This window comes from Neopelma chrysocephalum, unplaced genomic scaffold (assembly GCF_003984885.1).
Source record: "Neopelma chrysocephalum unplaced genomic scaffold, ASM398488v2 Primary Assembly neopelma1_65, whole genome shotgun sequence".
NCBI lineage: Eukaryota > Metazoa > Chordata > Aves > Passeriformes > Pipridae > Neopelma > Neopelma chrysocephalum.
The window spans coordinates 3980854-4052168 of NW_020897722.1; the positions used below are offsets into that span (position 1 = coordinate 3980854).

The 71315-nt window shown below is 46.0% G+C and overlaps 2 protein-coding genes across 2 annotated transcripts in view; one reads left to right on the plus strand and one right to left on the minus strand.

The window, feature by feature from the left end:
- The first annotated feature begins 24663 nt into the window (after window positions 1–24663).
- On the plus strand, window positions 24664–36099 carry LOC113967885 (cytochrome P450 3A9-like). Its single transcript, XM_027683907.1, has 13 exons — window positions 24664–24830; window positions 27525–27618; window positions 28157–28209; window positions 29305–29404; window positions 30006–30119; window positions 30391–30479; window positions 31520–31668; window positions 32582–32709; window positions 33378–33462; window positions 33817–33977; window positions 34411–34637; window positions 35463–35625; window positions 35829–36099. The coding sequence occupies exons 1-13, from the start codon at window positions 24760–24762 to the stop codon at window positions 35925–35927; spliced, it is 1533 nt and encodes a 510-aa protein (XP_027539708.1). The 5' UTR covers window positions 24664–24759; the 3' UTR covers window positions 35928–36099.
- A 25192-nt stretch (window positions 36100–61291) lies between these two features.
- Window positions 61292–71315, minus strand: part of LOC113967867 (cytochrome P450 3A29-like) — a 12771-nt gene continuing 2747 nt past the window's right edge. The window contains exons 4-13 of the mRNA XM_027683860.1: window positions 70236–70335; window positions 69700–69813; window positions 69082–69170; window positions 68346–68494; window positions 67825–67952; window positions 67390–67474; window positions 66260–66420; window positions 65821–66047; window positions 64188–64350; window positions 61292–62228 (exon numbers count right to left, since the gene is read on the minus strand). Coding sequence (XP_027539661.1) covers window positions 62133–62228; window positions 64188–64350; window positions 65821–66047; window positions 66260–66420; window positions 67390–67474; window positions 67825–67952; window positions 68346–68494; window positions 69082–69170; window positions 69700–69813; window positions 70236–70335 — 1312 coding nt within the window. The 3' untranslated portion in view covers window positions 61292–62132. The remainder of the gene's footprint in view (window positions 62229–64187; window positions 64351–65820; window positions 66048–66259; window positions 66421–67389; window positions 67475–67824; window positions 67953–68345; window positions 68495–69081; window positions 69171–69699; window positions 69814–70235; window positions 70336–71315) is intronic.

Genomic DNA, 71315 nt, shown 5'->3' on the forward strand with positions numbered 1-71315 from the left:
GTCAAAAGTGCAGAGCAAATTTCAGCAATGAAAACTGTAATTAAACGAGCTGGAATCAGTCCAGGACCACAAGGTTAACATCCGTGTTCCTGGAACATCTTCCCTGAGATGTTTAATGACTGCTGAGCAGTTGGGACTGCATTAGACATTTCACCCGAGACACCGTCTTCAATGCGAGTGCTCTTTGCTTCTGCAGTTCAGAACCAACTGAGAGGAAGAAAGAAAAGCCCTGACTAACAAATCACCAATCTCACTTCCTCCACAGCAGTGTCAGCTCTGCAGTGAGACCCAGCCGAGCCTGGCACAGCAAAAGGTTGCAGGAGAGGGAGGAAAGGGATCCCTGGAGGGGGCATGGGGAGGAGGGAGGTGGTCACAAGAAGTGGCCGTGCTGGAGGCCTGGAATTACATTACAGCTGAAATACTGCTCTAAGTGGTGAGGAGCAATTAAGTGGGGTCCCAGCACGTAGCAGTGGCATAACCTGGGCCCCAGGGGGGACCTGCACTGCCCGCACCTGTCTGCCTGAGCTCCTCTCTGGCCCCAAATTGCTTGGCTAGAAAGCAAAAATGTGGCCATGGGGTCGGTGAGAGCCAGAACCACACACTGCCTGATGGGAGAACTATCTCAAGCCTTTAGACCCTTCACATCAGGATGAGCGTGCTGGTAACTGTGCTTAAAAATGGACCCAAGGTGGTAGGCAGGTGAGTGGGAGCAGGAAAGGTGAGACCTCATATCAGAGCAGCCTTTGACCTGTCGAAAAAATAAAAAAGAGAAAGCAGCACCAGAGAGATTTTAGTTCATGTCTAAAGATTTTCTAAAACCCCAAGTTATGTCATTTGACCAGGAGGGCACTGAAAGGATCAGAAGTAGGGTGAGGCCATTACCAGATGTTGTTAGTAAATGTTTCTATAGCTGCATGGGAAAACATGTTGTGGGCTGGCTGGCTCAGGGCAGGAGCAGGGTGGTGGTTCCAAACTCAGGAGTTACAGGAAGCCCTGTGGACCCACGTGGCTCGTCTGATGTGGGGCCAAGAGATGTGTCACTGCCAGGGCTGGGTCCTGTTACTGCTCCCACACTGGATACAGGCTACAGATTTCTGCAGCTCCAGTCAGGGAATAACCCCAGGGCTGACACGTGAGGCTGGCTGCAAAGATCCTCACCCTGCTTGTGTGCCCGGGGCAGAGCTGGTGCAGCCTTGCTCATCAGGGCTGAGAAGCTGGCAATGTCAATGGGCACATCTACACATGTCGTGGTCACTCTGCAGCCACCGGGACGCTCCTGCAGCACCAGTCGGTGAGATTTTTCTAACAACTCTTTTCCTTTCAACCTGCAAATTTCTTCTGAGTGGAATTTGCTGCTTAAGCCAGCACCGCTGCCGAGATAAATCGCAGCTTCATGCAAAATGTGATCAAGTGGTGTACAGAAACAGGATTCCTCTGAGCTGCCTGATGGGTTGTGCTTAGCATCGTGTCTCACCAGCTCATCTGCCTGTGGCGTCCTTTCCCTAAGCTTCTTGTGCCGTGAGGAACAGAGCGCTGCGCTCGGCAGCCTCCAACACTCGCTCGGCTCTAATCCGCCTGCAACAGCATCAAACCAAGGGCCCTTCAGCCTCGGAAACGCTTTGTGCTCCTCCACTCAGCTAATCCTGCTTAAAGCCAAGCCGACTGCCCCGGTGTAAATGCCTGATGTAAACGCACTCAAAATTGTTTGAATTAAGTTTATCTCATCCCGCATGGCTGGATTGACTTTCTAGTGGTTCCTTTTCCTCAGCAGGGTTTTAGAAGGATGCGTCGGCAGGTGTGGCCAAACTTCCTGACTCTACAAGTTCCCTACTTTTAGTAGGGAGATTTAGTACCCAAATGGCCAGGAGCTGCTAGCCAGGTTTCATGAGCTGCGGGGAGCTGAGCATAATTCTTGTGCCACCCGAGATGTGGATGTGGGAATGGCACCTTGGCCATCCCTGGCCACGCAAACTGGCCAGCTGTGGGCCCACTCCAACCAGAACCATGCTCAGCCACAAGTGTGATGTGAGGCCAACACCCTGTGCAAGCACGACTGCCTGTGCTCATGCAGAAATAATCCCTCCTGGCACTTTGCAGAGACACCTTGAGCCATTTTGAGCTGCTGCCCTGCTCCACTGCTGTGTGCAACAGAGGAAGGAAGAAGAATTAAACATTCAAACAAAGAAGCTGCGAGAGCAGAAAATAGCTGGGATAGAGTCGGCGTTACTCAGAGAGCAGTGAGAAATCCAACTGTCCTTTGTCAAATATTTGTTTGGCTGTGTGTCATTGCTGACTGTCCCAATACAGTGACACACGGCAGGAATCTGTTTTGTGCTATCAGGTGTGGGCAAATGAATGTAATTGGTTGTTATGGTCACCCAGATACCATCAAATTGGGCAAACACAAATCTTGCAAAAACAATGATAAAAGGGTACATTTCTGCATTTATCTGCTGGATGGCGTCTGCTTAAAAACAATGAGTTTCTCTCAGTGAAATGCTGCATTTCTATAGCATTTCATATTGGTGTTGCTCAGTGTTCTGGTGCGTGAGACTGAATACACATTTATCAAGTCCCAGTTCAGCAAAGAATCTGCCCGGCTTCAAAACTGCAGGAAATATGTTCTCCCCCCAGACCGAAGTGTAATTGGAAAGCAGCTTTGAGGGAAAGGAACAATGAGAGCTGCACGCTGGGCGTGAGCCTCCTGATGTACTTACCCAGCAGCTACACAACACACTGATGCTCACGGTGAAAGCCAGCCTAATGTGCACAGCCCTGACCCAGGGAAGAGGAGGAGTGAAGGAAAGCAATTACTCTAAGGAAAACAGACTCTGCTGTCCCCATGCTTGCCCAGTCCAGCATTTCTCCTGAGCACGGTGCCAATCTGATGGGGTTAATGGTAGTAGGGCTTCTACTGATGCAAAGTGTGCATCATTAGCAAGCAAGCAGAGACTTCATGACCTGCATCACACAAACAGTTCAACAAAATACAAAAGAAGAGGGCAGTGTTTCCTCAAATTCCTGCTCAGCTCCCTGCAACCCTTTTTCCTTTCCCTTCCCTCAGCCATTGAGTAGGTTTTTAAACGCTGTTGTGGTTTTTGTCCAAACTGATTTGAAGCAATGTAAGTGATGAGCAATGTGCCCTGTATCTGTGGAGCTACTTTCCCCAGCACACCTGCGCTCTGGAGCAGCCTCACTTCTCTCTCCAGCTGGGTGGGTTTTAATCCTGCTTTGTGTCTCAGGGAAATCACTGTGATGTGACACGGGAGCAAAAAAGGGTTTGCACTTACATGTGTCTGGTAGGATTTTCTTCTTCACCAAGCAGCTGCAAGAAGTTGAATAAAATGCATTGTTTTGAAATATATTCAGGCACGTGATAGTATCTGTCTGACGCACACACACACTTGTGTGGTGTCTAACAGCCGCCCCAGGGATTTCTGCCTGTTTTCTCAATTCTGTTGCAGGATCTGTGCTTTTAACCTCGACCCTTATGTCTCTCAGTGATGACCCCCACGCCTGATCTGGGACAACCCATGTAAATGTGCCTGCCTTCCAACACTGCATCCACGGCGTGGATCTCTGACTGGGGGGACACCTGCAAGGCTTGCGGTGGCATTGAGGATGTGACCTGCCACTGAGGGTTTGGGGAGCGCAGCAGCGCCTTAATCCCATCTGTGACACCCATAAATACCTCTCCTCAGTCAGAACAGTTTTACAAATCTTTCACAGTGACTCTGAGCCAGGTTTTAATCCAGATGGGCTGATAAAAAAGGGTTGGCCTGTGGAGGAGGTGATCCACTGATAGAGAAATCCTTCCTTCTCCCTGCACAGCTTCTAATCAGCAGAAGATTGAAAGAAACAACACCAGTGAGTCAGAAATGTGGTGGGAGCACTCACAGTCCTGAAAGCTCACAAAGGATAAAAACCCACCATTTTTTTCCCAAATGCCAATAGGTTGCTAAGCTGAAGGGAGGAGGATCAGAGACAGAAAAAGGCAGGCAGATGGTGGGACCAAGTGCAAGGGGGCATTGCTCAAACCTTGCTCGGCCAGGGCTGCCTCCTGCAAGGTGCTGTGCTTCATGCTGAGTGCTGAGCAGCAGCCTTGGTGCCTGGTGAGATGGGGCTAAATGAGATGCTGTGTCTGTTAGCTCCCTCCCAAGAGCAGCACAGCCTGGAAAGATTGTGCTTTCTGTAGTAATGATTTTCTTTTTTTTTTTTTTCATTTTTAAATCAGCTGTGATCCTGTTTACTGTAAACTCCAGCATGCTGGAAATGTTTCTATCACAGTTTATTTAGGCTTCACAGGGATTTTTTTCAAATCACACTTATCAAGAATATATTTTCACAGCAAGTTCTCTGAAATACAGTAAGGACCTAGGGACATCTGATGCCCAGATTCTGCCATTTCCTAAGATATTATATGATCTGCTCATTTCCCATGCAGAAATGCTGTCGCCTTTCTAGAATCCAAGCCAGCGCCTGTCTGATGTATGATACCCCATTTTGAAAAGCCTTGAACAAGACCATTTGTTGTCAAGATAATTTTACAAAAGCAATACCATTTCATGGGTTGCAGTTAAAATACTTCATAAAATTTACCCTGGCCTGTGTGCTTTGAGCTTTAAACCCACTTAGCTAGCTTAACTTTCATTTTGGCTTGCAACTTAGACCTCGTTGAAATGCATAATACAAGCCAGATCTGAATTATTTGCTTTAGTTCTTTTTCAATGATCTCATTTTCTCACTTTCCATTGACGCGAACAGAGGAAAAAAACCCACATACTTTTCAACAGCTAAAAACAACTGAACCAATAAGTACAAAATCTGATACCAAACATGAAGCATTTCAGCCCAAAAGGAAAATGGTTTTGGACTTTTATGAGCAACTGCAGCATATAGTGCCTGTCACTGCTGGAAACAAGCTCCATGCATTGTCTGGAGGGTTGGAAGCAGCTGATCTTAAATATCTTGCTTTACAACCTGACTGAGAAGCAAGAGGAGTCAGTAAAGCTGCAGAATTTGCCCTGCATTGTTACAAAACATTTAAACAAAACCCACAAGATCTGTGTGTTTACTGTCCCAAACCTTCTGTCACGATTGACACCTGTGATGGTTTGTCTGTCATGACGTGCAGCCAGTGTAACGTGCTGCCGAAACCACAGCGGTCACGCCTGATCCCAGCTTCCTTCCTGTATTTTCACAGGCACAAACCACACAGGGAAGGTCAGGGCAGTCTGGAATCGGTTCCATAACCAGCATATTATGTGTGTAAATGGGCTGTTTCTATGTCACCTCTGTGTCATGACCCAGCAGCCTGGACTCCACGTTATCCCAGCTGCATGTGCTCCTTCAACAAATTCCCCCTCCGGAAATGAGAAGCCTCCTTTTCTCTTTTAATCAGCTATCACCTATCAACCTGCTGGATACCAAAACCTTCCCTTTTAAATGGGAAAAAACTCCCACTGGGCCAAGCCATGCCAGGAAAATAAGGAAAATGTGGCGAAGGGCACAGTACCCCAACACAGACCCAACCAAAGCGTCCAGGGATCCATGTGGGAGCAGCCCCGGACTTCAGCCGCTGCCTGGTAGAGGAAATTTGAAGTTGCTGTGATCTATTCTTGGCTTTGGTTGCCGACAGATTATCCTTGAAGTAGGGACTAGCAAAGGCACTTGTAAACCGTAATTGCTTTCAGTGGGACCTGAGCATCTTTTGGGATCACTGGAGCCTCTCAGCAGGGAGCAGATGCTGTGGGAGGGACTCTCCTACAAATATCCTGCTGTTCTGCAGACACCTCTAAAGCACTGAGCAGAGCCAGCCTTTGATTATATTCCCAGCATTAATGCTGGTTCCCAGTAAAATCCTGGATTAAGTGTGAAACTCTCTCCTTTTCCCATCCCGTGCTCCCCTTTCTGGTTGATTGTGTTAGCTAGGTATGTTAGGGCAATAAGGACATTTGCTGTAAGTGATGGAAACCCCTGGATTTACAACCATCATGCATCACTTTCAGGGCACACTGTCATCTTTAGAAAAACATCTGCTATAAACAGTTTTACTTACTCACATTACTAATAATACCATACAGTATTAAAAGTGAAAGGATTTTAAAAATCCAATTTACTTGTCCTTCAGCTTGGCCAGTGGAAAAAAAATCAATGAGATGTGTCTCACTTCAGTTTGGAGCAGTTTTCAGTTATAAGTTCCCTCATGCTAATGAATTTGCTTTACAGGCAGGAGAGGACATGTTTACCTACTTAAAAAAAACACCTGTGCACCTTGAAATTGAAAAAAATTAACACCTCCCCCCCAAAAAACAGGGAGAGAGAGAAATAGAAAGGCATGAAAAGATGTCTATTGAGAGGTTTTTTTTCAATACATGTTTTACAGAAATGAAACAGTTGCTGAATTTTACCAAAAGTAATTTTTCATCAACAAAATAATAATCATATGAGAGTTTAATGGTCGAATCGAATTCAGTTTATGTTAGCAAGAGATCACTATGATGGAGCAATCTTTGATGAAACTAAGGGTGTTGTTTTTCTTTTTAAAGGTGGGATTTTAAAACCCCAACCATTAAAAGCCACTTATAGAAAGTTTGGGTTTCAAACAAAGTTTGCATTCACCAAACTAAAAGTTAAAAATAGGAACTCTGTAGCCTTCAGAAACATTGACTCTAACATTGATCCTAACCCCAAGGGCTCTTTATGCCTGGGTTATACATTTGCTTGGGGCTGGAAAGGGAGAAACCAAGGGAATGTGATTTGAAACAGATTTATGTATTTTGGTACCTTTATTTTCCATCTGCTGCTGCAGGACCTGGGCACCCAGAGACCCAAACCCACTGATTTTGGGGAGCTGTGCATATACCAAGGGCCTCACCAGAGTGGAGTTGTGCAACCAGCCCAGGCAGTGAGGGGACAGTGAGTCTTAGCTCCCTCCAGGCTCTCCAAGCCGTCCTGGAGCCCCCGATCTCTCCAGCCCACTGAATTCCCAGCATCACTCACCCTGGGGCACAATCCTGGGTGCTGGAGGCAGGCTTCCTCTGGAGGCACCAATTATTAGGACAGCAACAGCTGGTTGTACCGAATCCTTTCTGTCTCATTCACCCAGAAGTTGTTTTCCCTCATCATTTCTTTCCCTGAGATGTTTGCTCAGAAGCCTCCAGCATGCTGGCCACCAGCATCCACTCCCTTTGGGATGTGCCTGTTTGGAGCCTCAGCAGTCACAGATACACATTTGTGCTACTGCAGCCAGCCCACGGCACAGAGACCACCCCTGGCAGCACTGACTCACAGGCTACAGTGCCAGACCTTACTGCTAAATGCCTGGCATGATAATTTGGTGTTTTGTTTTACCCCCCTGCCCGTATCCTGGCTGTAATAAATTGGAGCGATACTATCTCAGGCTTCCTCCCTGCTTCTCCTGGAGCTTCTATCTAAAATTCAGCATTAGCAAAACGTGCCTCTGGAATAAGGCCTCATAAAATATTGTTAGGATTGCTAGGCAACCCGGAGGCACGTTGGGAGCTGAAAGGAGCCTTAAGTGGGCGTAGCGAGTCTGTGCTGGAGCCTCAGATGAAAAAGAGAGGGTATTCTTTGTGTCTCCATGCTAGCAACACTTTGCCTTTGATTTTCTGTTGGAAAGAGGTTGAGGTACACTGCTTCCACACACATGGAGGTGTGTATATGTGTAATTGTTGGTGTGGCAGCCTCTAACCTCAGATTAATCAGCTGGATGAGAAATGCACCTATCGAGGGCTTTTCAATAGCAATAAAAGTAAAACGAAGTTTTTATGGCCGTGAAAATACCCATATTCCAGCTGCTTGTATCTTCCGAGGGCTCGTTTTGTGAGAAAGAGGGGCCTTTGCTCAATAAGAAGTTGTTTTATGTGGCCACTGAGGCGTTGCCTCAGCCCCTGCCACAGGCTGCAGTGGTGCTTAATGCAAACCCACTCTGGAAGGAAGGGAAACAAATAAGCACACAATTTATTGGCAGGGTCCAGCGTGAGTAATCGGTTATTTGCAGATACACACGCAGGATTAAAAAGGAAATTGAACTGGGCTTGCAAGAGCACGGGGAGGAATTACTGTAGGTGTAAATAGGGGAGGGTTACTGCTAATTTTGTCAGCTAAGAGGCTAAAGTGAGTTTCTGGTTTAGCCCTTCCTGCCTTCAGCTCGAGAGCAGGAGATGCTGCCCCTAGAATCCATATCTCACCTCTCCAGGAACATCTTGGCTTGCCCAAAGCCCTTTAGCCAAGCAGGCTCCAGTCCTTCCCTGGGCAAACCTCCTGCTTTGCTTCCACCCCAAGCCAAGCCTCCAGCAGGCAGCCCCATGCTGTACTTTCCTTAGAGGAAAACCTGGAAAACCACACACACTTTGTCAGCAAACCCAGCACCAGGGTGCTGAGGCTGCCCCCGTGACTCTGGCTTTTGCTCCATCCGTCCAGCACCGCTAAAGGCAGATGCTGGCCGCAGGACCTGCAGGAGTGGATGTGCCTCTGCTGAGGACAGATGTCTGTGCCAGAGGCTGGCCTTCCAGCCATGCTGAGTGTGCAATTTGCTTCTCAGTGCTTGATTTAGCATATAATTTTCTGTTAAAGCAGATAGTGGCCAAGCTGACTAACACATCCATCTGCTCAGAGCCTGTCCAGCTCCTCCGCCAGGAGGGCTGCTCTCACTAAATACTTTCCAGAGGTCACAAACAGCTCCCTCTCAATCTCCACCTCTCTTGGGTGGCTGAAATTCCTTACTCAGACACTCACAAATCCCACCTTGCTTTCCTCCTGTAGCAACCCAGGGCTTTGTTTGCTCTGTGTTCAAACTGGGAGCAATTACTGGTGCAAGACGTTCCATCAGCATGAGTGGGGGTCACTAAGAGTTAGTGTGAGAGCAGGAGATGGTGATTTTGGCACATCCTTTGTCAATGGAAGCGTTTCCCAAGCATCCAACGCCTCTAGATATTCCCATACAACACAGAAAGGGACTGTAATAAGCTAGATGTGTGTTTCCCGAGACCATTAATGAATAATCCCACGAGGCTTTTGTTAGGATCAAGCGCCCTGGACGTATTTAAAAGGTGTGTAGATGTGGGATTTGGGGACATGGTTTAGTGGGGGCTTGGCAGTGCTGGGTTAATGGCTGGACTCAATGATCTTACAGGTCTTTTCCAACCTAAATAATTCTATGATTTTATGATCCTGCACAACCTTTCTGTTGCAAGCCACTCTTGAGCTTTATCTCGGAAAACAGAGAAATGATGGGAACGAACCTCAGGTTTCCACAGTATTACAAGCTAGTTATACATATATGATATAACTCCACCTTTTAGTATATACGATTCTACATATATAATATAACTACATATATGATATAACTACACCTACATATATGATATAATACATGTTCTACATATGTGATATAACTACATCTTTTATTCCTCATGTCCCTTTCTAGCTAGATTTAGGCCAGAAAAGCTGCCTGTGAGGTATCTATTCATTCCTGGCAGTGAACTGGCTGAGCTATTTTTCTGCTCTGTTAACATTGCAGGTCTCATGATACATATTTCAACACCAAATGGCCCAGGCCAAAGCACTTGGCACTGCCATGCTGTTCCTCTGCCCCTCTGGCCAAAGGATGCTGGTGAGTCACGAGGAGCACAGGGGGGTTTCTCCTGATTTAGGGCTCCCCAGCTCCTGCAATCTCCTTCTCCTTCCCCAATTTCACAGGTCAGTTTTGGAGGCACACAAAATTGGGCGAAATCTGGGCTTTTTCTCAATTTTTTCAGCAAAGCTCCCTCTTCACACTGTGCCAGAGATGAGCTGGTCCTCAGTGTTATTTTAGCAGCTATTTAAATAAAAAAGGTGGCAGCTGGAAGTCTAAGAGAGATGGGAGCCAGGCACCTTAAGAAATGATAATTTCAAACTTGGAACACTGCTAAGAGTTAACAGAGAGATGTTTAATCCAATTCTCAGCTTCTATTTTAGGAACCTTTTAACTTTCCAAATCAAAAAAAAAGGAAGAGGGGAGGGGAAGAAAAAAATAATCTCCATCACAGTGCAATTTCTTAAGCTTGTTCACAGCCCAAAGGTGAATTTTATTCATGTGAGGAGTTTGAAGAAAATCCATTCAGCTGTTTCAGAGGTTTCAGAGCATGAAAGCAACATCTGGTTTTAAAATCAAAAATAAAGAGAAATTCCCTTTGCTCATCAGAGTCAAAATGGGTTTTGGTTTCACACCTCTGATTTAGTATATCTTGAGCTGTCCCCTGGAGAAAGGTGGCCATTTCTGTACTGATTTGAAGGGGATGAAATTGTGTTGCAAACCTCTTAAAAATATTAGGGATGCCCAAACAGGAGGGCAGGTGATACTCACACCCCAAGCTCCTCCACTCCTGCCCAGTCCAACATGGGCCACGGTCCCTAAATTGCCAGTTTAATTCACTGCACGAAGGTTTCCCACAGCCTGCTGCCTCCGCTGGGGTATTTTTTTGGTTGTGGTGCGATTTTTGGAGTGCGGTTTGCTGTGCACTGCTCTGTGCTATAGATGGCACTGCAGGATGGAAATTGCAGACCCTTCTCTCTGTAAAATAACAACCCGGGGCTGCGGTGGCTTCTGCAGCTTGTCCTGGCTGAGGAAACCAGCCCCAGATCACTCGTTTCTGCAGATCTGCCTGCAAATCTCACTCAGTTTTTTATCTGGTTATTAGTAACAACACAAACGTCACCTCCAGAACAGACAGAGGGCAAAAGTGATGAGGAAACTCTCTGCAAATTAACTGCTGCTTTCCAAAAACCACACAAATGCTCAAAATCCACTGGCAAATTTAGCCATCATGTTGCAATACAGGAACATTTTGCATTTTAAAGGGAGAAGGCAGTTGATTTCTCTGTACATCACACTTACGATAAGACTGCTCGTGTTGGAGTTCTGCTACTGTAAATGAAACTTCACTCTCTCACTGTCCCACTAAAATCTACCCAAATCTAACTATTTGCAGCAGATTTTGCTGCTCTATTTGTTCGGCTCCCTGGAGTTCTGGGACTAAAAGCAAGAAAAAAAGCAAGATCCAACTCAGGTCTACAATAGGAGATGCAGTGCTGGCAGGAATAGGGATGCTACCAAAGAGATCAGGATGGGAAGTGAATAATATCATAAGCAATTACAGCAAAATGCTTTTGAAAAATTCCTCCAGGTACCCAGCTGCATCTGTCGATGCTTAAACACGATCAGAAATCTGGCCACCAGCCTGCTGCTCAAGATGTTTAAAAAAAACCCCCAACAATCAGGGAAGAGTAAAAGGCGTAAGAAAGACAAATTTCTTTTGCCACTGGCAAGATGAAAGGAAAACCTCAACTGTTTTAATGAGTGGTGTGGAGAAAACTGCAGGCAATGAATGCCAGAAGTTGTCCTTGTCTTCCTCTGGAAAATGAAGCTGGAGCAGGATTAGGTTCCAGCAGACTTTGTTGTTTCTGTTTCGGTGAACTCCCTGAGGAAGAGCTCCCGTCCACCTGTGCCGTTCCCGGGGCCGGATGGATGAACCAGTGTAGCCCTCTCTGACAAGGAGAGGTGCAGCACTTTTCTCCTACAGGATTTTAATGTGGTCCTACACATCAAGAGGATTCTAATGACAAGAATGAACAGCAGCAGCCAACCTCGTGGTTTGATGTTCTGATGAAATGATGCCCTGGCACATCCATCACACTGTTCTGCTGTCAAGAGAACTCCCAACTCCGGAAGATGTGTGTGCTTTTTCTTTTACAGTGCTAGAAAAAAAGCAGGAAATAAAAGAGAAAAGCATCTGTCCTCAAGCCTAACTACTACATAAATGTAACTTTGAGATAAGATACAGCTGAATACATGGGATCTATGGTTCAGCTCCAAACTGTGAGGGCACAAGTGCACCCAGCTCCATCTGAAGGCACGTGTGTAAGGTGAAGCCTGCACTGTGTGCAAGCACAGACCTGGGACTTTGCAGAGCACAGCAGGAGAGACAAGACGAAAGGCTGAAGGAAGATTCATTCCTTGCCAGGCTTTGTGTGCCAATCCCTGTACATTCACCTCGGAGAGGCAGATGCAGACGTGAGTGAGAGGGAGGTGAGTGAGAGGTGTAAGTCTGAGTGTGCACGGAAGGAAGGACCATGGTGAGGATATTTGCTAAGCACGGGGCTGGGGAGATGAGGGGATGCAGATGCTGATGTTGCCCAGGCAACACGCACTTTTGCAAGGCGCCCTTTTGTCTCTCCTGATTTTTAAGTACGGTTCTCACTCTCAAATGCGGATTCTCCAAGCTGTTAATAGGACTTATTATCTCCTAATGCTCTTTCCCTGTTTCTTTTCAGAGGTTGTTAGCAGCAGCACTGCTTGTGACTGGGTAACACAGGAAATTAAAAGCAGCTCCACAACTGTGGCTGCACAGGGTGGGAGAGGAGATCTCCAGAGAGAGGTACAGGTAAGACGTGGTGGTGGGGCAGGGGGTGCAAGACACCCTGAGCTGCATTACCCACCTCACTGAGCAAACTCACCAGCTGTGGAGTCAGTAGGATTTAGAAGAAGGAGAAACCTTTACAAACAGCCTTGAGTTTATCCTTCATAAAGTCCTTTTTCCAACTTCCAGAGCCCCTGATAAAGTTGCTGCTATTGCTCTGTGCTGACTGCAAGGCTTCGTACCCAGAGCACAAGACTTAGTGCTGCATTTGTGTGCAGTGACCAGCGTTTGCTCCCTCCAAATTGCTTTGAAAATTCAGGGGTTAGCATCTCCCAGGAAGCACTGGGGACACTCAGTGTTTTCCCACCATGTCTCGTTTCCCAGGACGTAGCACCGTGGTTTGCACTAATTATGAGATGCTCATCCCATTATTATGGAGCAAAATTACCAAGTGCTGGAAAGAGCACACCAAAAACTGGTGAAGTGGTAAAGTTGAAATGAGGTGGAATTAACATCTGCTCCCTATGGAAGGCCTGGATTTGGTAACTGTACACTGCTCAGGTCAGTAAGGTGGAGTGAGGAAAGGAAGATATCACACGTGGGATGGAATTACCCTTCCTGGTGAAGGGGCAGGCAGGAGATACATGGGATAAATTGTCTCTCTGCCCTTTCCACCCAGAAATCAGGAATCAAACACAGCAAGAGAGGAATCACAGCAAACGAGAAACCTCATCTCCGAGTGTGGAGGTGGCACAGGAAGAAGTGGAGCAGCCAGAGAGATGTATTTGCATTTGGAGTGGGGAAGGAGGAATGCAGAGCAAAGGCATGAGCTTTGTTCCTTTGTGAAAAGCCCCGAAATGTCCTCTTCACTGCAGCCCAGGCAGCTGCCACGACCCCATGAGTCCAACAGCCCCTGCAGGCAACGTGACCTGCCCCGTGCAGGGGGCAGAGTTGGCAGCAACCAACTTGTTTTCGTTGTTACGTAGCGTTTGGTCGCCCTATTTTGCTGCTTTCCCTTTGATGCAATGAGCCTGTGGGGAATAAAGCTCAGTGGGAGATTGCTTACGTGGTTTCTAACCCATTAGTTTCTTTTATTGGCTGTTGCCTCAATATAAAAAAAAAAATAAGGAAAAAAAGAAAAAAGGAGAAGAAAATCAAGAAAAAGTAGTTCAAGGTGTGAAGAATTCACATGGCAGAAAAATATAGAAAAAGTTATTGGCTCTGTCCCCCTTGGCTCCAACCTCAATCTTCTCACCATGCTGTGCATTTATCCTTCTAATATTACACATAATGACAGGGAAATTTTAGCTAGTTCTATGCAAAAAGCCAGCCCACTCCTCTCCCCTCCACAACAAGAAACCATCCTGGCTTGAGCTCTCATCGCTTGGCATCTGATTTCAGCCTAGCAGGGTGTTTCAATACCAATAAACATCTTGTTTTCGTGTGAAGAGCTGTTTCAGCTACATTCTTTCCCATCTTTTGTGAGCATCCAAGGCTCCGTGTAAAACTTTTTATTGATCACATAAATAGCAGCTCTGCTTCCCTACAGGCCCCGACTTCACAAAGTGTTTTGATATCTGGAGAATGAAAGGTTCAATAGAAAACTGATTCCCTCGGCTCCCTGGGACTCTGAACACAGGGCTGCTGGTTTCTGCTCTCCTTGGCAGAGTGAGGTCCAGGGAGGAGAGCAGGGGAGCAGGGAGAGGAATGTTTGGTTTTTTCCGGCTGCGTTTGAGGCGGTTTGTACACAGACACACTCTGTCTGCAACAAAGGCAGAAGCAAAGCCACTAAGCAAAGAGCTGGGAGTGATCATTAAAGATTTAATTGGTCTGAAAGCTTTCTGAATCGCTAAGTAGAGACCTAAACCACACAACTTTGAGCAGGAAGCCTCCAATGGTGGAAAACATGAGTGGTTTTGCTGCTTAGGGACATGGGTACCGGTGTGGTGGGCAATCACTTGCACCACTGTCATGCCAAGGAATTCCCAAGGAATGGGAATCCTGGACCCACCAGTGATAAGCAGCTCCTCCACACCCCTGGAGAAGCTGTCTTGAGCCATCACATCTCTCAAACAGAGACTGAGGCCTCTCCCTGCAGCTTCATTCCTCCAGGGCACTGCTGAGCTACGACAAAGGACTGACGTGAAATCTGTGGCCTGAAACCCTGACGAGATCCTTCCCACCCATGTCCTGGCTGTCAGAGCCATTGCACCGTCACCTTCTGTGCAAATGAAATACAAAACCTCTTCAACTGCAGCCATGCAGAGCTCGCGGGGCAGAAGATTAATGGGAGCTACTGGGGAGCCTCATCAGTCCTTGTTCAGGAATCAGAAATCCCAATCGAAACCTGCCGTGACTCATAACTCTGTGCTGGCACAAATTTGACCTCGTTTGGATAACGAAGGGCAGATCCTGTTCTTATAAAACCTGTGTGACTGTGTGTTTATCACAGCAGGCTAAAAGGGCGCCAGGAACTTTGCGACCTTGCTGCTTGCAGATGGCACTGTGTGACAGCCCTGGGGCCACCCGGGCTGTGGCGGTGGCTTCTGGAAGAGCCATGGTGGCAGAGGCAATGCCTGAAGCCCTCTGGCTGGAGGGACCCAGCCCAGCCCACCAGCCTGGTGCTGAGCCACCAGCAGATGCCCTTCACGGGTCCAAAGGCTCCCTCATCTCAAACACTGCACTCTCCATTAATGAGAGCGACTGGAATAGCAGCAGTTAATTGAGACCCACATGCCTTGGGGGAAAGGGGGATCTGAGGTACCTGTGTTCCTCTCTTGGGGCCAAAGAACGGGCTCATCTTTATCTCTCAAGGTCCTACCAGGTTCTCTGTGGAATCTACTATTAAACTCGCCCATGGAGAAAAAGATACTGAGGAACTTGCTGGCTGGAATTTGGTGGCCAAGCCAAAATCTAACACCTGTTTCACCTCAAGTACCTGATCCTGAGTATTCAGAAAACAGCTTCTTAAAGCCTCACCTACAAGAGGGGACAACGGTGGGTTGTGAGGGTTTTGGTTTGCTTTGCAATTAGAAATTTCTGAGATTTTCAATAGTTTTTCTTGCAAGGAAAATCCTCTTGCAAACATAAAGGTGAAGCCTGTTCCCACACCAATGTTTTTCTTTCTCTGCTTCCTATATAACTTTATTTGTAGGTTGGTGATAATGAGAATTCCACTGCTATTGATTTTTTTAAAAAACATATATAACTTTGAAACCCTGTAGATATTGCATGGACTTTGGAACAAGATAAGAAGAGGTAATCACATTCACAACATCTCTAGCCCTTTAATTAATCTGAACAGCAAACAGTCGCTGTATTCCTAGAGCAGACTGACTACCACTCCTGAATATTCTCATTTACCATGCAAATGCATAGATACTGGAGGTAATTCTGCACCCCACAGGGACCTAACTTCTGACACTGTATTTTTATAATAACAGAAAATTGTCATGACCCTTCTTGTTTGAGACTAGCTGCTGCACAGCTTTGGAATGGGCTGGAAAACAGAAATACTGCCTTAACTTCTGAAATACCAAACAGCCTCCCTTTCTCAGAACAACCTTAAGATGGAGCAAAACAGTCAAGCTGTAAGAATGTACTGCAGAGGGAGAATAAAATCAGAGAATGGGAGAGTTATTGTCCAGCGCTTCCTAGAGACCTGATTCTGGAAGAGCTTGTCCCTACATGTTGGTCCTGAGGTTTGCACAAGACACTGGGGTGGGGCCTCACTTCCCCCTGGTTGTTTCCTGGAAATGGTTCAGAGAGGGTGAGGTGGTCGAGCTCAGAGGGTGCCCTGTACTGTGCTCTGCAGAGCCCGCTGCTGCCTTCCTCCTCAGCCTTCTCTCCGGTGAAATCAATGGATTAAATGAGCACAAATGAGATGGGAGCTGGCTCCTTGGCTGCTGTGGTAAGTCAGCGTGGAAGCTGGCCCCGATACATCTCTCTGAAGCCCTGTATTGAATCTCAGCTGACAGCTCCAATAATGATAATAGATATGGCCAAACCTCTCCGAGTTTGGAGGGGGCCAGGTTCCCCCTCCCTGCTCACACACAGGCTCACCACACTGCCAGCTCTCCTCTCTTGGGCATTCTGAGGGGTCGATGAGCCAACCGTGCTCCTCATGCTGCCAAATCCTATTGGAAGAATGACCTGGCTACCCCACACAGTTAACCCAAGTCCTCACCGGGATTTTTGCAGGAATCCCGCTGGGTTCAGAGTCTCACTAACACCCAGGGGCATCCCAGGCTTCACCTTTAATCTCGTCTGAAACTTCCCTGGCTTGCCCTAACGTAAGGAACTGTACCACTGGGATGCCGTGAATCCATCCCACAAGCCTCCTCTCCAAGCAGAAGCTGCTGCTGCAGATCCAGCCAGCTCAGAGCCCACACAGCCAAGGACAAGTGCCAAGGGCGCAGAGTGGGTCCGAGGACACGGTGTGGGCACGGCTATTTCTGATCATGCAAAGCCAGGCTAAGCTAACCCAAAGCTCAGTAACACAAAGTCAAGCCACATCAACATGAAAGGCCTCAAGAATTAAAAAAAAAAAAAACATGCAGAAAACTTAAAGTATCTGGAATTCATTATGGCATTATCCATGCACACATGCTGAAAATCCCTTTGGACACTTCACCCCTGCAGCCAGCCATGCTGAGTTAGCTGTGCCCAAGCCCTGCAGTGGGGTTTAGCAAGGCTCAGGTTTTATCCCATATCCCAACCCCTGCTGAGCTCAGCTGTGATGGGGTTGTGTCACTAAACAAGCTGGGTCAGGAAGCAGTAGAGTAGCTCAGGGATGTTTATAAAATCAGGGGAGATGAACCCTAAAGGAGAGGGCATGCCATGTGTTTGGGGAGCTAAGTCAGCAGGGAATAAATTGGGCTGCCTGCAGTAGGTGATGCTTCAGGAAGGCATAAAGCAGGGAAGCAGCCGGGACATCAGCCGGGATCTCCAGCACGTTCTGCTTCCCTGTGTTTATTCTGGTGACTGGGAGCTCACCAGAGCATCGTCAGGTTTTATGGTGTGTACACATTATTAGTGCTTCGCAAGTAAATAATGTCATATTTCACTGTTTATTGCTGAAAATGCACAGTAAAAGGCTAAAGCCTGAAAAGCGCAGGAAATAATTTATGTGGGAGGAATGAATTTCCCATCATGTCAAACCTCTGCCAGAATTTATCACGGTGCCCTTCAGTTTGGGTCTCTGTCCAACATTTTAAAGGTCTGCCTTTGTTATACATATAGGCACTGGGAAGCTGAAGGTTATTGGGTAGAGTGGGAATTGCTGCTGTTGTTGGAGCAGGAGAGAGGAAAGTGTATGGTGAGGGCTCCAAAGAATCTTGCTCCAGTTAACAGCACAGTGGCCACCAAGAACCACCTTGGTGAAGGGATGAAACGGCAGGAGGTTCAGCAGAGGCTCTGAGAGCCACTGAACTTCACGTTATTTCTGCAATTCTTCTTGAAATGCATAAATCGGGAGGAAGGTGGATGAGGGCCACCAACCGAACTGTTTGTAGTGATCAATGTCTGTTAATTAGCACCTGATTCTCACTCAGACACTCACCACCTATGGCTCAGATCACACCTGCAGTGATTTCTCAGATTACAGGATGAGGCCGTGAAATTTCAGAAAAAAGGTTCTGAAACAACCCTCCCTACCACTGCTTTTTCCTTGAGAACCTGCCATGCTGCTGGACAGGAGTATCAACCTAAGGGAATAATTGTGTTTTAAAGCTACTATTTCTGTCCCTGCCATTTATATGTGTCTTGTCAGATTTGCACCTGAATCCATCTCTGAGGCGTCAGTACCAACCAGTGTGGAACCGCAGCCGGAGCGCTCTGGTGAGCGCACGCCCAACTATTCTCCAAAATAAACTTCTCTCTAAATCAAAAGAGCAGCAGGCTCAGCCTGCTGTGGAAATAAGCACCCAAAAGACTTGGGGCTTTGGGGGCTGGAGATGCCCTCATCAGCAAAGCCAAGCATTTCTGCCTACAGCCAAGGTTCCTCCTGCCAGATGTGGGGTGCTGGAGCGGGTAAGTCAAAAGCCAGAGGGGCACAAAATGGCATAAAAACACAGAAGTATCAAACAAAAGTCCCCTGCTCCAGAGAAACCACATGCCAAATTTCTTGGGACTGGTGGAAATTTTTCTGGTGAGACTCATCCTTTCCCACACATCTGTTAGGGTTTTGCAGGCTCAGTGGTTCGAATATCATCACACTTTCTAGCAACTGGTTAAATATTCAACAAGGCAAACTGCCTGGGCAAATTGGCCAGAGAGAAATGTTTTTACATGACAACCTGAGATCAGAACTTGTGACGTCCCAAAGGACTTATTCGTGTGAGCTTCTGAGTTCAGATAAGCCAATTCCAGGGACCGTTTGACCCAGGTCCAAGCTTTAAACCCCTTTGACCCCTCAGACTCATTTACAATCTGCAATCGAGATGGCACAACTTTTTTCTTTCTTTTTTTTTTTTTTTGTTGTAACTGTCTTGACACAAATACAAAAAAAAAAAAAAGGGACTTACCACAGTGTGATTCAAACAAGCCTGTATTTTGCTCACATAAGATAATTTTAGAGACTGGTTCTCAAAATAATTCCATTTACTTTTAGCCAAAAAAAAAAAAAAAAGAAGCCTGGCTTTAAGCTGAAACTTTAGGCCCTGAGAAAACTATTTAGAAAACAGAAGAGAAAAATAATGTATCAGGATGCTCTGACACATGATATGAAAACAACCTTGACATAATCCTATTACAGGCTGCTGGGAGCAGATTAGGTAGGTGACCAGAAGTAGTAATTTGGAAACACTCTTATTTAGGTGAAATGCACTAAAACCCAACCATCTCTGTTATGACATACAGCCCTTCCCATGAACCTCCACACATGGCAGCCCTGACATCTTTGACCACTTTGGCACATCTCTGTGGTGAGAGCTGCCACATCTACCCCAGCCCACCAAAGAGCAATGGAGGGAGCAAACACGCCGTGTCATATGACACAGGCAAGTGATCTGTGGTCTAAAAGCACACCGAGAAAGGACTGTGGTTTCACTTATTACGAATACTGGAGTCCCATGATCCTTCCTAACTGTGTAACTACAACCACGGTGGAGCAGAACCTGCTGAGCTCATCCAAGCAGGTCACCCTGTGGGAAGCTGCAGCCGTGGCAGGGACACCGCCTGAAGACATGACGTTATTCCTGCTTTGGGTACAATCTCAGGAAGTGCTTTGCATAACGAAACCCTTTACCCTCCTGATGATTTGTCACCCTTTGAAAGATCCACTGCTCTGAATGAGCCAAGTGCACTGACTTCACCAGGCTGTGACATCCCAGTGCTGAAGTTTGCTCAAGCAATGACGTGCACAGACGCTTCTGGGGATGACTTTGCCAAAATGGTGGCACAACAAAGCACCACTCTCATGTAGTTTCCCCATTAGGGTATCCTCCCTAAAATATCCAGGAAAGAACATGATCTTACACCTTGTGCTGGAAGTACATCTCACCCACATTTGCATTTGTCCAGGATTTTTTCTGCTGTTCCCTTGCAAGACGTAACCTTGTCTTTGGTTGCATTGTAGGGAAGAAGTCATGGGTGGAGCTGGCAGGATACTTTATTACTTCTTAACTCACTTTAAAAGGTTAACCTCAAACAGGCATTTGTATTGGATTGGGCAAAAGAATGCAGTGCTCAGAGTTAATTAGCCATCCAGATTTCATACAGCTTTTGTAGCTGTCATTTCTTAGAATGAAAAGGAATATAATGATATATTGCAAAGATTATGGAGGAAGATTGGGATGTATCAGGGATATTACTTTAACTGAAAAAAAGCATCAGAAAAATGTCCTAGTTTCTGTGTAATTCCAAAGCTCAGTATATGGAACAAAACATCCAGGGGAATTAATTAGTTTTTTGTTGAGGTTTTTTGTGAGCTTTTTAAATCCCAAAGAAATCTATGTGCAGGAGGGTATCAGTCATCTATACACAGAACTACATAAAGTATCATTAGAGACCCCTCCAAATATATTGATTTTTTTTTTTTATCCAGCGGTAGTGTATCAATATTTTCACCACTGCCAGCAAAATGTAGCCTTCATTATGAAGTATTTTCCTGTGGGTAACTAAACCACTGTGTACCAGGGAAAAATAAAGAGTTGCCTCCCCACATCTTCTGTCTGTGCAGAAAGCAAACTCCTCGCACTGCTCTGGCAGAAGAGCTCTGGTAATTTAATGTATTGCTCCCTCCTCCCATCAGCAGCTGCCTTATCTCGCCTCATTTTACATTACCTGACCTTTTTTTTCTTTCTTTTAACCCCATGAAGGGAAGACTCCCGAGCTTCCCAGGTCAGGACTGCGCTCATTTCCAGCCTAGCAGTTATTCGTGGCTGTATTATTCCCATTTGTCTCTGTGCCAACATCATAATTTGATTCAATAGCTCTTCTACCTGGCATTTATCTCGTAGCAACCTCCTTCCAGCCCAGCTATCATGAAACTAGACTAAACAAACAAAGGGTTTTGGGGGCACCTCTCCAAGGGGGTGAGAAGTGCCACCAATATGCTGGACCCCCCCCCAGCTGAAGCCCAGTGAGCCAGTGTGTTCAGGCACAGAAACAAGCTCCCATCCCAGAAGATCTTATGGACAGAACATATAATAATGTACCCTGAACTATAAAATATTTGTGGGTTTGTTTTTTTTTTTCACTTCCTACCTGATTGATTTATTCCGAGCATTCCTTTTAATGCAGCTGCTCAGGCAGTGGCAAGTCTCTTGGCATAAAACTGGCTGATAATATTAGCACTGTTGACTTAAAAAGGAGGTTAGACACAGTCTACAGCGAGGGTCCTGAGATCTTCCACTGGTTTGTTTCATTAATTTGTCCTTTTGAAAAAAGAGCCTGAGGTACAAGCTTGGTTTTGGTTATACTTCCAGTTTTGTTGCACTAAACGAATGTGGTTCATTCAACCCAAGGTAATATTACTCTTAACTGTTCTCCCAGAATATTTGAAATTACCTATCAACTGGGAAGCTAAATCAGTGTCACTTCTTGCCAGTTTGGTGTTTCTCCAGTGCAGAAATCTGCCCTCTCCCATACAGAGATTAGCTGAGCTCTGCACGATTAGCAGCAATTTTTATGATCTGTATCTAGAGAGTTTAAAGTACTCCACAAGGATACAACTCCTCAGCAATATTTATACCCCAAATAGCACTGCAGAGTCTCTACTGCAACGGGCCCAGCCCTGAGAATCTAAAACAAACTCCCCAAAGCATCTTGGGAAAACCTCTTTCATGACCATCCTCAAAAGTGAGTAAGAACTAAAGATTCAGACCTATCCAGCCTGGCTCTCCTTATTCTTATGCAGTCCTTTTTTATCAGGAACACAAAATGTTACCCAATGTGGCTTTTTCTCCCCCCCTCAATGGCTTTTTCTCTTCTGCACTGCTCGTTCCTCTCCACACCTGTGCCCCAGTCATAATTGCTATTCCATAGTGTTTTTCTTACCCTTCATCATTTTGTTTCACAGCTTGTGAAACACGTGTTCTTCCATTTTACTGCCCAGACCCCAGGTATTATTACACAGAAATCCTTCCTGCTCATCACACCTTGTTCACAACCTGGATTAGCAGCACTCCCTTCATTACTCTGCAAATAACAACATGTTGTTATTTTGATTTCCTGAAAGCCATTAATCCATTAATCTGAGCTTCTTAGGGGCATTAGAAATGGAAAAGCAGCTCAGTGTTCTTCTGAATTTTGCTGCAAACTTTGGCTTTTCAAACTTCTCACCCTCAGCCTGTGACTGTCCTAGAAACAGAGTGGCAACAGCCCAAGTGAGGAGGGTCGGTGCTGTGTGTCCACCATGTACTACATGTTGTGTGTGACATTGTCACATGGTTGAGACTAGTTGTGCCACCAGCAAGGTGTTACCACAGCTATAATTGCAGCTCTATCTGGGCTTGGACCTTCTCACACCCTTGAGCACTGTGCCTCTGCTCCAAAAAAGCTGTGAGCCAGTGGGCTCACCTAAACTTCAAAATGTCCTGGAGAAGCAGAGGATGGGCCTAAAAGCTCGTGGTGGTAAAGAATAAGATGCATCTAAAAGACTTCCATAGGGTGAAGGGATAATCATGCCAGCTCAATGCAACAGCATCCAGGTGGGCAGAGGCTTTGGCTGGGAAGGGAGAGGTTAGACTGGGTCTTGGTTGTGAGCATCTCCTCCTTCCCACCATTCCTGTGAGAGGGGGTTCAGCCTTGCCTGAAGATGATGCAAACAGCTGATGTTTCTCCTCTCTCCCACAGATGGAGGGCAGGAGGAGAATCCTTCCCTGGCTCCCCTCTGAAGGTGTCCAGGCCACCTCTCAAACAGGATCTCCCGACTGGCTTGTTGCACCCCCGAGCAGTTTAGGGGGCACCACAGTTGGAGGTTTACAGTTTTAATATAGGGCACATTTAGGCACAAACTAGCCCTGAGCTGGACTTTTATGTGAAAATCAGTCATTTGTTCCTGGGTCATTGACTTTCCTCCAGGATGGATGAATCACATGAGGGTTTTTTTTGTTTATCTATCGGCTTTCTCAAGGGGAAATTGTTTGTTTGTTTGAAGTCAATAGGCACAGTTCATTTGAGAGATCATCAGGTTACAGTGCAAGACCACAGCAAGACTTTGCACCTATCTGTTTTTTATACAAGTTATTCCAGTGACTATAATCACCCTTAAAAAAGACCCAAAGAGGACAAGGATTGAGGCTTATTTTGACTGAGGATGGAGAGCCCTAGAGCAATCCTATTTCCTAAATGAACTGTATTAACCTATTTCCCAACGCAGTGAGCTGGGAACATTTGGCGTCCAATAAATTCAAATTTCAAGGCTATGTGAAAATGTGCAAAGAGGAACCCTGGAGAAACAATCACTGCTGTGACCAGTTCCTGAATGGGAAAGCACCTATTTAACCACATGCTCTTGCAACATCTCTGAATCAAAAGAGGTAGAACCCAACACAGGCTTGGAAAGCCGTGTCATGAACTTGTCTGTTCATGTCAAACCAAAGCCGACTGTGTTTATTACAGAATAACCTGCAACTGAGCTGTCTCTCAAGGTCAGAGCAAAGGCCAGGCAAAGGTGAAATGAGATACAAGTGCTGCTGAGGTAAGGCAAGATGACAACTCTCGAAATGTCTGGTATCACCACGTGGACAGAGATCCACTGATCAGTCACCTCAGCATCAATCACAGCAACATCCTCAGAGACACAAGGCTTTTGACAGGCCACGTAGTGTTATAACACCCAGTTATTTGCACCCAGTGCAGACAGTAAACTCCCTTCTGAAGGCAGCAGCTCTGCCTGTCCAGAGGGAATCACTCGTTTTTGAGTTCTGAATGAATCTAAATGAGGACCTAAAAATGCTGTAGTGCACATCTGTGCAAACCATGGAGCTTCCTGCTCTGACACGATCCCCCCACTAACAAACACCACCCAAATAGCCCAGTATTCTTCACCATCATAATCTCTTAGCACATCCATACCTCTAGGACACTCTTACTTTCCACAGCAGGAAAGCCTTTACAAAATCCGTGTTTTCGCTCTACTTGTGCCTTTTTTCCCAGCTGCTGCAGAAGGCTGGGTGCTGGTTTCAATCCATGAGCTGGTGTTTTGGAGAGGGTGGTACTTTAACTGCTGACAGTTGTGGAATGACAGTATTTCTCTTACAAAACCCCTGGCCACGTGCCAACAAAGAAGGTGCACTTCTACAGCCTTTACGGGGGCAAATTCCTGCCTTAGTTAGAAGCTGCTTCTGATCAATGCAGCCAGAAGCAGGCAGTGCTTGCTCCTCACAACAGAAAGAGATATTTTAAACAAAAATCTTAAATTCTGTCAAAGTTAATTCATCTGCCAGAAGAGATCTTGTCATACAGTGTGTGAATAACCTTTTCACTTCTCTTTCCCTTTTGTAAACCAGCTCTGACACCTGCTTTGGGATTTACCTTTTCACTGTAACTTGGTTTTATTTAGTTTGGTGGAGGAGCCCAGGAGCATTAGTCAATAGGAAGTCAGTTATTACTTACAAAAGAGAAACCAGCTGAAACGCTTGGCAACATATGCATTAAATAATTTGAACCTTAGTTCAGCCAGGCACTTGTCCCTCACATGAATCATGTTTTTCAGATTAGCATACTTTGCTACCTTTGCCTTCCACTCCACCTCCTTCGTGACAGAAGGAGGGCCCCTAAATCATATGATTGGATAAAAAAGATCGCACACTGCCAAACAGTGTGCAATATCCCACAGACGTGGGACAAACACATCAAGGCAGAACTCAAAGCCAGTCAGAGAAGAACTGAAATGAACCTACTTCCTGCCTTCTCTACGGAGACATGGGCCCTTTTGCTTCTTTTCGTAGCCCTCCTGGTAGCGTGAGTAAAATATTCTTTATTGATTCTTTGCTCCTGCCTTTTTCCTCTTCTTGCCGTTGTTCACTTCCATGCAGCTAATCTGCTGAAGAGCAAACAGTAGGTGTGATTTCCAGTTTTCCAGCATCTAACCAGGCTCTGGGAAGTAGCAGGAAGAGTCTAAAGACTGTACAGATGTGTGATCTTGCTCCAAGGTTTGGAGTATTCTCGAGTAGCTATGATTTTGCTGCTAAACATCAAAGGAATAATTGAATAATGATGGTGCCAGGTATTGGTTACCAGCAGGGTGCTGGCTTCAGTCAGGATTATGATCCCTTAGGTTATTTTCCAAAGACATACAGCTGTGCCTCCCTGGCTGAGGCTGCTAGGGAGGAGAGTCAGCAGAAGAGGACCCTGCTGCAAAGGTGGAGAACAGCAGAAAGACACCAGAAAAAGAATATTCACAGAGTCAGTTCTTACTCCTCCTGACTCCTACAGTGCCCAGGTAGGATGCTCCACTCACGAGCATCTGGATCTGGAGGGAACCTTTCCAGGAATTTGATTTGCCACACTCCTGCAGGGACAGCATCCCATGTCCATCCTCACAGCCCACCCTTGCTGGGGGAAGAAGTGAAGCCCAGAGCAAGGTCAGACACCTTCTCCTGCCTTTTGAGACAAACTCCCACAGGCAGAAATGTACCCAAGGGGAGCTGCACTGTTGAAAAAATTCTTTCCCTGGCTTTGCTGATGCCATTCAGCACTGCTGGCTGAACCCCCTGTGCTGGGACACAGCATCCCTGCTGGCAGCCCCTGCCAACAAGGCTGAGCTGACAAACTGGGTAGTATTGACAAGCCCTGAGGCAGAGACAGCGTGTTGCTAACCATAAACCTTAACGATTAATGCGGTGCACACGAGCACAGCCCATTTGTCTGCCCTGGCAATGCTTCAGCCACAGCAGCTCTGTAAGTTTTAGCCATATTTTTCAATCTATTTCCTGAGATTTGGATCACTCAAAAGCCTGTTTGGGGCAGACTCTTAAAAAAAAACAACAGACCCAATACCAAACCAACCAAGCCAAAAAAACCATCCTCATTATTGACCCAAACCTCCCTATTTCAGTAAATTTTTGGTCATCTAAGACTGCTGGTTACCAGACTTTCACCTCCAGCAGACCCTTGTAATTCTGCTGTGGCAAAAGGGACTAAACCCAGATCTTTATGCTCTGATATCTGACCTAAATTGGAAATTTCACTGCCTTGGCACAGGGAGGTTGTTTAGATGCTTCTTATCCATCTGAGGCAACACTGTTCCAGTTCACACATGAGGGAATCTCAGGCATTTCTAGTTCACATACATGGTAGGAAGAAGTAATGATTATTCCCTGGCTTCATATTGAATGGTCCTTCTCAGCCTGCAGAAAACCCTGACACATTTTAGTTGTAAGAGTGTTAGACTTTTTTTCCTATATTTTAGACTATATTTTCCTGGCTGTGTTTCAAGTGGATTAAGCCTAGCTTATGCTCCTATAGTATTTCTGGGTTTTGTAACCAGCCCAGCCTGACATTTCCTGGTCCTCCCACAGCCCTGGCTAGCTATAAACATTAAAGACAAGAATTCACAAACATTTGATACCTACTACTGAATTAACCTTTGACAGAAAAGATTAAACATTGACAAACTGAGCTCTGTGAAATCTTTCTGCACCTGAAAACACCCAGTTCCCTGTTTTTCACCTGCCCTGTTTGGGCCATAAGATGGGATCTGCTTTTGTGCTCTGGCAGAACCTGTGCTGGGTCTGGGATCTCATTTGGGGTCCCCCAAATTTAGAAAAGTATTACTTATTGCAAGGAGAAACCCTTCACTTAATTTCAGCCTGGACTCCAGTTTTCCAGATAAGCATCCCCAAGATCCTGGCTGAGCATCTGCTGCCTTGTGGCCCAAAGAGGATCTCTGAGAACATCCCCTGCCAAACCTTTGCTGTTTTACATCCCTTCTGCCATGACCTGCTCACTTGGGAAGCTGCAGCTACTAACTAAACCCAAATATTTGAGGTGCCCTTTTAACACAACCAAACACGAACTTCAAAGGGCTGCAGCCCAGGCCCTTGTTGAGAAACAGAAAGCCCTGAGGTAGAAGTAATAACTTTAGAGCTGCCAAAAAGGGTGCTTCAGAGGAAAAAAATCCGCAAAGCTGTCAATAAAATCTAAAGAGAAAACCATCAAGACAAGACTTCCACTGAGCTACAGCCGGACTAAGGGAGGGAGAACAATAAATAAAATTAAAGTACAGTTTGACAAAAGCCCTGTTTGGGACATCACTTCTGGCAGTGCTTTGATTTCACTTCAGTAAAAACTGAACACCTGGTTGGTGTTCCTTCTCCTGGCTCCCTTTTCTGCCTCTCCTTTGGTTGGCAATGAGCTCTTCTTTGGGCTTTTGCTAAAGGCTTCAAGGTACCATTTCCTCTGGAGCACCTATGGAGACAGCTGCTTTTACATCAAAGGGACCCTCTGAAGCTCTGTGTGGCAGCAGTGAGCCTTACCATGTTTATTAAGTAGTTTTTACAGGGCAATTTTCATTTGGGCCAATTTTTTTCCGACTCCTGCATCAACCTCCTCTACTTCCTCTCCAAAGGGGTGTTGCTGCAGTGTCCAGGTTTAGGAGAGCTCACAGCCCCAATTCCACGGTGATGTAACACTCTTGTCTTTTCTGTCCCACAGATATGGGACCTGGCCATTTGGTTTGTTCAAGAAGTTGGGTATTCCCGGGCCACGACCTCTGCCTTTCTTTGGGACCTGCCTGGAATATCGCAAAGTGAGTGACCAAAGCCTTCCTGGCTCCAGAAATATCTGCCTTTGCTCTGTACAGCTGTAGCTGAACAGATACACGGGGATGATAAGTTATCTCCAAATGCCAAGCTCCACTGCAGCACGTGGGTTGTGCACAGGCCAATGTGGGATAAGGCTCAGCAGCACAGACCATGGGGCAGCCCTAGAGGAGCCCTCCAGGGTGGCTGATTTACAGCTGCACCTTGCCAGTGCCCTGGCAAACTTCTCATTCACAAGCATGGGGCACATTTATACTGTCCATGATGTTTTTGGGAGGAGAACTCAGAAGGTACCTCTGAACACCAGTTTACACAGCTATTCCTCCCAACCCACCATCTCCAATATCATCCTCTCCACTGCATCTGCTCTGAGATAATTCAGCACCAACTCAGCCAGAGTTCAAATGTTTGGACAATTCTCTCAGGCACATGGTGGGATTTTTGAGGCTTTGATGATTCTTGTGGGTCCCTTCCAACTCAGGATATTCTACGATTCTATGATAATTCTTAAATTGCTTTCCACAGGGCTTCTTGGAGTTCGACAGTGACTGTTTCAAGAAATACGGGAAAGTCTGGGGGTGAGTATGAACCACTGATCTCTACTTAAAGTATGAAGGGGAGAACAAATTCATTAGAAGAGCTCTCTTTTCTCTACCTGCAGCCCTGACAGTCCCAGCAGGGTGAGCACAGCAATGACAGGTGCTGGTGGTGGCTGTCATTGAAGGCTGACAATGTAGGGCTGTGTCACTGTCACACCACACAGAAACTGCTTTGACCGATACCATGAATTTTAGTTTTAAGTCTGGTAACAAAAGGCCCTTCCCTGTTCCTAACAAAATCAGCAGCAGAACTATTTACTTAAGCAGGAATCTGGAACTGGGAGGTTGGGTTCCTCTGGTTTACCAACAGCAGAGGAATGTGAGTAACTCCCAAGACTGAGTGAAGAAGCTGATCCAAAGACTTCCTTGTGCTGCTGATCCTCACCTGCTGCAGCAGAACCTACTGCAGTTATGGTTGTTCTGCTCTAGACATCTCTAACAGCTTTTATCACTGCTGTTATAACTTGGGCTACAAACTTGTATATCCTCTATGATGCATCCATTTGTCCCTAAAGCAGCTTTAAAAAATGGAGTTTGGAAAATATATCTTTACGTAAGTGGGGAAAGCGCATAAATCTGCTTAATCTACATCTGTTCCAGGAAAGCATTCTGAACTGGCAGCTTAAAAGACAAAAACAAGGATTGAGTTTCCTCTCCAAGGATGTTTCAGTGCTGTCAGCCCAAGTCTCCAGACACCCAACTCAAGAGCCTGAAAGGGGTCGAACAAGTTTCCTTCTAATACTGTAATGTGTTTAAGTGCCTGGAAAAACACAGAGAGTCAGGGGAGAAAGTGAAGACACTTGCTTCATTTAGTATCTGGTCCTTTGAGCTACTGAGCCCTGCTCATTTCCCAGTGAATTTGGAAGGTGTTTAGCCCCCTTTATCATTTACAAAACCAGATGGGAGAAGGTCTGGGAGTTCTTTTCCACCTCTGCTTTCTACATTTATGTACTTAAACAGCAAAGCTGATGATGGAGGAGCATTTGTTTAACATGTTGTTTTACGGGCATCAGCCAAACCTTGCACTTCAACTATCTGAGGTTATTTATCTGCCTCCTTTTCTCCCCCCACCAGGATTTACGATGGCAGGCAACCTGTGCTGGCTGTCACAGACCCCCAGATCATTAAATCTGTGCTGGTGAAAGACTGTTACTCCACCTTTACCAACCGGAGGGTAAGAGCAGAGCGTGGTGAGGTCCCACAGAGTCCAGAAAACAACGTGCAGGAGGGGGCAGGATGCCAAGAAGCATCCTTTTGGGATGAGAGGCTGCACTATAGGGATTGCTGTACGTGGCCACTGTATGTCACTGTTCCCCTGCCTTGCAGCCTGGGACTGCACACCCGGGCTGGCAGACGAAGCTGAGAATCAGACAAATTCTGTTCTCACACACATACACATATATACATATATATATGGATGAACTGAGTCTATGTGAGCATGCAGGAATCTGTAAGGCCCAGCTAGCACACATGCCACCAGCTAGGAAGCAATGGGATGCAGGGTTATGACACAGCTGTGGGTACAGACAGACGTGCAGGTGTTGAGCTTGTGGGGTTACTTGTTCTTGGGCTGGAAATGGCATCTCACAGCTGGTTTACTGGAGGAAAGAGGATTATTTGAGTATGTATGCCCTTAGAGAGGCTGTTTGTCAGGCCATAGCCTGCTGCCAGCAGTATGAAATAGCCTGGGCAGGGACTTACATGCCACATTCCCATCCTTGCAAGGAAGCTGCTCTCTTTTCTGAGATTAACGCCTTGTCTTTTTCCCTGCCTAGCATGTGGATCTAGCAGGGGTGCTGACCAATGCTATCTCATTAGCTGAAGATGAACAGTGGAAGAGGCTTCGTACTGTGCTCTCTCCAACCTTCACCAGCGGGAAACTAAAGGAGGTAAAACACAGAGGAGCAGGTACAGTCTAAATCAGAAAGTCAGTAGGCAGCGTTTGCAGGCTGAGATTGTCACAGGGGTCTGATTTCTTTAGTCAGAGCCTGGCAACTGTTTAATTTATGCCTAATTTAAAACAGAAAAGTCTTAAAATAAAACCTCAGCAGAGAGATCTTATTTGTAAATATTCATGAAACTCCCTGTAGTCTTCATGAGCCCGCCTAAAAGGAGTAAAATGTACTGTACTGAAGTGACCAAAGCTGGTTTTTGTTACAGATGTTCCCTATAATAAAGCACTATGGGGAAGTTTTGGTGAAAAACATTGAGAAGCAATTGGAAAAGGACAACTCACTGTCTGTGAAGGAGTAAGTAGCTGCCAGGAGCAGCAGGCAGAGCAAACCTTGTTAGCAAGTGCTGTGTTTCATTCATTACCAGCAACGTAGATCCCTCCCTGGGTCAGCCACAGCTCTGAAATGAGGGATAGGGCCTGCTGGAAGCCTGGCTGGAAATTTGAAATGCAAAATTTAAGCTGGGATCTTAACAAAACTTCTAAGAAGTGGAGGTCCTGAGAGAATTTTTCCAAAGGGAATTGGATGGGGAGAAAAATGCTCCAGCACAGCTTTGTGAATCCACAGATCCAAAACGCTCCAAACCTGCCAGGAAAACCCATTTTTCCCTGCATATACTCAGGATATCTGTGCACCACCTTCTTATAGCACAGGATACTGTGGTTGCTGACCCCTCTGCCCAACACACAGCACTGTCCATCATGTGCCCCACTGCTGGGTGGAGTGAGGCCACAGAGTGGCCCCAAGTCTGTTATCCTCATGTGCACCCTCCATATGGGCTCTGGAACAAAACCTCTGTATTTCATCCCCAATTTCGAAGGACAAATGCAGAAGGGGCAGCTGCACACCAGTAGCCACACACCAGCAAAGCTCTCCTCTAAAAAAAAAAAAACATGAAAGAGAGGGGTTGGACAGTTTGTAACATTATGGGGCTGTGCTGGGTTGAACAAGACCATTTTCAAGGCGTATTTGAAGCAAGGCGTGTTGCCACCCCTCCCCAAGGAGCCAACATGCTCGAGAGCCACATGCTGTCCTTCCACTAACCTATCCCCACAGCTCCATGCTGTTTTAAAATCCTTGGAAAAGCTGCCTGACTTCAAAACCTGTGCAGGCTTGAAACCAAAGCTCTCTCAAAATCTATCCCTTTCACTGTGTTTTTCAGTTACCACTGAATTTTCTTTTCAATTTTTCTTTTCTTACCATCCAATTTTCTTTTCAAAACCAGGGCAGGAGGTCTTATGAGAATTTATGTTTGAATGTCACATAGGCATTAGGAAAAACTACATTCACTTAGTCCAAATATTTAACCACAGTCCATCTTTTCCACCTTTCCTCAGCATCTTTGGAAGCTACAGCATGGATGTCGTCACCAGCACTTCCTTTGGTGTGAACATTGACTCCATGAACAACCCCAAAGACCCCTTTGTTGGAGCGATGAAGAAATTGGTCAAGTTTGACTTTTTTGACCCAGTCTTCATCTTGTCATGTAAGTGACTCCAAATTATGCTTGGATAACTTCCCTTGCTAGGATGCAAACCCACCTTGCCCTTGTCCCATCATTTCCTCATCATTAGCTTCATGCTAAAACTCTGAGAAGGAGATGGGGTGAAAGCTTCCTCCACCTTTGGCATCCACAGTGCAAGAAACATAGGAACATCCCAGCAATATCCAAATAAGTGTTGGGAAATAAGTGTTGAAAAGCAAGTGAGGCTTGAGGAGAGTGGTGCTGTCTGAAATGCACTTTCTGAAAGAGAGTGCTGAGTGGAGACTGTAATTAGATGCAATTTCCTTCAGTGCAATAGATTAGCAGCAATGGACCTTAAAATCAAGGTTAGATATCTTGCCAAAACCCAGGGAAAGTTGTGATCTGTGCACAGAGGAGACTCTGGTGCTGTAGATTTTAGGAATATGCACAAAAGCTCAAGATTGAGACTCCGTGATGAAGGAAATGCTCTGAGGGGAACTTGAAAATGTTTGTGTGAGCACAGCAGGGCAGTGAACAGCTCAGCCTGAAAAAGGAATTCAGAATTTTCAATATTTCTCTTCTGAGCCACATTCCTGCTGTAATGCTGTACAATGTACAGAAATAACCTGTCCTTAGAAAACAGTGCCTTAGAAATAGGAGGTGGAATATGTCTTGGTCATCTCTTAAAGGAATGATTATACCCAGCTTGGTTGTGCCCATTTGACAAGTCCAGGAGAGGGTTGCATCTAAAACTATCCCCAGGGAATGAGAAAGAGGAATAAAAGGCACAGTCCAGGCTTTTCTCAGGTAAAGAAATTAAAAAAGGAAAGAATTTCTCAGAAGCATCATTACTTCCTCAGTGACATCCACAGCTATCTGATGTGAGGTGGAGTTTGTTCACAGTGTGCAATTGAATTCTTAATTTGTTTTTCAGTTGTATTCCCATTTGTTGTTCCTCTCTTGGCCAAGATGAATGTAAGCTTCTTCCCTGCTGATAGTGTAGATTTTTTCATGAGATCCATTGACAAAATTAAGAAGGAACGTGAAAAGGAGGCTCACAAGGTAAGGGAGTGTGAATTTGATAGCAATTGTGACAAAGTACACTGGAGTGAAATATAATTACAGTGATGATATCAAAGGTGAAGCCAAAGTACAATGACTTAACAAAACCCTGAATCTACTCAAGTGTAAACACTTGATTTTAATACTGTCAGAAAAGCCCCACCTGACCAGTCCTGGCAGAGAGTCAGGTGGACTTTGTACATCTGTGACCTGAAGCTAAATCCAGATAAAGGCTCAGCAGAACTGGACTAAGCTTTGGTCTGCAGAACTTGTAATGAATCAGAGTAAGAGACTCCCTGAAGAAGATTAGGCAGAGGATGAGGGAGCACAGAAGAATCAGCACATAAGCAGCAAAACCACCTTTATGGTTGCAACTTCTCCTCCAGCTTTTAAAAAACTGCAGCTGCTTCCTGGGAAAATTCTCCATTTTAGAGTTTGGGTCCCTTTCCCAAAATTCATTCAAGACACTGCTCTCCCAGCCAATGAGTTAACAAAAAGGACAGACAGGTGTCCAAACTAAAAAACAAGTGTTATGTTTTTCAATAAGGAAGTCATATGTATTTGGAGAACACTTGCAGCTCAAAAATTGTGCTCAGGCTATGAAATTTGCTTATCTGAACCTTCCAAAGAACCTGTCACCAAAAAAACTCTCCTGCTTTCCCTCTCAGGGCAGGGTAGATTTTCTGCAGCTGATGATTGAATCCCAGAACTCAGGCAACCATGAGAACAAGGAAACAAATCACTCATATAAAGGTAACAACACCCAAATACTCATCACTGGAACAGGGGCTCTGGGAGTGAGGAGAATATGGGGAGCTGTTTGGGTCACCACCATCTCCACTGACCAGCAAGGGACAGAAGTCTCTGTCTCTGTCCCTTACTGCCAGCACCAGGGCTAAGATCCTTCAGCATCAATCATTGATACTCAGGAAATCATCTGGTGCCTTTATCAACTGACTTTTTCCAGTCAGACAGAGTACTACAAATGCATTATCAGAAAACAACTGCAACAAACCTGCCTCAACCCCACCTGTTGCTCCCTGGTCTTTGCTGAGACCATCACCCAACGCCAGTTTTGCTCATGTCCTGTGTCCTCTCTCCCCACAGCCCTGACTGACACAGAGGTCCTGTCACAGGCATTCATCTTCATATTTGCTGGGTACGAGCCCACCAGCAACACCCTTTGTTACCTGGCCTATGAACTGGCCATGCACCCCGACGTGCAGCAAAAGGTGCTGGAGGAGATCGACAAAGTTTTGCCCAACAAGGTAAGGGGATGCTGAGTGATGGTGAGCACCCTCTGCCCCTGCTGCCTTCCTGGTTCAGTCAGGACAATGAGAGATCTTTCTCTCTTAAACACCCTCCCCGTGGCTTTCCCAAGAGCTCCAAGAGACATACACTGAGACAACTCAGCCCTGCAGTAATTTCTTTTGGCAGCTGAAACCTTCCAGCCACCCCACTGCACAAACCCATTTGCCATCTCCCACACCCATGAACAAATGGATGTGGATTTCCAGACATTTCCATAACTCAGGGAGGCAAAAAATTAAATCAATTACTCAACTTCCATCTTGCCTTTTTTTCTTCTATCTTGTTTTATCAACAGTTGGGGCAGTGGGGGTTGGGGACACTCTGGTCTCCACGGTCATTTTAGGACAATCCAATTCTCATGCCAACATACCTGGTCCTGTCATCCTACAGGCTCCTCTCACATATGATGCAATAATGAAGCTGGAATATCTTGACATGACAGTGAGTGAAACCCTTCGGCTGTATCCCCTTGGAGGACGTCTTGAGAGAACCTGCAAGAGAGACGTAGAAATAAATGGAGTGACCATTCCCAAAGGAACTGTTGTGACCATCCCACCCTACGTCCTGCACCGCAACCCCGAGTACTGGCCAAACCCAGAAGAGTTCAGACCAGAAAGGTACAAAAAGCATAATAACAGGGAAGAAATATCATGCTGTTTTTTCCTCACTTAGTAATTAAGTATTAATCTCTGATTAGCTTCCTAATGGTGTTCTTCCTATCTTTTTACAAACAATATGGGTGAGAAATTGCAGGCTCATGGGAATGTCATTTTAAGAAGAAAATGAGCTTTGCACTTGAAGCAGGGTTTCAAATAACAATCTTATTGGGAGAATAACATTGATCACAGGATCTTGTACCCAGTTTTTAGGCTTTCTCAGAGGGGGTAGATGGTAAGTTTTTTTAACTGCTGGCCATCCTCTGTATAATCCTCATTGCTGAACCTGTTCCCTTCGCACAGGCTTCAACTAAATTTGCCAGAGTTGATCTTTCCAGAATTGCCTTCCCTCCTTGTTTTCAAGGAAGTGATAACCTTTCCTAGCTGGTCATTTTTGTAGATGGCATCTACCTCCCATTCCCAGCAATACTGAAGCCACAGGCTGCTCCTAAACAAAACAACTTGTGGATTCTCTCACTAAATGTGACAGATAGGAAATATCAGTCACTTCGGAACAGCATGTTACCTAGATTTTCACCTTGCTTCCAAATTCTACCAATCTAGATGGACAGAATTAAAATCAAACCCTCAAGTGGGATCCCACCCTGCCCTGGACGAGGGCTCTGACACAGCATTCGATTGCTGGGGTACCCTGAGACACTTTAAGGAAAAAACCCCAAACAAATCCCTGTAAGGCACCAGCAAGAGTTCTCTGGATAAATAACATATGTAGGTTTTGTTTTTTTGCTGCCTTCATTTCTTTTCCCCAACCATGTAATTGTCCAGGTTCAGTAAGGAAAACAAGGAGTCCATAGACCCCTACACGTACCTGCCCTTCGGGGCTGGTCCCAGGAACTGCATTGGGATGCGGTTTGCTCTCCTGACTCTCAAAGTTGCCATCGCCTCCCTGTTGCAACATTTCACCTTCCAAACCTGCAAAGAAACTCAGGTGAGGAGCCCATCATGGTTTGATGCTCTCATGTGAAGAGGTGGGTGCCGAGTTTCTCACCACGGGTGCCAAAACCAGACGCTTTGCACTTCTGGGCACTACGGACCCAGTTTGTGCCTAAACCGTGGCCAAGTTTCTTTCCTTTAATCTCTGCTTATTTAACTTGTCTATCTCCAAGTGTGTTTTTCCTCTTATTGTTGCAGATCCCAATGAAGCTGAGTTCAAAGGGGCTCTTAATACCAGAGAAGCCGATTATTCTGAAGTTGGTTCCCCGGACCAACACTGTGCCTGCAGGGAAGTAAAACCCAGCTGTGCCTGCCACAGGCCCCCAGCATCCAGTGAGTGCTGTGCTAACAGAGGGATCACACATCACAGGAAACGTCTCTACACGTTCAGACACAGAAGAGCAGCTCTAGTTAATTCTGGAAGCAATTACTACATATTTACTAATAAACATAGCTGTCAGAAACGTAACGTGGATCACTGGGCAGTGACAATACACAAACCCCTTAATTTTGATTGCAGAAAACAAGAAATAAATCCAAATGAGGAGCTGATCATCCACTTCTAAGGGGACTTCTCCATCTGGAGAGAAGGAATTACTGTCGCATTCCAAGAAAAACAAGGTGTGATGGAAATTCAAGCCGCCAGACCCTGCCGGGCAGGGACAGGCGCCGTCCTTCTGGGTGTATCGATGCTTGAAATTTCATGTGTTATAATTGAGACGACTGGTGTGAGACTACATCCTAGTTACCAAACCCCTCTTGTGCCATGTGTTAATTAAACTAAAGTGTGTACAAATACTGTCATTAAAAATGTTTGAGAGCTGCTCTGTGTTGTGTATAGCGGCTGATCACTTCCTATTTAAAAACCGCATTCAGCCTCAACCCTTGAAATTATCCATGTACATTGCTTTCCACTTAATTTAATGAATCAGATCCTTCATTTAACGCGATCAAACCCTCCCATTTGTATGGTATTTTGCAAACACTTTAACTCCCACCTCTTAGTTTGATTAAGAGGTTGCCTTCAGTTCAGCATTGGCCAACCCTTTTCCATGCTGGAGTGACAGAGGATGGATTACAGAGAGCAGCAGCTCACAGGAGGTGGGGACAGCACTGCAGGAGGACCACTGCTCCTGGAGAAACAGTCTGGACACAGCCTGTAGGTGAGCCTTTCCTCTCAGAGCCATGGATGATTTTAGTGGGGTTTTAGGCTGCTGTCAGCTGCCCCACCCTTGAACTGTTTCAGAGCAGTCTATGGCTTGGGCCCTATGGGCTGGTCCTGCTGTCAGCAGGATGCTCTCACCAAAAGGTTTATGCCATCCCTGACCATATAAACAGGGAGTATCAAAAAGCAACTGGGAGTTTCTCCCAGATTTGAATTTCACACACCAGTTCACCCCAGTGTATTGTGCTAGTCCTGACGCCTACAAACTAAGACAGATTTCAGTAAAACAGGAAAGGCTTTCACAAGAGCTGCAAACCAAATGAAGTCATCCCTTAACTTTCTCCTGGCATCCTTCAGTCCAAGGTATTATTTGCTGCATCATGCTCTATAATTTTCTCCTGTGGCCACATGCTTTTCTCTTTAGTCTGTCAGACAAAACTGCAACATGACTCGAATGCTACAATGCCATACAGTACAAATTTATTCAGGAATTCAGGTCCATTCTTTGACAATGGCAATTAAGGGGTTTGGGAGCAGATAGACAACAGGGCAGCGGATTCCTGATCACTAGAAATCCCCAAATCAAAGCTGTCCACTTTTCTGGAAGATACAGCAACATTCACCAGGCTCTAATTCAAGAGTAAGCAGCTTGTGCTGTCCCAAAAGGCAGATAAAGCAATTATAGTGCTCCCTTCTGATTCATCATCTGTGATAGACTGTTTGGGTTGTGCTGTGTACACAGCAAGGCAGTTGGGAGTGCTGCCAATGAGGCCCTTCCTCACTTTAATCTGTTGCCCATCTCTTACCAGGGGTTAAAACCATCAGTGGAAGAGCTGGGCTTGCCTGACTGCTGTGATGCTGCAGTGGCTTTGATGAGGAGGGTGCAATGCCCCTGCACAGACAAATTAGTTGGAAAAAAAAAAAAAAAAAAGGTATTTTCCCAGTAGAAAAATAGTGCTATGCAAAACTAACTCAGATTTGAGGAAAGGGAAGGAAAGATGAGGCCATCACAAAAGCAGCAAGGCACTTACATGCCAAAGAGCTGCTCTCAAGTCAAGTCATTTTGGTGTCTCATGAGCAAAACCAGGTGCCTTTGCAGGGTGCTCAGAGCCAGGAAGGGTTAATCCAGCCACACCCCAAGACAGGCAGTCCCTGCCCAGCGTGTGGCATCTCCGGGAATGAAGTCATTAGTGTAACTGTACAGATCATTCTTCCAAATGTGAAAAATGTGACTAATTTTCCGGCTTCAGCCAATTATGACCTGCCAGGACTATCATAACAGCCCATAAATAATGTGTAACAAAATCATGGTAATGAGTCTTCTAGAAGAAAATTAGATCCTCTGTGTCTTAACTTCATAAAATTGCTTTGCTTATAAGGGCTGCCTCCATCATTCCCAGCACTTTCCATTGCTTTGCCGGCCACCCCTCAGAAATGACTTGGCCAAGAGTCTGCTGGTCCTGGGAGCTGGGCATTTATCAGATTTGGTTTTGCTGGTTTGGCTGTTTCCTCTTTAAATGAGACCTAGCACTGCTTAACACAACTTTTTTGAGTGTTTTTTTGCTGATAAAACAAATTTACTGTATGCAGATTCCTGTAAAGATTCATAGAATCTTTACAGTTAGAAAGGGCCTCCAAGATCAAATCCAACCATTAATCCAGCACCACCATGTTCACCACGAAACCATGTAAACCACGGCCACAAGTGCCACATGTAACACATCTTTTTGAACCACCACTGCCCTGGGCAGCCTGTTCCAGTGCTTGACCACTGTTTCAACACATCCTTGGCAGGCCCAGGACACTCTATTGTCCAAAATAGCTGGGTCTCATCAGAGGAAAGAAAACAGAGTATAAGGTAGAAGTTAATTGTGGAGACATTTCTATTTTACCTCCTCACCTGAATCCTCCCAAGCCCCACATAAGAAGGAAAAAAGAATGAAGAAAATGGATGTTTCACCAGCATTTTAAAGCACATGGTTTTCTCTAAGACTTTACAACCATCTCTCACCAGAGAAGTTATTTTCACATCATAGTGCAGCGTAACAAACTCACACCTGGTGAAACACCAGGATCACTCAGGAGCTTCTGTGAGTATGCAGAAATATATTCCCCTTAACACTGAAAGGCTTGCTGGGAACTTTCCAAAGGAGATCTATATCCCATGGGATGAGAACTGTTATTGCATCAGTCCTGATGAAAGACAAAAGCTGGTTTTAAGTGGGGAAATTTGTTTTCTGTTTCCCAGTTAACTACAGCAGAGTCACCATCACCACTACAGTAACTTGCCTAAATGATGTAATACTTCCAGTTGATTGCAATGATCAAATGGATTTTATGAAAAACAGGCTTCCTGCCTACAGTGGGGGAATATTTCTTGTGCTTCACCAAGTCAGTTATGAGGTGTTTCAACACCAGGCTGAGCCCTGACAGAGAGAAGAATGGTCTGACTATTACCAAACTAAGTGTCCCTAAAGCATTGAAATCTTTTGCAATTCTGCCGTGCCTTTAAAGTGAAAAATGAAACATTTTCAGGCATATTTCACCTGAAAAGAAGAATAGGCAGCATTGCTCCTTTTACCTCTACTGAGGCACAGTTTCTCTGTCACTACTCCGGCATCAGGAGCCTGCAAGTCAAGTGGCAAAGCCAGCACATAGAACTGGGATTGATCTCAGGCCCTCCTTCCTCTCTTCATCTCCCTATTAGAAATAACAAGCCAGCGTGGGGAATTACCAGATAGCTTGGAAACATGGAAAACCTGCAGCTGAATTTATGCACCCACATCACTTTTATCTGCTGTAATGGAGAGAATTAGGCAGATTGAATCGCTCATCACACAGATATGGAATTTTGAAAACCCTTACTACCGCACAAACGTTGACAGGATATTTTATTTACTGCATCATTAAAGGTTAAAGAGACTCATCCTCCAGAGGATTCATTTTTTTCAACTCCTAATATCAATTAAAGCTAATTTCAGCTCTAACCTAATGATTAACATAAAATACGGAAAAATCTCTAACTGAGCATTTCTGTTCATTACTTCAATTTTCTTGTATTGCTGGGGCACTTTATAGGTACTGATGCAGCTTTATATCACCCCTGACACAGTTAATTTTCCCCTCAGAGGTTCTTTTTTTTGTGTTCCTGAACACTTGGAGATGTTGCAAAGATGCTCAAAATACCTTTGATGATTGGGAACAAAGTTTTTAATTAACCATTTCATACCTGATGATCAGTGATGTTCTCTGTGGGCTGGATACAAATCTACCTTGTTCCACAACCTACAGCTTCCATATCATTTATATATATAATATATAAGCCCACTCTGATGTATTTGTGCAGCCAGAAGTTTGCAAATGAAGTGGGGAGGACAATATAACTGTTCAAGGGAAAATGAAAAACCTTGCCTGCCACTTATGAACTGAAGCCAGTCCAGTACAGCTGGATGCATTTACCCATCTTCACTTGGCAAAATACTAATTCCATCCACACAGGAGTGCCCAGGAAAATAAGTTACAGTCCATCCCCTGGCTGTGTGCAGCTCAGCTGAGGAGGCACAGGTGCCACACCACAGTACCCCCATCCTGGGGCTGTCCAGCTGGTTTTGTTCTGGAATTGTAGGTAATAAGAATGGAAAATACTTCTGGAAAATAGACCACACAGACCAACCATCAGCATGGTGAACAGTCTTGCACTAACTTGCCCTGAGCTTGTCTAACCTTTTCAGGACTTGTCTACTTGTATCCTAATTTTAGGGTATTTATTGTTAACAAGCACTAATCTGGGATCAATCTGTATCCAAAGGTCACAGCAAAAGCCAGAGGGAAGGCGAGGAGCAATACAGATGCTCCTAAGAAGGTCAGCTGCTGCCACTCAGGCTGCTCTCCAGTGGTAACCACACATCAATCAGCCCACCAGTAGCCTCAGTGACATCCATGGAAGCAGCAGATGTCTGATGCTCCCAGTAATTATAACAGACTCCAGTAGAAACCTGCAGGATGTAGAAGTGGGGGAAATGCATTTGCAGGCTCCCCTTGCCAAGAAAGGAAGTGTTTGCCGCGCTGGCTGTTGTACCCATGAGCTGTGACTACAGCTCCCACGGAGCTCTGGCCCAGGGCTCTGTACTGAGCTACGTGTGCCTCAGACAGGCCACTGAACCCACTATTCTTATTTTTGCTCATCTTTTCAAGACTGCAAGTGGCTTTCTCCTTCCCCCTCTGCATTTTCATGCTTAGCTTTCAATGACTGGAATTCATTTGGCTGGGAGTAAGTGAAGCCGCTCTCTTAAGTGGAAGAGCTGCCTAATAAAGTTTTAATGGAAGATATAATTTCTAATCTTTACATTACATTAAAAGCCAGTCGGGAAATGAAAGCTCAGGAGGGTTAGGCATGTTGGAAATATTCAGCAAGTCGGTCTTGTCTTCAGGGAGTTCACAGACTAAATGTTGCCCTGAGAAACAGAATGCACAGCAAACAGACAGCTTTGGCTGTTACAAACTTAGCAGTCGTGTGTACATATATATTTATATTTGTGTGCATATATACACACTCAAAGAACAGAAAGGGTATCTTTGCCTTTGGATAGACTCTCCAAAGCCAGGTCTGATATCCAGTTGGGAGTGTCTGAGATGATAATTTAGGGCTAGACCATGGTATTGAGCATTTATTTCCCTGCTCTGCACCTCCAAGGTACACATCATTTACCACAAGGTAAATGATGTTTACTAGCATCATCTAAATACCAAAACTACTGCCATCTTCAGGGTTTTTTTGTGTGACTTACTTTGAATTCTTCACTAATGCACAACCTGAATTTAAGAAACCTTCTCACCCCCAGTTCCTCGCTGTGCTAAACTTCCATACAACAACAACACAAGCAGTTACAGAAATCTGTTTTCAGCAGCAATGGCAGAACTGAGCAGTTCTCAGGCTCCCCATGGAGGGCCAGGGACATTTGAGCACATATCAGGAAAGACAATTAAAATGGGTCAAAAGAGTGCTATGCATTCTTGAAAAACTGGCCTTTGACTTTAAAAAAGTTGACCTTTCAAGTTTTGGTTGGCTGAGAAGGACCACATTTGGTCATTGATGTTCCTGCTCCCAGGTAACAAATGACAGGTTAAGAGAAAGAAGCCTTAAGTTGCACCAGGGGAGGTTTAATTGAATATTAAGGAACATATCTTCATGGAAAGGGTTGTCAAGCATCAGAACAGGCTGCTCAGGGCAGTGGTGGAGTTACCATCCCTGAAAGTGTTCAAAAAATGTGTAGAAGTGGCACCTGGGGATGTGGCTCAGTGGTGGGCTTGGCAGTGTTGGGTTAGTGGTTGGATTCGATCTGACTCGATCTTAGAGATCTTTTCCAGCCTAATCCATTTATGATGTTGTAACCACCACCAAGAGTCAAACATCCTCAAAAGCCGTTTTTAAGTAGCAAAAGGCAAATTTCAAAAAGAACCCCAAAAAGCCAGAACATAAATCTTCCCAGGGACCTGGCAGGCCCCAAGGTGGCAGCAATGAAGTTTCTGCAACAAGAACGGAGAACTTCAAAAGGCAGAGATCTGCCACGGTGTCCAAGAAGCAGCTGCCCCAGGGAAGTGGCCAGACCCACTGCTGGGCTGACCCGGCTCTAAGGACAGCGAGAACAATAAGAAATTAAATTGCACAGTCACAAAACCCAGAACACAACAACGTCTGGCACTGGTCTGATTCGTGTATTAAAAAACACGTTGGCTTCATGTTGGGCTTTCTGCCTTCTCTCTGCTTGCTGGCAGCAGCTCTAGAGAAGATCTTTGGAATTTTGCTAAAAGTTTCAGATATTGGTTTCCTTTGCAGCACCTGCTCCATTGTAAGAAGATAGAAGCTCCCTCCAGGCTCCCTCCCTAAATATATGCCACAGCTGCACAGCTTATTATTTGCCACATTTATTACATAATCACCAAAATGTTTGAGGTTCAAACCTTGTTGTCCCTGCCCATCTCTGCAGCAGGTCCCAGGTGGAGTTTGAGAGCCAGAGCCAGCCCTGCTGGGATGTTCAGCCCCAGGGGAAGGTTCCTGTTCTCCAATTCATCCCTGAAGCCACAAGGAAGGAAAATAAACCCATTGATCAGCCTCTCCTTTCCTCACTGCTCATATTCACAGCTCAAAGAGCAATGCAGGGAAGAACACCAGGTTCTTGGCTGAACATGTGTCCAAGTGTGACCCCCAAGTGCGACCCCCAAGTGCTTCCATGCCAGGGCAGCCTGATTCCCAAAGCCTTGAGATTTTCCTGACAGATACCTGCTGAAATTGTCCATCTGAGTATTCATCTTTCATTTGTAATTTCATTTTAAATCCATTTTTTTAGAGTTTGCTGGACTCAACCAAAACTGCTTTCAGAAATATGGGAAACCTGAGGGGGATTGCTTTCCCCAGGAAATCTCACCTCACTTGAGCCTCTGAAGAACAGCTGCCACCTGAGTTAGAGGTGCGATCCCTGGGAATCTTAATCTTAAATGCACACATTTTGTACCTGTTTAACCTGGCCTGCCAGGTGAGAGCCCCAAGCAGTTCATGTTTGATGGCTTCCACTGAAACTCAGTAAATAAAAAAAAAATAAAAATCTGGCTTTGGGATAAGTGTGATCCGAGATTTTTTTTATAACTCGGGTAGTTTCTCGATTGAAGTTTCATGGAAGAGGTTGGGCACAACCAATGCTGAGATGCTGGGAAGAGGGACAGCAAGGCAGGGAGCAGCAGCTGAGCCGGCAGAAAGGATCTGAAGCTTCAAACACACCACAAGCAGTGGGTGGGCTTTTTGAATAAGGAGAAAATTCATTAACTCAGTGTCAAGAATCACACAGAATTTAACGAAAACCTTAAGTAAGAGATGCTAAGCATTTCTGAGGCCTCCTGGATCTTTCCTTGAAGATCTGCAAAGAAATGTGAAGGAAATGCTCCACTTTTAGCACCATACTGCAAGATTAGATGCTATCCTGCTATACATTCTTTTTTATAGCCCACTTTCTATTTTTATTCCTGTTCTACTGTGGAAGTGTTTGCTAATAATATATGATAGGATGCTTTGTCATGAAAAAAACCTTGTATCATTTATCTGTTTCTGAAAAGAAATTCTCAGTACAAATCTAATAAGGGAAAAAATCCTATTCTAGCTCCTGTTGGAGGAAAGGGATTGATTTATGGAGAGAGATGAAAAGCACTAAGTACGTATTGCTTGGCAAAATGAGGAATTGTAGAGAACTGTCTTTATGCATTTGAAGGGTGTAAACATCAAAGAGGCAAAAGAGCTATTTAGAGCATTAGGAGGAGGCACATCTAGGAGACAAGAGCTGAAATTAAATGAACACCCTTAAGTTAAAAATCATACTTCTGCCTGCAAATCTATTTCCTGGTGTTATTACTTGTAGCACTCTAATGAGTATAAATGGAGCTTACAGAAAAAAATATCCAATCTATTTTTCATATCCGATCAGCAACTCTTCTTGTAAAGTTTATAAAGCCCAAATCACAAAATTTTGGGAGAAGAGCATCCTTTAAACCTCCTCCTCCACCTTCTTGTTGCCAACAAGTGTTGATCAGTAGGATGGGTCACTTCCCCACCTCTGTATTCTCCGACTGCAGCCTGCATTGGCTGTCTGGGATCTGACTCATGGAAGCTGTGTGGGTGTAACAGCTTTTACTGCAGCCGATGGATAATCCCAGTCATTAATAACCCTTCGGAGAAACAAGAGGATCCTGGCTCATGCCCTGCAGCAAACCCATCACTGATCCTGCAGGATACCCAAACCTGCCTGCCTGGGATTCAGTTAATTGCCCATGGACCTGAGCTGAAGCATCGAGGGAGGAAAAGCTCTGTAGGAAACAAGTGCCTCTGCTCTCATCCAGGCTTTGCACCACACTCCAAAACGCTGCTGAGTGTCCCGGCAGCGTATGGAGATCTCAAGGACAAAGTTTGGCTCTCCTTTCCATCAGGCTTTGCGAGCTGCCCGTGCCCATCTGTGGGGTGGGGGTGGCAGCAGAGCCAGGCGGGCTCTGTCTCAGCAGAGCCCGTCAGCGTGGCGGGGTCTGCACATCCATATGTATGTGCTTGGATAATTGGAAATGTCATGCAGCTGGAGGCTCACAGCTGAAAAATATCATTTGGTACACACCTCCCTCCTGATTCCTACCAGACAGCCTGGGATAACAAGAACTGTTCCTCTCTGTGCCTTCCCTCAGAAGCATTTCACAGCTGACCGACGCTGGCGGTGGCAGCGGAGGACTCCCCGCTCTCAGTCTCCCCAGAGAAATCCTCAAGTCTTTCCAGAACTACAGACATCTTTTATATTATTTTTTTATTCCCTGTATTTTCAGTCTAAGGGCAATACTGGACTCACCCCCTGGGCGAAATGCAGTCTTGTATTAGCCAATAAAGAGAAATAGAGAAGATGTTTCTGTGCTCCCTCACTACCTTCACCAGCAGGAAAAGAGGTAAAACCCAGGGGAACAGAGGCAACAAAATTGCTAAGTCAAAGCACAGAGGCCATGGAGCCTGTGACTTCCCAAACATCCTGATCCCTTCAGTCAGAAACCACTTCATCATCAAACACAGCATTTCATGTGCATAAATATAAGGGAAGGGAAAAGCTCTCAATAAGCTTCAGGTAACAGCCAAGATTCACAACTGAATTTGTGATATTTTAACAGAAAGCATATATTAATGTAAAATAAACGTGATGCCCGTGAATGACAAGCTCTGATTTATATTCCTGATGTTTCCAGCCCTAAAGCATCATAAGAACATGTCAATGAAAAACATTCAGAAGTAAATAGGAAAGGATGAATCTCTATGAGCAAGAAGGGAAAAGTGCTGCTTCCCGTGCCCCTGCCTGGGGGCGACAGGGTCCCACGCTTGTTCACATCCAAAAGCATCTGTTCCTGAAGGAATGGAGTTTTTGATGTAGTCACAGTTCTGTGCACAGCCTGTGCAGCTGAGAAAAGCTTATCCCAACCACAGGGTAGGTGCTCAGACATGGGTTGTGGCTGAGCAGGGGACATAGATGGCAGGGGCAGGGCTGTCCCCATCCCTCCCAGGACACTCAGCCCCTCTGCAGCCCTTGCAACAAGCTCACACTTAGCACGAGTCACAAACCCACCAGGTTAATCCTTCAGCAAAGCAAAGCCTTACCAGGCCACATTTCTGAGGTGGATGATGAGGGTCCACGGTCAGGCATGGCTGCACTGCTACTGGAGACTTGCACATCTCCAGCTGAGCTCAGGAGAGGACTGGGGAACCAGGATGAGCTTAAATGGGCTCTAGGCCCATGGGTGGGGTGTAGAGCCCAGGTGAGGCTGGTCAATCTGTCCCCACCCAGCCATGCTGGTGATGCAGGAGAACCTCTTCCATCCTCAGCAGGAGGAAATTACTGCCTGATAGTTTACGGCCTGCCTAGTTCAGGTTTGAGTGTCTCGAAGTTTGGTGCCTGGGTAGGAAGCAGAAGATTCTAAAAGCCCATTTCAGGCCTTATACACAAAAGTTTTGTTATCTTTCCTACCCTTTTTCCCACGGCATGTTTGGGTCTGACAGCCTGGATGTGAGACTAGCACTTCAGAATGGGCCCTGGGAAAGTGAGCAACCCCAGCCACCCCTCTGTCAGGGCAAGGAGGAAGTAACAACTTAATTTTAATGTTTTATTTTTGCCTCTGAGCAGCAAGAGGAACCATTGACCATCCCTGAGCAAGTGACTGGTGACTCCCAGCCAACTCCCCCAGTTTATACACTGAGCATGATGCCCTGTGGTAGGAATATCCCTTTGGCCAGTTTGGGTCAGCTCTCCTGGCCATTCTCCCTCCCACTTTTTGTGCACCTCGTCACTGGCAGAGCATGAAGCAGTGAAAAGCCCTTGACTTTGGGCAAGCTCTGCTCAGCCACAACCAAGCTATCAGTGTGTCATCAACGTTACCCTCATGCTGAACTCCAAGCACAGCACTGTACCAGCTACTAAGAAAGAAAACTAACTCTATCCCAGCTAAACCAGGACAGCTTCCCATGTCCTTTCCCCTCTCCTTAACACGAGCACCACATTGTCACTGCAGGCTCTCACAAACTGAGGCAGTAACTGGAGCAGAAAGGCAGTAACCCCGCACGGGGCCGGCGCGTGGCCGCAGTGCCCGCAGGAGAGCTGCCGGAGGAACCAGCCTGCTGTGTGGTTCCTGATGCCTCAGGCTACTGCAGGAGATGCACCATGCCAGGGCGTGTGGCTTTGTAAGGGAGAGATGAGTCCATTTATTTCAGGAGTGAATTTGGCCTGGGGCTGGAGCTATTTAGAATAAAGTTGGACTCAGTGACCTGTGGAAAGCACTTGTTCAGCACCTGGTTCAGTTAAGAGCCCAATTTGCAAACAGTAAAATCTGGATGTTCTGCGAACCAGAACACGTCCAAACGCTGTCAGAATTTGCTGGTGAGGTTGGAATTTTCCTGTCTCTTAATGGAGTTTCATTCTCAGGGCATTGTATCCATTTCACAACACATTTCACTGTCTTCTGCATGAACGTCCTTTCCTTAGTCCTTTCCTTAAAATGGTGAATGTGAACATCCTCTCCAAAACCTCTAAAGCTCTTCTGGTGGTCCATTATTAAATCAAAGGCACTAGGAAGATGCTCAGAGGTGAGGAGATCACAGCAGAGCAAGGAAAGTCTGGGTGTGGAAGCACAAAGCAAAGGAGAAAAGCTGCAAGAAGAAGGTATGAAAGACTGTCTTGTGCTACTGTTCCTTGTGCTGGCAGGTCATGGAGATCAGTGCACCACACCACTCAGACCAAAAAACCCACAGTACACACTGAAACACAGCCAAAAGAAAGGGCAGACTGATGAATGAAGCCATTACAGGTGACAGGGGACAGAGACACAAAGCAGAGGAGTTGAAGTGTTGCTTAATGACTCGTGTGGAGGTGTAGGAGAAGGTGGAGAGACAAAACATCCCTATCACTGTCAGCTTCTAATGGGTACAAAACGCTCATTGAAAACCCCGCAGAAGGTCGCTGGCCCATGGGGAGTGCAAGGAGGAGGCAGCAGCCAGCACCCCTTGTCCTCTGTGTCACCACAAATAACCCTGAACCACCTACAGACACATCCTGGTGCTTGAGAACACGTGAGGCTGTCAGTGAGTGAGATCGGGTTTGTTTTACAAGTTCACCTTCCTCCGCTGCACTGTCCCGAGCTGGGAGTTGCCTCATTAATTGGTCCGTGTCGTAGCATTAATTGCTACCCAGGAAATGTGGGATGGTGATTTTGGAAGCTCACTCACCTCTGTTTATCTCCCCATCTGATTTGACTGGGAAATTGTGGGATGGGGAAGTGTGGCAGGACTGCCTGGGACGGCTTTGCTCTCCAACAGCTCCACTCAGGAATCCTGGCAGGAATCTGTGGCACTGCTGGGGGTGGCTGCTGCCTTTCTCTGCCCAGGGGTAAGTTTCTTGTACTTGACGATAAACTCTGTGGGCATAAAGATGAGTCAGGAAAGCAAGAAGCAAGGTTCTCATCTACAAGCAGCATAACAAAAGGCTTCCCCATCCCCAGGATCCTGGAAGGAGGGCAGTGGGTCTGAAGTTATTCACCCAGTTCAAGTGCAGAGAGGCTGTTCCTGTGCAATGTGTGTGTACTTTTGCACATGAAATTCTTAAAAGAGGAGTAATTATAGAAGAACTTGTCTCCAAACTAAAAGAAAAAGGAGAAAAGAATAAGCAGGTATGACACCACCTGGGGTACATCAATCAGAGCAGAACAGTGGAAGACAAGCAAGCTGGATAAACTCTTCATAGGAGCTGCCAGCTATTTGCCTAAATTGCATTTCTCAGCACTGTTGAGAAACACTCCCCCTTTTTCCAAAGAACTGATGAATGCAGGGCTCCTGTGATGTTTCTTTCCTTCATCCCTTCTCACACGTCCCCACCCATCTGGGAACTGCTCCCTGCTTTGGGGTCTGCCTGCCCACCAGCCCACCTAACACAGTCAAGGCTCTTCCCTTGGGACCAAATTTACCGGTTTAGTATCATTCTGACCTCTGCTTTGGCAACAATGGGGTAATTTGAGATCCAAACACAAGCATTTGCCTTTTTAACTCTATTCCTGTCTTGCACTGGATTTGTACTGTTTTGGGGGCAGGAGGATATGGGGAATACCTTTCATCAGGCAGCAGAGCTGTGCTGTATTTATCCATCCCTAGGCCGAGAATGTTTCACCAACTGATTTAATTAGACGAAGCTAATGCTGGAGTTATAGAAGGATTATCTGGGTTTTATCATGGTTATTATAGAAAATGATTATATTGTTACTATTACAGAGTTACAAAAAGTAAAGAGGAATCACAGGAAACTTGGCAAGGGCTCATTAGCAGTGTGGTAGTGTCTGCAGAAGCTAATTAAAAATGTCTATACCTCATAATAACCATTTATCTCATCACAGCCTCCATTCCCTACATCTCTTTCTCTGGATAGAGTGAGGGGGGATGATCTCTCCTCACTGATGAATGCATACATAGCAATACAACTGAGTACAGCACAATATAAATAGGTTTGTTCCAGGATGTGAAGCCACTAGCTCTGTTCCTGCCTGCCTGAGCTGGGGGCTGACTGTCCTTGCCTTGCACACAAAGCCACAGAGATGCTCAGGGACCTCCTGGAGTCACTTCAAGAAATATCTCAGCCAACCTTGCCATGCTGAAAGCGAGAAGATGGAGACAGTAAGCCCAGGGGAGATGCTGGTGGGGAGACACGAAAACAGCATTAAACCAGCATAATAACACAAGTGTTTTTACATTTGCTGTGCTCAAAGTCTTACAGGAGTCACTGGTACCTCAGGTGTCTCAGCAGCACACTGGGCTGAATCAGTGACTAGGTGGGCAGGATTTCCTCAGCCAAACATCTGTATATCCTCTGTCAGAACACTCCTTCTGCAGGCTTTCAAAGCAAACAAAAAAAATGACACAGCTCCCAGTTAATCTGTGTTATCTGGAAGAAGAAATCAAGGTGAAATTCAGTTTGTCAACAGGGGTGTGAGTGTTGACAGGAGATGGATCAGAACAGGCAAACGCCAGCTGTAGTTTTGCCCGACGAGTCATTTCTCACACTCACACTGCCGGGATGCAGATGGATATCCTGAAGATGACACCTGATGAACTTGATTTGGATTGGAGTTTGAATTGAAGGTGTCTGTAGGGAAAGCAGAGGAATAAATCCCAAAAGCCATGACGGTTGTGATACCATTTTCTGTTCTGCTCCTCGGTACTGGCCAGCACGGAGGAGGAGACAGCCTGCCTCAGTCTCCAGGGAAAGGAAGGTACTTATGCTTCCTAATCCATCCAAAATATCAGTCTCTTGGAAACTAATTCCTTGTCATGTTTAATCTTTGCGCACTTTTTCAGTAAAGCAGATGAAGTGGGTGCTTAGTGAGGAAATCCCTGAGCCTGCCCTAGCTGAAGTCAGATGTAAAATACCCTCAGCAGCACTGAGATGATGCTTCTCATGACAGCAAGGACCAAGTGTGAAGTCCTTTTGCCTCCCACACAACCTGGGTGGATTTCAGTTCTCTGAGATGCTGCTCCTCTGTGCAAGAGTTTACAACCTCTGGGGCAACTAAAGGCTTTCCCCCTTCCCAGTCTCCTCCTTGACACCAGTTGACCATGGTTTTACTGTGTTTCTTTGACCAGGTGGAGCTCTTGTCCATAACCTCAGGCAGAAGTCAGAACTATTTTGTCCCAAACCACTTTTTTTTTTTTTATTGTTCCATCCTAAGGAGAACTGCTGTTAGCTCTCCTATTATTATTCTTATTGCATGTGAACACAGATGATGAGCAGTGCCTGCTGTTATCCAGCACATCCAGCCTGACCTCTTTGGCAACTGGGAACACTTTTTCTCAAAACCAGTCAATTAAACCTCACCACTGTGCCCATTGGGCAGCCCTGTCTAACACTCAGAAAAGAAAACCAGGTACTGAAAATCCTGGCACTCTCCCCAGAAATATCACCCTCCTTTTGAAAACAACATGATAAAAATCAGTTCCTGCAATCTCTGCACACTTTCTCCTTTTCAGCTTTCCCTGCCAAACTCCATCCTCTGCTGAATTCCTGCCTGGGACTGTGTTGTATCAGCCTGTCTCCCAGACATCCTCTGCTTTCACAGGCAGTTCTACCCACACACAGCAGCCCAGCTGCTGCCCCAGATGGGGAAATCTCTGTTTGCAACAGCAGCAGTCACTAACGGTCTTGGTGGATGAAGCAACCCATGACTCACTTCCATGGCTTTTCCAGGAGATGCTGGAGACAGAGGCAGGACATGTTTAACTGGGATTTCCCAACACAGAAAAGAGTCAAAGAGCTGTTGTAATGTTTGTGTGGACAAACATGAGTCATTTCTAAGCCTAAAGCATGCTTTTCTCCCCTGAAATCACATTATCTACTAAGACAAACTCATAATTCCTGATGAAATCAATCTGGGTCACCTTTCCTGAAATGGAGACAATTATAAGGAGCATGAACTTACCTTCTCTTTGAGTTTATGGGACTTCCCTTGAACCTGAGACCAGACTGAGAAACAAGGTAGGAGACAGCAGACACCCCATCAGATCCTGTTATCTGAGACCAGCCCTGGGAACCAAACAGGGATGCAATGCTGCAAAATCTCGCCTGAAACAAAAACAACCCCAAAAGCCTGATGAAAAATCTAGGTTTTCTTCCGGTAAATTACTTAAATAGTAATTAAATTAATTACTTAGGTTGTTTTAGAATTAGCAGAGATAAGCACAGTGATATAAACTGTAATACAGGCCAGGAAAGGCAGGATTTTACATGAATTCTGTGCATGGAGCATGAGGTGCCTTGACAAACACACACAGTAGAAATCAGCTGAAAGGAAGAAAGAGCTCAGAGTGGCGAAAAATTAGGAGACAGAAAAGAGGGAGGGGGATTAATCAGCATTAGTGCTGCTTTCAGTCACTGGGTTCCCCAGAAATGAAATTGCTTGACTTGTACCAAGTTACACATTATCAACACCTGCCATTGCTTTCACCCCTCACTTTCCTGGGCAGACGGCAGAGATGTCCTTGTGCTGCAGCCTTGGCTCCAGCACAGAGGGGTTAATTTCCTCTCACTCCCCATCTCTTTAAAGATAAGTCATAAACTTGATTGTTTGCTTGTTTTTATTACAAGGGCTGTAGCTCTTCTGGAGAAAATACACCTTGCACATACCCTGCAGTTTTCCAAAGGGAAGTTTAAGTCTCCTTCAGCAAATGCAATGGTCACAGGTTTTAAATCTTACGATGTGGGCAATAAGCTGTTATTGTCCACAGCCAAAATAATAGCCAAAAAGCTATTATTGCCACAGCATAAAAGCAAAATACAAGGCCTGAAAAAAACCCCAGAGCCTGCAGCTCCAAGCTATAGATGTAACATAACTAATCTATATAGATGTAACATAACTACTCTACATAGATGTTAATTCTTTGCATAGCTGTCATATATACATTACACACACATAGCACTTGCATTGTGTGGTGGTGGGCTGCTTACCCCAGGACACGTTGTTATATAAATATATATATATACTTATAGTTGAAGTGGCCACAAATGATATTGGAGAAAAACAAGTCTCTTGTTTTTTATTGCCACCTGTAATTCCACCTGGGCCCATTACTTCTTTCACTGAAGCAATGAATAAAGTAATAATTCTCCCTAAAAGCTGTGCTGCCACCAGCCTGACACATCAAAGGAGCACTGGGAATGGGCATTAGGAGTGGTCAGGTCCAGGTATAAGAGCTGAATTTCACTCTCTACCTGAAATTCAGAAGAAACCCAGCAGTTTTAGGAGAATTACATGTATTTTCATCGTGTAAGCCAGGCAAAACTGGGATGAGGCTGCAGGCATCTGGAGGTGCTCATGAATCCAACACTCAGCATGAGTTGGAAACTTGGCTTTGTGTCCCTGAATAAGCCAAAAATATTTTGTCCATAGGGACTAACTGACCTCCGTGCTCCCTTCCTAACTCTGCGTATTTTATCTGATGGACTTCAAGGGATTTCCTCCGATTATTACAAATTCCTCTGGAGGCACATTCAAAAGGATCCTGAATGCCTGTAAAACCTCTCCCTGTGAAGTCAGCCTGCGGAGAAACCTCATGGAGGAGATGTAAATCTTGGGAGGGTTTATAGCAGCTCCTCCAACATCTGTAATTCCTGTATCAGCAAACACTTTACACGTCGCTCTGGGAGTGGGATGTAGGGAAGGGAGAGTTATTTCAGAAAGCAACCACTTAACATCTACAGCTCTACATGACAGCCAAAAACATGTAATCCCAAATAGCTTTCTTAATTTGGGCTGTACTAAAATGCATATATATATGAACTAACAACATTTCACTCACATGGTCATTTTTCACTGGCTGGTTATGGACAAACTCTCAATCCCATCCAGGCCCTGCAGTGCCACCACAAATGCTGGAATAGTTGAATATTCGTGCTGACTCACTTCTAGTGGTTTTCCTTCCTAAAAAGAGGAAAATGATTACCCTGTTCTGATTAAAGGAGGGGTGTGGGTTAAGAGTAGAGCTGCAGAAGGAGTTTTGTTGGATGGTAACAGAAGCAGCAGAACAGGCATAAAAAATGAGGAAGCCGAAAGAGGGTTTTGGTGCGTGTTGGTATTTCAACAGCATCCCTAATTTTGGCCAGACTAAAACCTCAGCCTGCTTTGGTCACAGTGAGGTGATGAGTTTGTAGCCTATTTTACAAAACCCAAATGTATTTTGATAAAATGTGCCATAGCAGTGAAAGGAATCGATACAGTGGTGCCTCTGTGTGTGTGTGTTTTATATTAAGACTTAGTTGATGACTTCTCATCATTTGAAAGAAATGTTCAGCCTCGGTGCTTGAAATTATCCAGCTGCAGCATTTTCTACTCAATCCAATCTCCAGTTAATTTGATCCTTCATTTATCTTGAACAAAGGCTCCTAATAAAAACATTTGTATTACAAATGATACACTTGATCAATGGGATTGCTTTAGGCAAGTATTTGATAATTTGAACACCAGCTATAAAAAGTTCTCATTTAATCTATGTGGCTGGCCAAAATTTGGAGCGAAAGCCCCAAACCTGTACATCACTGAACAGCCAGACTATAATTACAGATTAGGTTATTTAGATGTTCTTACCAACATTATTGTTAGAACTGGGTTGTGTGATCTGTGTGATATTAGCCCTAATTATTTTTGGTAACACAATTAATTATTTAGTTCACTCAAAGTGACAAGAATGGAATGAATCAAAACAAGAAGCTGGCTGGGCAGGGAACTATTAATTTTCTTTCAATCCCATAATTCCTTTGATCAAATCGATGAGATAAATAGGCAGATGGAAAAAGCCAATGGACATTTCCATTGAACATGAAGAGTATCCAGGTGCCATGCAGGTCAGGAGCTGGGAAGCTGCCCTTGAGACCATTCAGGTTTGAGATGGTTTTTCAAAAATAAGAAATCTTCAAGGTCACAGGCTGCTCTGCTAAGGGTGGTGTACTCCCCCCACAGGCTTGTGTCCAAAGCAGGAAACATTATCCCTTGGCAGTCAAAGTGGATTTCTGCTTTATTGCATCTGTTGCTATCCTTGGATGCTTTGAGAAGCAATCACGGTGCTTGGAATTTTAGCCTGTGTTTATTTTCATTAACAGTGGTATTAATCAGCATTTTCCTCTGTTCTCCACAGGCTGCTCAGGGATGCCTTTGGAAAGCAAAGACAAATTCCAGGTCAAGTTTCCTGTTGTTTGATATTATTACATGTGAAAAGTGAAATGATTCTTCCCTTTGCTCAGATCTGTTCACGAACACTAAAAAACTTTCAGTAGCTCCAGCATTTATTGGTTGAGGAGCTTTATTTTGACACAGCCACCAGCAGATATATAACGAAGAAAGTTCAGAAGGCCTAAAAAACCTCCACAGTGCACATCAGACTGTTTTATTTTGTTTCTTCAACCCTTTTAAATCAGCATTTTCAGGACTTCATTTAAAGCAGAAGACAGGAAGCAGCGCGGTGAGGACTCTCCTGTCACATTGTGCACAGAGTTGTATGACACAACCGCCTCGAATCTCTTTCAATCCATCACTTATTTCCCTCTAGAAACTTTTTTTTTCTCCCTGTATTGTCTTTGACTGTTATTTATTTATTTTGTTAGTTGACTTCAAGGGACATTTCTCCTGGCTGGATGAAGGCATTTTACAAACAAATGCACGGGAACATTTTTGATAACGCTGCAGAAGCAGCAGCAGGGTCCCCGTGGGCAGGTAAAGCTTTGTGTCATTCAGCAGCCACAGCTCTGCTCCATTAGGGAACAGCTTTTTTCACAGCCGGCGCGGCTGCTGCAACAACAGGCCCCAAGCAGCGGCCAGGACCAAAGTGTGAGGAATTAAAAGGGCTGCTCGAGGTTCCATGGGGCTCTAAGGACTCCCCTGGGGAGGATAAAAAAGAATTAGAAAGGGTTTTATTGACAAGGGTATGTTGCCTGTGCTTTGATACACACACAAAGGAGAGCAATTGTCAGTATGGGGAGGAGGGTTCTCCGTAGCTGAAACTATCATTTATACCCTGTGGAGAGTTAAAAAGTCCCTCAGCTAAGAACTTGGGTAGACACTACAGCCAAGGGCCCAAACAAGGGGTACTAAATAGGCAGAAAGGATTTATAAAGCAGCAATAGATAACACTGCTCCATTTCAAAGAGCTCCACGTCTCCTGCAGCACCCCGAGACACCGAGGGGGAAAGATGTGCATCACCATCAGCAAAACATGTTCTTGAAAGAAAAAAAAAGCACCTTTGGGCGAGTCTGCAGCTGCCAAAGGAGAGGCAAACACGGCAAGGCACCCGTTCAGCATCTGGAGGGGAGAGCATCTGCTGTGAGACACCTCAGCGTTTACTTTGAGTGAGAAATCATCGCTCTGGCTGTAATCCTTCATGAGAGAAACATATCAAGTGAATGGAATCCACACAAATGAGGTCGTTAGCATAACCGAATACGCTCTTCATTCCTTCAAGAATGAAAAATATGAGTAATTCCCTGGCAAGGCCCAATTACAGCCTGCCAGCACTAGCACATGGGTTATATCTATTATGAAATAATAAGATAACATTAATAAGATTCCCAGAAAGGACATTAGACAGCTAATCTCATGACTGTGTACAACCAGTCTAACTATTCAGGCTGTCTCCCGCCTGCCTACCTAAACACTTTCCAGGTCTTTCTTGTCATCTTTAGTGGGAAAAGTTCAGGTTCACCAGCTTTTAACCAGGAGGCCCTGAGTGGGGAATGGGGTGAGAGCTCTGGGAGTGCTGAGAAACACGTGGATAGCTGCTCTCTTTAAAGGAGTTTCAGTATCAGCCATAAATGTGAGAGCTACCACAAACAATCACACCTCGTGAAATGTTCCTGTAGGTACAGAGCGGTGCTGGCAGCTGTATTTTGGGTCGTTAACCTGAGTGCACAGGCACGGCTCAGACAAATGCTGGCAGTGCTTCCAGTCTCTTGCTCCAAGAGCACCTGAATAATCCTTTTTTTCCACCCATTTCCTTGCGTCCTGAGGCTGATGATCCCACATGCACACACAGACCTGTTTCATGGGTGTGTGAGCACAGGCAAGGAAGAGGGCTCATGGTCTTTTAGATGAACATCATCCCACTTTCCTGAGATACCTACGGAGGTAAGCTAAAAGAGAAAAAGTGGACAAAAAGACATATATACAGCTGAGCATAACATCTCATGCTGCTCAGAAACCTGGTAGGACAGGAGGAAGCTGAGATCTCCCTCACTGTAATTTAGCAAGATGCATCTCAGGCGCTGGCAAGGAGCATCCAGCTCCCCAGGACCAAGGGCACGTCGATAGCAGCAGTCAGACACTGCAGGTTTGGCAGGTGGCTAAATTGGCTTCACAGCCTCGCTGGCCCTCGTCGGGGAAGGGAAGGTGCCGAGTCTCAGCACAGAGGGCTGTAATGAGGATTAATAAGGCGTGTGAAGACGCTCTGTAATTGTCGGGCTGGCTGTTTCCTTTGCACCTTATGCTATCATTTATGTCTGTGCAAAGTGGCTGTAAAACGCTCCAGGTCTGATTCAATAGAACTCTGCAGACTCCTCGTACAGGTGTAAATTGCTCTGTGACGTTCAGGGCAATGTCTAAGTGCAAACTAATCTGATCATCTCTGTTGCCTTTTTTTTTTTTAATTCTGTAAACTCCTCTGCAGCCAATTGAACATTTTAGCGCCTAATAAACTACAAAATGTCAGGTATTTCATGCATGAACTTACGTCCCAGGAACAGAATTTGGAGTGTTGGCCTCAAGGAGAGCTGGAGCTGCATCAAGATGCCACAGCTGGGCCACCAGTGCCACAGTCCTGTGTGCTGGTCGCTGTCCACAGCCGTAAGATCAAGCAGAGGAACACTCACATCATAAACCTCAGGGGCTGGTGCACAGTGACAGCGAGCCTGAACCCAGGAGAAGCCATGAAAAATGGGCTAACAACATAATTTTGGAGGGAACGGGCAAAAACAATGCCTGACCTTGTTCAGACACAGGGAAAAACAACTGCAGACCTACTGGAGCTGTAAAAGGAGCCTGAGCCAAAATGTATGGGCGGTATTAGAGGGAATAACCCTTACGAGGTGCAAGGCTTTGATAGACGCACTCCTACAGGTAGCTTCAATCCCTGGCAGCTGCAAGGCTTCGGTAATGAATGTCAGGCTGCTGGCCAGCTGAGAGGGGAATAAACAGCTATTTGCCTTCAGTGGAAGTAGCATCAGTTTGACATATGACATTCAAATGATAGGAGCTTTAAAAGTGTGGTTAAATGACTGCTGTTTGACTCCAAACCTCGAGTCCGCTGAAGCAGCATCGCAGCCGTTTACCTTTGCTCTGTGGGGGATTGAATCACTGAGCTTAAAAATGGAAGATCAAAGTGCTTCTGCAAATTCAGTCCACAGTGTGTCGTGTGTCCAGCTGCTCCTGTATGTGTGCTGGAGGGATGAGAGGGGTAAAGACGAGTCCCCCCCGCTGCTGTGTCCTTTGGTTCTGCTGATGGCCGCTGCTGGCACACGTGGAACTCAGGAGACACTGAAGTGCCTCTCTGAGACAGATGGGGAGAGGCTGGGGGGGATGAAATTTGGGGCTGTGGGATGGAATAGGGTGAGAAAAGGGGGTTATCCCCACCTGGTCCTGTCCCGTGGTCTGGCACCTCATTCTCCTGACATCCTCCTCCTCCTCCTCCACACTGGTTGGCTCCTTTTCAAGGCTCTCCTGCATTTTGCCTTGCAGGATGCCAGCTGACCCTGCACCATGTCCATCACCTGCTTGTTTTAACAAAAAAGCACTGCAAAGAACTTAGCTCTCTATTTTAGGGGACCTTGTTATGCATTTGTTACATTAGCCTGTCAGCTAAATACCAGCAGTCACAACCCTTTGATAACCTACCTGCTGAAGTGCTTTGGCTTGCAATCTTCACGCTAAAACAAGAGCTCAGGACCAAAGTTGCTGCAGGAAAAAATCACTGCTCCCTGACCTTTGGGCAGACTCCGTGGGCTGATTATTCCATCGATTTTAACCGAATCGAGCACTCAATACGGGCGTCTGGGGGCCTGTGCCTCTTCAGCAGCGGGTCCAGTACAGCACCGGCAGCAATTATACAGACAACCTCTATGCAAGCCTGGGTCAGGGTCAGGAAAGCTCCAAGTGTCTTGCAAATTGGGACAGGCGCAAATGCTCTACCTGGGACTGGCCCCGGGACCTCCCGCTCACGGCGGGGGAGGACGGAGTGTGAGCGAAGCACTCGAGCACATGTAGAGCCCGGCAGCAACAGCACTTCAGTGAGGGAGCACTGTGTTAAGTGCAAATGGGTGCTCTTGCTTGAAAGAAGCCTAAATAATTGAAACACGAGATAGTGAGGCCAGATTTGAGTGATGCCACTTGAGGGTGGACTGGCCTTCCAGAAGGAGCTGGTGCTGAGCTGAAGCATGTTTGCACTAGGCAGCGGCGCTGTGCTATAGGAGGGGGATACACAGCAAAGGAGTTGATGCACGAGGCCCTATAGTAATCCTGTATGATTTTTAGGGGGAGTAGAGGACTTCCTTCCAGCTGTCAGCAGCTGGACCATGTTAGATGAGCTCCTGAAGCACTTCTGCTTTAGGGTGCTCCAAAAGGAAACGTATTTGCTCACTCTGTGACCTTGCTGGGATCTGAATCAAAGCATGGCATAAGGTGGACACACATTGAAGTTCACTATTGCCTAACTGTAAATAATTTTTAAAAAATTACAAGTGCAGGTAACCTGAGGCCCAGAAGAGCACAGCTTTATTTCCCCTGGGTACAGGTGAATGGTGCAGGCTTGTTACCTCTGGAAATGGGACCAGAAAATGTTGACACAGAACATCTCCCAGACAGCTGCTCAGCCTGGGATAAACCCAAAAAACAGAGTCCTAGGTACTGTGCCTGCTGGAAAACCCACAGCATTAGAGCAATTCCCCCCTGCAAGGTCCCACCCAACCACCCCACAAAGCCAAAATCTGTTGGCAACCCCCCCCTCTGGAACAACTGGGAACCAATGAAGGTGTGTGCTTTCTGCTCTTAAGCACAACTGAATTCAGCAAAACAAAGGTGGGATTTGGCACAGCTCAGCACTGCTTTGTTTCTTGCCAGACTCCCGTGCAGGTGCCTGGAGATGAGGCAGAACTGTCCCTCTGCAGGCACAGCGGCACTGCCCGGCACAGCAGCCTGTTTGCCCACTTCACTGGCACGGGGTGGAGCAGATGAAGATGCCTTTGAACAGACATGAGAGAGGCTGATATCCTTTGACACCTGCAAGTGAACTGTGTATTTCCAAAATGTTAAGCAGCTTTGTGAGAGAGATTATCCTGAAGGATGTTTTCCTTAGTGTTGACATTTGTGAGTGATTAATTCCAACACAGGCATGGGGCGAGGAGGCAAAACTCTTCCCTCACTGCCACCGGGCAGGGTACGGCCTTCGCCCCAGCAAGGTTATTAATTCATCCCTGACCTGTGACACTGTGTGTGACTTTGTCACCCTCATCTCCTCAGTCCCCCCTCCAGGCAGAGACCTGAGGATTTTCCATTCCCCTTTTCATGAACCGCTGTGACGGCGCAGGCACTTTTCAGCTGTTTGTTCTCCAGGGGTCCCGCTGCCTCTGCACTTTGTCGTTCTCCCCTGAGATGTGCCGTCACAAACACTCTGCCACAGCTTTACAAAAAGGGGAAAGCAACAGCTCAAAACAAAGATGAATTGTCACTTTTGTACGTTGGTGGCAGAAGGGAGCTGCACTGCTGCAGGTTATGAAGGCAAAAGGGGAAGCCACGGCTGCCTGAGCTGCTGGGAATTTTCTAACCCTCTCACCCAGCTCACTGGTGACTCTCTGGAGAACCAGCTTCACTCCTCCCTTACACTTCCAGTCAAAGGTGTCTTCCACTGGAGAATTTAATTTGCTGCAGAAAGGTTATTATATCTTTTCTGAGATTTTCTACTCAATTCCTAAAAAATATAGAAAGTATAAAAAGAATATATAATATGTATAATCTATTTCTACATAAGAGAACATAAAATATAAAAACTGATATGTAGTGAATAAAGTTCCTAAACCAAATTTTACAATAGGAATCGCTTCACACCATCAATGACTCTGCTCAGCTGTTCATTTTGGGAATGTTGTACCTTAAACTCTGCATCTCCAAAAGCAGCTCTTAGTACTGATGTTACACATAGGGATTCACTCAGGATATAACGAGTTTTCATCTCCCAGGAATCCAAGCAGCATTATCTATGGTACTGAGCGGGCTGGATGTATATGCACATGCAAGTACTTCACCCAGTGCTGAAATCTGACAGCTTGGAAGCAGAAGACATCCTCCTGTGGAAGGTACAGGCAGAGCAGGTGCATGAGGTGTTTAGGATAGAGTAGAGAGCTCTTTGAACACTGTATGAAGTCACATGCTCTGCAGCACGGAGCAGATGCTGGAATCAAATCCCCCCATTCTCACAGAGAGACAAATGCCTGGCTGAGACTAGCAAGGTCACGTCCTCACTGATTTGTGGTGCCAAAAGGTGACAGGAGAAGAATGAAACGCAAAAGAGAACTTCTATCTCCACTCTGTAGCACGGATTTTGGAGGATCCCACCCAAGAAGTGAGGAATCCAGCTGGGAGAGGTGATGGGACATTGTCACCTGGCCAAAGACTTATGAGATCTTCAGATGGGGTCACTTGTGTATGGAGAAAGCACAGAAGCAGAGATTGGTATCAACTGGTTATAGAAGAGGTAAGTGAGCTTTTTATTGCAGTTAGCACTCCAGTTTCTGGAGGAATATCACCAAATGTCAGCATACAGGTCTTTTAGAAGCTATAAAAAGTGACAAAGTCTGGCAAGACTTTGAAGCTCTCAATAGCCAAAGGCATCTTTTTTCCAGACTAGGGTTGTCCAGGACATCTGAAGACTCTCGGTGCTTCACCCTGCATCATTATTAATTCAGTTAATGGTCTGATATAAACCAGACTAAAGGTGTCATGATAACAGCATGGACAGTGACTCTGTTGACAATCCTTTCCATGGGTGATGGCTGCATGCCCAGGGTACAATAAGCAAACAATCAGGAAACACATGTGGGACACTCCTCTCCCACTCTGCCAATCTCTAGACATCAGGGGTAACTGCTTCTCTCTGGGCTCCTCCAGTTAACTCATCTGCACTTGGAATCACGCAAAAGCCATCTAAAATCATACAAAAATCTAAATAAATCAGCATCAGAAATTTTGCTGCAGGCATTCAGTTCTGCAAGGATGTGACCATTTTAACACTTGTCAGGGTCATAGCACAGAGCTGAGGAAATAGCCCTGGACAATTCTGCATTCCCAGGAGAATAAAACCAGAAGACACACAGAGTTACCCAGCAGGCAGTGGGAACAGGAGCAATGGCAGCATTACTTAACTATGTGCAATTTGCTCTCCCTATCTTGATTTAAATTACACTGCCAGAAGAGACTGACAGTGTCTGGAATCAAATTGCTTAGGAAAGTGCCTCTTCAGAGAGAGAGAAAAAAATGCCCAAATAACTCAAGTGCAAAGGGTCTTGCAAAATGCGTATTGTGATTGGGGGCAGCGGGGCCTGGGGCTCATGTTCATTAGGATAATGCTCATGTAATTATGCTGCGCCAAACCCCTGTGAAATGGGGGATAGCACCTCTGACATTCCTGCAGAGCACACATCAGCCTGGTCTCTTCTCAAGAGTTAGAGGAGACACCATCAAGTAAGTGCTTCTTGCTCTTTTCCTGCTTCTTTCACTTCTTCAGGTCAGCCTGGGCTCTGGGGACCATCTTCAGGACGATGGGCTTCTTTGGTTGCATGAAACCTTTCGAATCCAAAACCAGCGGGATCTTGAGGAGGAGGAAAAAACCAAAACAGCCACGTAAGCTGGGAAAAAGGACAAACAAGACAACAACAGGAGCCCAACAGTCCACATACATCCCAGCTACCACTTGTTTTCAATGCACTTCCTAACTTACAGGTGTACTTACAGCAGGACTATCACTACTGCTCATGCAAAACAGCTACCAGCTGGTGTTTAATAGCCCTCAGCTCTTGAATAAACTGGTTACTGAATTCTGGCTTTCACATGTTGTGGTACAAAGAGCTTGGTGCACTGATCAACAGGCTGCACATGGAGGGAGAGGCAGCCAAAACCCATGCAGGGAGGTGCAGCCAAGGAGGGGCACACGGTGCCATTTTGTTTAATGCCAAAGTGTGTCAGCACTGAGGGGAACTGCATCATACTGGGAGCTGGAAGAGCAATGAGCTCTCCAGGAAAAACAAAACTAAGATTGCTGCTCAGACCAAGTACCAAAGAAAAAGCATCCTCACATGAAAAGGTTTTCAAGGGGTAGGCTGGAAATCTCATTAACAACATCTAAAGTGGATGTTGGAGGGAGTCACTTTGCAGGGGAAAGGAGAGTGTTTTAAATCTCCCCCTCTAATGGATGCTGCTCATATCCGAGCTCTCCCACACCCCATCAGGACAAGGGTGATACACTCAGCCTGACAAGCTACATTCAAATCCCCACATCCCAGTAAGCTTTGTTTCAGGAAATTTCAGCAACGTGGCTTGGAGCCCAATGTGCCATCAGTGGAGAAGTGAGAGGAGGCTGCAGCTTCCATGTACATATTCCAAAGGGATGTTCCAGCGTGAATTTTTTCCTCCCACTCTGATCTGATGTACATGACATCTTCTGCAGAAAAAAGGGCTGAAAGAGCCCCATAAACCTATGGGCACCAATAATACAATACATATTTAACTTGTCTCCTTTTAATTAAAGGCAGTTATAAAAAGAATCAATTTTATGGATTGCAGAGGACTAGAAAAATGTCATTAGACTTGGGGGAGGGTGGATAGGTCACTGCATTGTTAATGGACTATTACAGTCTTTCACCTCCAGGTTACTAGTTGAGCTGCAATCTGAATCTGCAGAGATTCCAGCTGAGCACCCGTGCCAAGTAATAATTTAATAAGGATTTCTCTGTTTCTTACAACAAATGTCCTTTGAATGCACTTGCTGGCCCCTCTGCTCTGATTTCCCAAGCTCACCTCACCAACAAAATGCATTAATGGCACAGCCTTTTGCAGCAGCCAGTGCAGAGAGCTGGGCTGGGCTGGAAACCAACACCATCGTGCTACCTGCCTCTGAGGGAGCTGCCGTGCTCTCAGGAGGGCTGGCTTGGCACATCATTTCCAACAGCTACTGCACTTATGTCAAACAGCCCCAGCTTGCAAGGTCTGTCCCATCAGTACTGCATGCAGCATTCACTGGGATCCCAGGCAAACCCAAAATCCCGTGGGATCCTGCATTGCCTCAAAGAGGGAGAGGGTCATCAATTCAAACTGAGCTCAGATTGTGCTTGCTTGAAATTTGTTATCCTTTAGGGATGCCTGGTGGCCCAGAAGAGACAAATTTTGATGTCTTGGGATGCCTCACCATGCCATGTTTGTGTTGCAAAGCACAGCTGTGGTGTGGGCTGGGGGGACAGTCCCTTCCTGCTCTCTGAAGCAGGGTCTCCCTAAGCTGGGTCGAGGCAGACGTGCAGTGCACCGTGGAGGAGCGAGCACCCCACAGCTTAGGTGCACCCAAAGAGAGGCAGAGGACTTCAAGGATTTCAATCTAAAATATCCCACCAACATTAAATATGTTTCTGTAGAGGCTTAAAAAAAAAAGGATCAGTAACTTGTTGTGAACCACTTAAAATTAACTGAGAAGATTTCAATAGTTTTTCCTATATAACTGTAGGACCATCTCAGTGGGAGTAAAGGGCAGATAACGAAACACATCATCCCATATCCTCACCGGTGTGTCTCTGCAGGTTCTGAAGAAGAAGTTTTGCAACAGGACGACCACAGCCACTTTTACGACAAGGAGAGCAAACCTCATTCCTATGCAGTTCCTGGGGCCAGCCCCGAATGGCAGGAAGGTGTAGGGGTCAAGACTCTCTTTGTTCTCTTTACTGAACCTGATTACAACCAAAAAAACCCAAGTTAGCAATGAGCTACTGTTCCAGGATGTGTCAGCTTCCAGATCTGAAGTGATGAGGGGTCTGGGAAGGCAAAAGCTTTTTGTGTTTCTGTGCATATTAGAAGAATCCAGCTAAGTCCCTTATTTCTGTCTCTATAGATACCTTATGCCTCTGCTTTTATCCTACTGCTCAGAGTTGGTTGTGCAACTCCAAGTGCATCAGGTGACCAGGGAATACCTGAAATATGCTAATGGATTTCATAACTACTCTTTTTCTCAGAACTCCCTCTCAACTCCAAAACTGAACCCAGATTTCAAACCCTAAAACACACAGGTCTACAGCTTCACGGCTTCCCTGCAGATCAAAGGACTGAGCGAACACAAAGACGTTCTCCCCCTGCGTGACTAAAGGCAGGGTTGCTTTTGAGACGTGCCAGCCATTCCTCTCCTCATCATGAAAAACAGGGAAGAACAATCAGCTTCACTGAGAAATTTGCCACTGAGCATTTTCAGTAATACTTCTTAGTGATCAGTTAGTTTTCATGCCAGGAGGCTTTTCATTCCCAGTGCATGAGGTCCAGGTACAAACCTCAGCCATGCTAAGTCAGTAGTGAAGTATTTCGCTACTGAGCCACCAGCACATCTCTCTGATGAACTCCCAGCAAGGCAAGTGATCCCTAAAGAGCTCCTGTCCACCCACCCATGCAGCTTGTCAACTGGAATAAGGATGGAGCTATTGGAGCAACTGGTGTAGCCTGTCCATTGCCAGCGTACTCCCATTGGGGTGTTTCCTCCTGAATTCAACACAAGGTGACCATAGGTTCCATAGGTGACTTCAGCAGCACCCATCTCCCTCCCTAACTTCTGCCTGATACTGCTGCCACATTTTGTTAAAGGTCACCACATCCCCACATCAGAACTACCTTCCAGGGGTATTCCAGCTCCTGGTAAAAGGGCACAAGGTCTGGTCCCGCTCTCTCTGGACCAACCCTCAATGTCTTTGTGGCCACCTGAAGACTAGCAGGCCCAGGGTCTCCCAGATCTGCCTTGGGCTATTGCCTCATTTTGCAGGGTCTGACAGAGCTTCTAAGCAAAGATTGCTTCATAACTTGAATTAAAAATTAAGTTTTATTTCCTACCCATCTTTGCCCTTCCACTGCTGATTTGCAGGGCATTGTGCCAGTCACCCAATGACTCTTGCTTTAATATCTGGCCATAAACCCCTCAATGTTACAGCTGCTGGGAGCTGCTCTCACTGTTGCTCCCTTCAATGCAGTTAATTAAATTCCATGCACAGTTTATGGATGTAGATCATAAAACTCCCCTCACGGTAATGCTGGGACTAGATGTCAGACAATGATAAATGCCTAATTTAAATGTTATAATCATGCATTCCCCACTTTTGCTGCCATTTCCACTCCCAGAGCTGAGGTTGAGCACGCAGCTATTCCCCCTGCCCAGCCCTCACCTCTCAGGCCTGAACTCATCGGGATCTGGCCAGTACTGTGGGTCACGGTGCAGCACGAAGGCTGGGATCATGACCACCACGTCCTTTGGAATAGTCACACCATTGATCTCCACCGTCTGCTTGCAGACCCTCTCGAGTCGGCCCCCAGCGGGGTAGAGCCGGATGGATTCGTTCACCACCATGTCGAGGTACTCCATCTGTGTGATGGCGTCGTACGTGGGAGTGGCCTGGGGGGGGATCGGGACAGCCGTGAGCACAGGACTCCAACTCCCACCCCAAAACCTCCACAGCGCTTCCACTTCTGGCATCAAAGACCAGGGGAGGGGAAATCTCAGTGTCAGCACCCCAGCCACTCTGCTGTGTTTCCAACCTGGCTTTTGGCTCAGGGTTTACAAGGCAGTGGTAGGGACAACCCCAGGAGCTTCCCACCCTCCTTTACCTTGTTGGGCAGGTATGCATCGACCTCATCCTGGAGTCGCTGCTGCACGTCAGGGTGGATGGCCAGGTTGTAGGCTATGTAGCTGAGGGTGGAGCTGGTGGTCTCATAACCAGCAAAGACAAAGATAAGAGCCTGGGCCAGAATCTCTTCATCACTTAATGCTGAAAAAAGGCATAAAAGCACATACAAGAAGCTGATGACGACAGTAATTAACCCTTGGGAATTCAGGACCCCACTCACCGATCTAGGTAACGCTACTCCTAAAGGAAACTTCCAGCTTACCCTCTGGTACCACAAAGGGGTGGATCTGGCAGTTGTACAGCCAGAGAACTGCTGCCAAGATCAGCAGTGTTACATTGCTTTCCTTAAGAGCAGAATCAAGATATGTGCAGCCTGAGCCTGATTCAGAAAGACTGTGCTATCTTCTAGGACAATGCTCCTAGGCCAAAAAAAAATAAATAGGAGCACATGCCAGGAAAAGATCGAGAGGAAGAGATGTCCAGCATCTCCTCTAAGCCATGAGGTGAGCCTTGCACTGCCAAGGGATTAGTAGCCCTGAGCATAATGTGGCAGTGGTAATAAGCAGAACCCGGGATTTAATGCTGGCACTGCAGCAGTGTCCAAACACCAACAGGATGCAGCCTGCAGTGCGGGGTGTCCTTACAAATACCCTGTCCTGGCACCTCAAAATTTACAAGCATCCTGACTTGACTGAGGTTGATGGACTGGGACTATACTTGGCTGAGTCATTATTTTCTTAATTTAACAGTTTACCCAGGATGGGGGACAGAGATGAGCTCACAGATGAGCAAGGTACACACAACATACGTGCTTTGCGTGTTTTTTGAGACACAGACAACATTGCTGACCTTCAGAGAAGACAATATAAGAAATGGGAGTAAGGAAATACTCTTTTTGCCCTTTGTTGCACAAACACACCTCGGGATTTATCCCAGGAAATGGGATATAATGAAAATAGGCTGATTCGTAATAAACATCATTATGGCCCCACTACTGAGACCTTGAATTTTGCACAGGATTAATGACTAAAATCCTCTCCCTACTTCCCTCCTTTAACCGATAAGGAACTACTGCTTTCTGCTGAGAGGAGGACAGATCTGAAGACATACTTTTGTCCCAGTCGGTCTCAGCAGACTTGGAGCCATCCTGCGAGTTCTGCGATTCAATCATGAGCTGCAGGAAATCAACCCGGTCCTGGGGAGAGACAGAGGCAGTCAGAGAAGATATGGGTGAGGAGAAAGCAAACCTTGCCCACTACAAGTCCCTTGCTGAGACATCTGCTCCATGCATAGCCCCTCAGTGGCAGCTCATGCTTTTAGTGCATTATGAGGTCCGGACTAGAGACCCTCTAGGAACACAGACACTTTCTCCACTTGGGACACCCAGGCAGGGCATGGTTCTGCCTCTCCTCAGGATTGGTGAGCCATGAGCTCTTTTGGAGAGCAGGTGATACGCCACAGATTCTGAAGGCGCCACCAGGTCCCTCTTGCACTCAGGACAACACACTTCTCCTGAAGAGAAGAGGCGGCCTGGGCCGGACTTACCGTGCTGCTGCTCTTTTCCCGTTCCTTCTTCATTTTTATGAAGACGTCCTTAAAGAAGTTCATGACATCTGAGGGTAACAGAGTCACCTTCATCTTTTCCAGCACAGGGGTAATGAAGGGGAACAACACTAAAAGGAAAGAACAGAACAACATATTTGAGCTCAAAGGGGCCCCAAGAAACTCAAAACTGGCACATAGTGTAGAAAAGAGAAGGGTAAATCTGGACCCTGACCCAAAATATTGCTCTGTAACAGAGCTGCTCTCCATCATGCCTCTGCAAACAGGGTCTCTGCTTTCAGGAGGATGCTGCAAAGTCCCACATGGTCTGTACAAATCCTGACTGTGGTTTCCCTAGGGAAATATTTCTGCAGATCTGCTAGGGTAAATCTAATCCTGCAAGGTGCTGAGTATCTCCCATGTGGCAAAGAGGACTCAAAGCTACCAAAGGAGCTACCAGGAAATGCAGGTGGTCACCACCTTTGACATTGGTTCAGGGCTGTATGAGATGAGGTGTGTCATACCTAAGAGCATGAACAGAGGACTCAGGAAACTGAACTGGAGAAACTTCTTAATGTTGGTGACAAAGGGGTCATTGGGGTTGCCCATGGAGTCAACATTTACACTGAAAGAAGTGCTGGTCACCACATCCATGCTGTAGGCTCCAAAAATGCTGAGTAGAGAAGAAGTGAGAGTGAATGAGATGAACCCGACCACAATAGTAAATAAGAGCCCATCTAGGAACAATCACTGTGGGAGGGAATCTCTCTTGATGCAGACTGCTAACATAGTAGGTCTGTCCTAATCTGGCAGTAACCATCATTATACTTTCCCAAGTTTTCCCCAGTTGCATTCATTCCCCAATTTTTCTCAGCTTCAAAAACATAAGCCGTAGTTGGAAAGCACTGAACTGCAGTCTGGGGTAACAAAGACTATATTCTGACTTCCATCTGTAAAAGAGATTGCAAAAATGACATACAAAAATACCACATCTTGCACAGCTTCTGGAACGGTCCCTGCTCCTTCCTCAAAATGCATCTCCAGTAAAATGAAACCGGGTACAGAGCACAGCTACCTCCTTGAGCAGAGCAGAGCACACCAAGCCCATTGCTGGGGAACATGCCATGCCCACAACTGCTGTGGAGTTTGCCTCCATAGCTCACAGAGGATCTATGCTGCAGCATGGAAAAGACCCTCCAAAACAACCCCTTCCCCACACTGAACACAAACATTTCCTGTCAGCCCCACACAGTTACTCACTCCTTTGCGGTCACGAATTCATCATTAGCCACTTTCTTCTCAATGTTTTTCACTAATTTTTCACCATAGTGGTTAATGATATGGAACATCTGAAACACAAACCAAAGGAGAAAGCACTGTTGACTCTTTCCCTGCCACCAAACAAGGCCGGGTGATTCCACACTGCCACCTGCCACTTGCCAAGTCTGGCTCGGGGAGGTCTCATTTCCAGGTCTCAGACATTGCTTTCTCTCATCTTAACAATCTGTCCACAGAGCTCATCTACTATGACTGAGCAAGGCTCTTCTCCCAAAATCCACACACAGCTCCCATTCCAGCTGGGATTGAACATGGCTCCTGAGTGCATGGAAAATGGACAACCATGGACTGAGTGATGTGCTTAGCAAGATGAAAATACAGGCCATAGGGCCAACAGCCTTGTGAGCAGTTTCATCCCCCATCACCTTCTCCTGACTCCATCCCCATGATGGCAGACAGACATTGCATTGCTGAACTGTACCAATAATGCAGGTGCTCATGGATGTGGTCCTGACAAACCTGTTGACTTCCCTGTCAGAGGGGAAACGGCCCAGTCCTCCTCCAGCTATTGATGCAAAGTACCAGTGGCCTGTGCTTTACCTCCTTCAGCTTCCCACTGGTGAAGGTTGGAGACAGCACTGTACGAATCCTCTTCCACTGCTCATCTGCAGCCAAGTTGAGGGCCGACTCCAAGAGCCCATTAAGACCAAAGTTCTGCACAGGGGGAATGTTGCAGCAGAAGGGACATGGTTATACAGGGAAACAGGTGAAGCTTTACAGCCCTCTTCCACATGACAGAAATGCAAAGAAAAACCCACCATGGAGTGTTCACTTGGCCCCCAAAGTCATGTGAGTTCTACCTCAACCAGCAAACAACAGAAATGGAAACAAGAGTGTAAGAATCATAAATTACCATCAGCCCTATGGCACATCCAGGCTGACGGCCCAATGTCCCAGCCAGAGTGGCCCATACACCTCCCTAGCAGAGTTTTGATGTTGGTACCATCAATAAACTGGGGCACATCAGAGAGCAGTACTTGCTGAAGGGCTCAGAGGAGAACAGAAACCATGAAGGAATCCCCTTCTTGCTGCATGTGCTCTGTACTGGAGAGCAAAGCACGGGACTAGGTACCTACCCGGCGATTAGTAAAAATGGAGTAGCACTCTTTCACCAGGATGTTTTTGATGAGGATGGGGTCCAAAACAGCCAGCACAGGCTGCCTGCCATCATAAAACCTAAGCCATGAGAAACCCACAGTCAGTCCATCGCTCATGGTCAGCTGGAGCAAAAGCAGCCTGCTCTGTCTGTGGCCAGAGCCACGGCACAAAGGGTTTGGGCCAGCTGAGTCCCCTCTGACTAAAGCGCCGAAAGGATGAGGCTGGAACTGTTTTATTATGTAGTAAAACAGGAGAAAGGGAAAGAAAGTGACAAACATGGACAGCATGAGCATTTCTAGCAGTTGTCTGTGGTACTAAAGAGTTGACAAAGCAGTGTGGGTTTAGATAAAAGGCAGCCTTTGCCACAGTGCTGATCCCCTGCACTTGGGCTGCCTGAGCTCTGTTTCTGCTCCTGATAGCTGGAAACAGTAAATCCACATTGAACAGCCTACCTGTGGGGTAAAGAGACTTCCTGCCTGGCCTACGAGGCACTGACTGGTGAAAAACTCCTCTGTCTCCTCCATTTTCCAATCAATAGTGACAGAAAAACTTAAAAGTCATGGTGTGGGCTAAAGGGCAGGGAGCCTTGGGCCACAGCTGAGGGAAGCTGCCATCTTCAAGAAGCTTGAGAACATTTAATCTCTCGAAAAAATGCGCCAGGTTTCATGAAGCCTCTCGATTTTTTTTTTGGCACAGGAATTTTGCTTCAGTTTGAGAGGTTCTCAATAGAAGCATGATAAGAGGCCCCTGCACAAAACCAGTACTGGGCAGGGAGAGGAGAGGCAGGTTGAAAGGTAGCTTGTGCCCCAGCTCTGGAGAAGCAGGGAGCAAGATGAAAAACCCCACGGCAGCCTGCAGCTCGCTTCCTGCTCCAGACAGACAGAGCAGCAGCTTCAAAGGCAGGAGGCTCAGTTTGACACCAAGCAGTGGAGGTTATTTTCAAAGCTTATGCAAACAAATCACCCCCCAAACTGGTCACCATCATCCCAGCCCCGCACCATACTGAAATCCCAGCAGGAGAGAAGCCTTGGAGAGAGGGGTGGAGATTTTCCCAGTGG

Bases quoted from the DNA above. Each gene is read 5' to 3' on its own strand.
- LOC113967885 (XM_027683907.1), top strand. From the start codon at position 24,760: ATGAACCTACTTCCTGCCTTCTCTACGGAGACATGGGCCCTTTTGCTT. The intron at 28,210-29,304 runs GTGAGTATGAAC...TCCCCCCACCAG, and splicing joins AAATACGGGAAAGTCTGGGG to GATTTACGATGGCAGGCAAC. The intron at 30,480-31,519 runs GTAAGTAGCTGC...ACCTTTCCTCAG, and splicing joins AACTCACTGTCTGTGAAGGA to CATCTTTGGAAGCTACAGCA.